The following is a 72,089-nucleotide window of genomic DNA, read 5'->3' as shown; positions in this document are numbered from 1 at the left end:
ACTCACCTAAATAATAAATAGGGAAAATATATAGAGATGTCAAAAAGTAAATTATAAAGAGCATAATGGTATTCTTTTCTGCATTTTGCAGTATTTGAGGCAATTTCCAGTTTTATTAGCTTTGTAATTTATGATGATTTCTCCTCATTCTAAATAAATATTAATTTGTCTATCCAATATTATTTATAATATGTATCCTTTATTTTATATTGTATAAGCTTCAAGGCTCACAAAACCTGAATCTACTGATGGCTACAGTAATGTAGAAATTCATTGTTTATATAGCTTTTTACATATAGTTTCTCCACTACTCCTCTTCCAAATGTGTATTTTGCTTCTGAGTAAGAAATTATGGTTCAAAGACTTAAAGACATCCATCTCCCAGGGTCATTCAAGTGAACTGAGGCTCTTCCCACTCCAGGCCCAGGACTTCCCCATGTAGAAAAATTTTCCCTATTCACACTGAAGCAGCTAAGTTTGCTAAATTTTGCAGAGCTGTGCTATTTATTTTTTCAAATACATTCTGACATAATGATGAAAATGTTTTTCTACATTATTACCTTGACTCTCCAACACATTTCTGACAGAGTGTATAAAGCATACTCATTACAGTGTGTTTGATGACTTGCCTAAGGCCAGGGATATGCTTAATTTCAACTAGACTCTTGGTGTATTTTTTAAAAATCATGTACAGAATTCTTTCATGAAATAATCATATGCTCCTTGAGAAGCAAAAGAACAATGTATACCCAAAGACTTTTCAAGGGTCTGCCAGTAAGCAATTAGAATTTACTCACAATACTGCAGTGATTTATTTTTATAATAATTTATGACACTGTATCTTTGTATTTCTAATGTAAGATTTTAATGTTTTTACCACCGAAGGAGGGGGTAAGGATTAAGTCAGTGAACTGGAAAATCATAAAGCTCATTGTACATTCAATATTTCCTAGACAAGCTTTTTATGAGCAACTTGTTCTAGTAAAATCTAAAGTAAGATGACAGCATACAAGTGAAAAATATTAAACATTCAATAGTTCAAAAAGATTGAAAGATAGTGGTAGTTTTTAGCAGAATAGTGAATGATAAAATAAATTTTAAATTACATATATTAAATAAAGAGACTATACATCTTTAAATCATGAATATTGTAGCAAAAATGCCTTGTTAATCACAAAACACCAAAGAAATGTTATTTCATGCAAAATGCAAATAACAGAGGAAAAATAACACAAGTGAATATTCAATAATTAATTGAGAAACAAAGTACAAATTACCCAAGTCTGTTTTAGTACAAGAATTTACTGATAATTACTAGCATATACTAAACTTTATCCCTCTGAATACACTACTCTAAAATTAAATAGAAATTATATTCTCTGCTTTCTGGTGTTATATGTAACTTCTATATAGTATTAGCAAAAATGAATATAACTCAGAATTTCAATTAAATTAATTTTCCAGGTTTTGGGGGATGCTCCAGGATAGATGAAACAATTACAGTCTGTGCTTAGTTTCTATCACACCATGTAAACAGGGAAAACAGGATGGATTATTAATCCATGGAAAATACAAGCCATTATTTAGAGTGTGTAGGTGTTCCTTTGATAGAAAACAAAAGTTTGTCATAACTACTAATTATCAGCACCCTCCTACATCTTTAATTCTAGATTTTTTCTTCACCCTCAGCCTGTACTTATACTGGACTGGGATTCTTGCCTGCTACAGTTCCAGAGATTTTTATCTCTATAAGGTATGAGCCCTTTGTGGGCTTACGTTTATTGGGTTAGGATTACTACAATACTCTATTCACAATTATCACCAGGCACAAAACATCAAAAGACATTCTAGAGAATCTCTTGAGTTCATGACTTACTTCCAGCTTTCCAAGGATATCAGAATCAATAAGTCTTCTATTTACCTCTGACCCACTGGCAAGAAGAGCCCACACTGGCTAGTGGTGTACCTCTTTTAGGAACCAGGGACTGAGGCTGGGCAGGGCCTACCTGAGTAAGAACAAGGAACACACACTCCATGAGTGGGTAATCTGTGAAAAGGTGCAAGAGGAGCTAATACTATGTTCACTCCATGGTCTGGTTCTAAGTCCTCAAGATTTTGGAGGTGTGGTGTAGAATCACATATTCTTGGGTATAAGAATCTAACTGAAAGGGCATCATGAATGTTTGCCAAGTCCAATTAGCAAAATGTCATCAATATAGCAAAGACTACCAAGTTCAGATAACTTAGTTTGCTGTAGTCCATATGCCTACTGAAACATGGAGAGTAAATGTGAACTGCATTTGATCCTTCTTATGGAGGGAACTGAAAAGACAATTGCCAGAGCAGCAGTCCATAACATGTTTTCCATTATTACCAACAAAAATACCACATTTGCCCTAGCAACTATGAGTAGGCTTATGATTTCTTGGTATAAGATGTACTTACCTAGTGTGATTCACCACAATCCATGTGTTGCTGATTTCTTTCAGGGACACACAGGAGAGATGAATGGGGAAATGTCAGGCACTGACACCTCTGAACCTTTAAGTTTTTCATGGATGTCCTTTCTAATTTCTGAATTTTCCCTGGGATATGGCTTATAACTTCTGATTTACTTCTTGGGTGGTTTGGGGATCAGGTTTAGGGATTACCTATTAGCCCTTCCTAACATGATGGGTCTTAACTCCAGTCAGGAAACAAATATGGGAGTTCCATCAGATATCATGCATATCTATCCTAATTATGTACTCTAGAACTAAAGAAATAACAATAGTGCGGGTCCACAAATCCACAGGCCTCAGGCAAGGTAAACTTCTTTTAGGACTTCATAGGATGGATGGATGGATGGACAGACGGACAGATAGATACACAGAGAGATATGTAGATAGGTAGATAGATAGACAAATTTTCACCTTGTCAAATAAGCCCTCTCGCCTTATGGAAGGACCATGATGTCATTTGGATCCCCTGACATTTCAGATCCTATATTTAAAAGCCTTCACGTGGCTTTATAATTTCTCTTCCTTCAATGCACAATTGCCTGCTAAATGCCTATGGGTTACTTAGAAAAAGACTGGAGAAATATTTATTTCATATTATTGAGGTGATACTATAGAGATGTTTTTCAAGAGGACAGAGCATCCTCTTCAGTCTGTGAACTGGCTTAGACCTAGAAACTGGTGAGAGATGAGAATTTTCCGTCGTGGCATCTGACATCTTGTACTTTTGCTTGCCACCTCTTGATATTTTCAGGAAAATAAACACATTTACAGTAAAATACAACTAAAAGTACAAAATTAAACTGTATTTGTCCAATCATATGTTCTAATTATCTATTTTTGTTTAACAAATTAGTCCAAAACTTACTGGCTTAAAACAAATGTTTAATTTTGCTCACAATATTGTGGGTCAGAAATTCAAGAAAAGCTCAGCTGGCTGATTGTGTCTGATCCATGTGCCATCTGGGCTTGAAAAGTTGGCAGCCAAGATGGTTTTTATTCACATTTCTAGTCAATATGGCTCACTGTCATTTCTGTCTCTGTCTCTTCTCTCTCTCTCTCCCCACATGGCATTTCATTTCCTGCCTTTTCTACATGGTCTGAACTTCTCATATCAGGTTTCTTATATGACAGCTAAGGCACCACCACCACCACCTCCCCTCAAACACGTACTTCTACAGCAAATTTTTCAGAAGTAGGACAGTAGAAGCTGCCAGTCTCTTAAGACCTAGACCAGGAAACTTGCGCAGTGACACATCTACCATATTCTGTTGGTCATAGAGAGAGAGAGGCCACCCAGATACAAGGGAGGAGGTTTAGATGCTACCTCTCATTAGGAGGAGTGTCAATCTGGGTCCGTATTGAATCTATCACACTATTTTGCCCGTGGGAAACCCAAAGATTAAGGTAACTTTTTTTCCACTCCAGATCTCCTGTTCATTATATCAATAGTAATTAGAATCCTGAAGTGTCATAATATGGCTTCTGGCATTTTAAAAGAATATAATTTCCATGAATTGCAGGAAATCTAGCTAGATGGAAGCACCTTTTAAAACCTATCCAAGCCTATATATTACATCAAACACTGACTCAATCAGAAATTCCAAGGCCCCATCACTGGTATATCTCTTAAAGCTTTAATGAAGGGTGCGTCACACCAAAGTAGGAAGCATTCTTCACCCTTATGCAATAAATCCATTCTTACAATCCCATCATTTCTGTAGCCTTCTGAGTCCTTTTTCAGTACTCTACTGTGATAATCACAGCACATCATCACATTTACAGTTGGCCATCATTATGTTTACAATTTAAGAATCATCCTAGCAGAGTGTTATGACTAGTTCCATGCATCCTGGGTAAGAAAGTCAAACATAATTCATGAAGATGTATTCTCATGCCAGTAACTTCCTCCCTGCCAAGTCTTTCATTCTGCCCACAAGTCCAATGTCAACAAGACCTACTCCCTCATGTGTTCCTCTGTTTTCCTTCTGGTTTGTATTAACTAGGAACTCCAATTATTCTACAAGTAAGGCCTTTCCTTACAGCAGAAATTCTATTGCCCTGTTGGTATGTGCTGAGAAGTGACTCCAGTTATTGGTCCAAGAGGCAATAAGCAAAAGCAGACGTGGAGCTTGACAAAGACAAGCCTTATCTTGCATCGCTCTCTTCCAACAAGTGAGAGGGGTTAAGTCCTCTACCCGGTCCAGGGGATTATTGAGAATCTGGAGGTTCAAGATTCTCACAGCCATCTATTTAAATTACCTAATCACAGACCTCTGACTTGAACTATTTTCCTTAGAGGGCCTGAGGACTTGGCATAAAGTGTCTTTAAAAACTATGAATTCAATATTTTTTGAGCTCTGCCACTCTTATAATTAAATCCAAGACTTGGTTTTCTCCACAGTATCCTAATTGTTCCAAGAAACATGAATCTCTTTAACTCAGCCATGAGTTAAAGCTTGCCCAGCATGACTTAAGGAACTTAGTTACCAAGTTATCCAACACTTCAACTTCAACTTCTACATGTGCCTTATCACAGTCCTCCACTCATGACAGCCTAGAAAAGTTTGATCATTTTGTATGCCTGGTCTAATGGTCACTTCACCACAATGTGGCCCTTTTGTCATCAGGTAGGTAAAGTGGTCTGAGTCACCATCACTCACCTCACTTATTAGTGAATTGGCCTCCTGTGTGGCATTTCTGTTTCTATCCATTCTTGAGATTTAATCCAAAGGAATTTAGAGTGAATTATATTTCAGAATGTGTTATTCTCTGCTCAGAATCCTTAAGTGGCTCCCTTTGTGGGTCTACATGGAAATAGCACTTCTAAAATTTGAGATTGAGATGTATCTTACAACTGCCTTTGCCTGGCAAGATTAAAGTTGGCATCTTCAAGATATGATTTGAGTTTGTTTCTGCAAATCATCAAGTGGCACTACCAATATGAGAACACTTAAATTATATTCTCTTTATGCGGTTTTGGGGAGCACCATATTTGCACTGTGAATTTAAATCTCAAATCTGCATGAGTACTAGCCTATGTACCATATATTCAAGGGAGTTTTCTTTCCCCTCTCTTGTCCCATTGTTTGCCATGACAGAGATACATAAGTCTCCTTACTATCATTTTCTATTTTTCATCTTTACAGTGAGGTGTAAAATTACACTCATTTTTAGTCTCTCCTTTGGCTCTCCTTCTGATATTTTAATTTTTAATATTAAATAAATAATGGTGCATGATGGATTTGGGGAACTGAACACAACATACACACACATATTCTAATCTCTGCTCTTTGGAAATGCAGTCATTGCTCAGCAAACTTTACAAAACATTTTGTACACTGCTATTTATTTGATCTGCCAAATACCAAGGTGCATATAACATTCTGTCTTGGATTAACATCCTGTTTATAGTGGAACATCATTTCATAAGAAGTGAAGTGAAAAGGTTTAGTTTTATGACCATATTTCATTACATTTTTGGAAAGTTTGGCAATTTTTCAGTTTTATTTTTAACCAAAAAATAGTTCAGATAATTATAAAAAATATTTTTAAAAAATTAGAACCTGTAGTTTTCAAGTGCACTGTTCACAAGTTTCAAATCAGCCAGCTAATTACAAACAATATTCTCCCATGCTCTTGGGCTGGTGAACATATCCAGGCAAGAAGTTTCCTGAACTGGCAGGAAACCTACATTACAAAGCACTGATCCTCGTTACAGTATTATGTAGAACAACATTCAGTTGTGCCAAAGCACTGGATTCTTGGTACCAAAGAGAAAAATCACCTATATGGTGATGGCATTTGTTGTTTTTCATCTAGTTAATAATAAAAATAATATGATAGTATGTTTTATGCTGTGTACTTTCTTTAGATATGCATTTCATTTTAGTAAATATTTCCAGAGATGCATAATATATTAATAGAACAAGTCCTTTATAAACATTCCACTGAGTACTGAAAAGGAGGCAGCAAGTGACTCATTAACAGGTGCATTTAGGGAACCAGGTCTCAATAATCTTAACTATGGCAGGGAGTTGTCAAGGACTGATAGGTCTGGAGGCATAAAATTTAAGTTTTATCGGTTCAAAATCTAACTTGCAGTGGCTGACACTCCATTAACTCTTGGAAGCAAAAGAGGCTTCAAAAAGCCAGCTGCATTCCAGTGGTTGGAAAGCAGGATCTTTACATCTCCGGTGACTGGAGAATGAATCATTGTGTTTCAGATTGGTCCTCCCTTTGTAGAAGTATCCTGGTTTCCAGTAGTAATTTCTGGCATTTGTTTTTTAATAGAAGCTTTAAGAATTCCTAAGAAAAGCAATGAAAAAGCATGCAAACATCCATTTTTGCACAAGGTTTCAAAGGATTTAAAAAAATCTCTGAAGTCTTCTCATGGCCTCATTGTGGTTCATAGGCCTATTACAAAGATCTCTTTCTGAAAAGGATATTGAAAGATACCATGCTAATGAACATCCTGCAGTGCTGGATCAGGGGCTCTTTTCCAGTGGGAATCTTTCTAGAATATTGCCTATATACACTAAGACCACCAGAACAGAGAATACAGATAGCATTTTTTCTTAATTCATTCATGGATATTAAAATTTAGTCTGTAAGACCTAATTAAAATCAGAATATAAAGTATCAAATTACAAAAAGAATGGAACATTTTCTAAGGTATAAATATGTATCACTTAATGTTGTATATTATATAGTAAGAGAACTTTTGAATAATAAATATATATGTGTATTTCTGGGTATATACACACATAATTTGTTAAGTGTACATTATCACATACTACATTGAAATTCTGAATTTTCATTTTTATACCTCATCTTTCCTGGATATATCTTTTTTTCTTATCATATCACCCTCTACTGCTTTACCTATCTCATAGGACTTATTGATGTTCTTTTTAATAGGGTAATGGATGATCACTTGTAAAAGCAGGTAGAAAGCAGATAAGACTTTCATTAGGAGGTTTTCAGAGTTAAGGAAAATGGTATAGTTATGGAAGAGACTTCAGGCTTACCAAAGAGGACAGAGTTAGAGAAAGAATGACCCACTGGTAACTAAAAAGTCAAGCTTTACAATGTAAATATTAATCCATGACCAACAATCCAGGATAATACAATCTGTAAGAGTATCACTTATAACAACTCTCTATTTTTTATTTATCTTATTCAAAACAATTTAAATTTCCACTTAAAGTATTTTATGATACTGTGCCAACATACCACATTAGACCCATCTCCCTATATTTTCCTTTGCACACTTGGTTTTCTGCCAGATTGGCAGAATAAACTAATACTTTTTACTTGTGTAACCTTGGGGAAGCTACTTAACTTCTCTCTGCCTCAATATCATCATCTCTCAAAAGACAACATTCAGAGTGTGTGTGTGTATAAATGCACAATCTTAGCATATATATATAAACTATATAATATATATTATATTCATATATTATATATAATATATATACTTTATGTGTATATATTCTCTATATACTTTATACCCTATATGTATTTTACATACTTATACTATATAAATTAATATAGTATAATTATTATACTATTATATATAGTATATATATACTACTATATATACTAAAATTGTACAGAAGATTTTATACATATGTGTGTGTGTGTATATATATAAATACTAAGATTGTAGAGAAGACTAAGTGAGCTAAAACATGTAAAATTGCTTACATCTGTTCCTGACACATAGAAAACATTTAATAAATATTAGTTGACATTTTTCTCTTATACCTGAACTATTTTTTGCTATTTTCTTGTAATAAGTAAATGTCTCCTTGTATTATATATAGGTCTTATTTAATTCTTTAGTCTGTTCAGAATGAGAAATGTAATCTATGGGACATAATTTAGCACTTTGCACATGGTATATAAATGAAGTGATTGACTACTTGGTTTAGAATATACATTACTGGTAGTATGCGTACAGTGTGACTGATCCTGTAATACTGATGGTTTTAATAATGATTGCAAAAGCTACATTAATAAATTTAAATTTATTCTAAAATGCAGCTTTCCAAACTTCTCACATGGTATACAAAACCTTTCATGTTGAAACAATGTATAGTCAAAGAAAATTTATTTCTAACTCTAATGAACATAACCCTACACTGGAGAAAAATGATATTGAAATTTGCTTCCTACAGTTATCCTATATACAAATTGTAAGATAAATGGAAAAATCAGTTTAGAGAGGAAAATAATATTGTTAAAAGGCATTAGAATACATTAATGACTACTGATATGTAACAGTGATATAAATCAAATTAAAAATTTGAGTCAGGTCAAGGTGGATATATGACAAACTACAAAAATTAGACTCATGTAAAAACTATGTTTATTTCTGTGCCCCTGTATGTCTCTTTCTTATTCTCACTGTACACACACAAACGTATGTTTACACATATAGAAGAGAACTGGACTAAAAATAATGCGAAGACATATTAAGATAGCAATGCCAACTACCAAAAAGACAACAAGTTACAAGTGTTGGCCGGGTGTGGATAAAAGGGAATCCTTGTGCACTGTTGGTGGGAATGTAAATTGGTGTGGTCACTATGGAAAACAGTACAGAAGATCATTAAAAAATTAAAAATAGAACTACCATAAAATCCAGCAATTCTACTCATGGGTATTTACCCAAAGAAAACAAAAACACTAATTTGAAAAGATATATACAACCCTATGTTCACTGCCGTATTATTCACAATAGCCACAACATGTAAATATCCTGAGAGCCTATCAACAGATGAATGAATAAAGAAAATTTGGTATATATGTGCAATGGAATATTATTCAGCCATAAAAAGAATGAAAGCTTACCATTAGGAACAACATGAATGAACCTAGAGTGTATTAAGCTAGTTGAAGTAAGTCAGAGAAAGACAAATACTGTATGATTTCACTTATATGTGGAATCCAGAAAAGAACACAAATGAACAAACATAACAAAACAGAAACAGTCATAGACACAGAGAACAAAGAGGTGGTTTTCAGAAGAAAGGGTGGTGAGGGATGAGTAAAAACTGACTTACAATTTATATTAGTTTCAGGTGTGTAACAAAGTTTAAACTGTTTAGTTTTCAGTTTCTGCATGTTATTTTAATTATATCTGAATAAAATTGTTATAAAAACTTATTAGTATAAGTATAAAAATGAGGTTATAAAGTTAGTCTCAATGAAATTTAGTGCTTATAAGTTCAGACATACACATGCACACATATACATACATACATACATAAACTTAGTACTTAAAACCCAAGGTTAAAATATTATGCCCATTGATACACACACATACACATTTATATATGTAAATATTTATACATTCATGGTATATTCAAGAACGGCATAGAAGTATTTTTTCTAAAAGAATAGTAATAGAATACTTCCATGCCTAAAGAGAAAAATCACAAAGCATTATAAATATACATTGCAAAATAGTCCAAATAAAAATGATAAATCTTTTACAGTTTCCTCTTTTCATTTTAAAAACTTTCTTTATAATCATGGACATCCTTGATAACATATTTCATCAAAACAATCGTATTTTCAAAGGCATTAATATTTACATAATTTATCAATTGAAAATTAACATTTTCTTTGACAAATGATTGTTATATTATAATTTTGGAAAAATTGAGAGTAGGTTTGAATTTATAATATAAAATGTCATTTCCATTTTAAACATAAAAGCAGAATAGTGAAAATTAACAATGGGCCAGAAATTAAAAGATTGTGGTATGAGTCTTGGGACTGCTGCTACCTGCCTTTGCAACTTCTGTTTAGGTCCAAGGTTTCTTCTATCAACAGAATTCTCTGTTGTGTATTAGGTTTTGAAACTTTATTTATATGATGAATCTATTAATATACCATACTGTTACCTATTTCCTTAGTTAGAAGCAAAATTTTTTTAAGCAAATGATTTTAAGTGAGTTCACTCTTTACTGTGTCATGTAGTAACTAATTATATTAGAGAAGATAATGTAACAAAATAATGCATTCTCCATTTATGCACAACACAGTAAGGAAATATTTTTTTAAAGTTTGGTTTTTGGAATGATTTTCAGAAATGAAAATAATTCCATATTTTCAGAATTTGACTAAATTGTATAATAGTGTGGTACTTAATTTAGATAAAGCCAAAATATATTTTAAGAATTTTTTCCTGTTGATTTTGCCTAGTGCTATCATTTGCATTGACATACTGCCAACAGATTTTATGGTCTTTCAAAATAGAAAACAGAAAACATATAGTGAAATTATTGCTGAAAAAATCAAGAATCTATTGATAATTGCCAAAGTGATAACTATTTTTTGAGTTTTTAAAATTTCTCTGTAATGACTAGATTCTTTTTTTCTCCCATTTTGTAGACATTGCTACCACTTTATACAGATATGCAGAGTATAGGTAGAGTGTCTGCATAAATATTTTACTAAAAATAACCATGTTTGCTGCTTCCTGGGGTAGGTCATGCTTGCTAGCTAAGATGGGAATTAGATTTTGAACTTTTTCCCACAGGTCTATCCCTTTAGGAGAAATGGATGCATACTCGGGAAGAATATGGAAAAAGGATCCTTCCCTTATTTTTTTAGAAGACAGGTACACATACAGACACATGTTAAAAAAAAATTTCTTTCCAACATGGCTCCGATAACGGTACTGTATTACGTAACTGCAGCTTCATTTACTTTGGTCATTTTTCCTGTCAAAATATAAATGATTAGTAAGGATAAAGCTTGGATGCAATGGGTATTGGCCACTATAACTTATTCTTTAATCTCATCTTTCTAGTTACATTAGCTAAAAGCAATATATGAGCAGAATGTGAACAGCAAGGTAAATAGTACTGGATTCTGTTATACACATTGAGAGGGCCAAAGGCTTTCAAGAGGAGTTGGGAGGTAAAGCTGAAATCACGATCACATCAAAAACAAATGTCTCTGATCTGATTATGTTACTTTGGGTCAATCCTCATTATCCATTACTGGAAAACCATAAAGCCTAAGACATTTATCATTTCCCTATCTTATCTTCTATTTGAAACAAACTGATTATTTAATTGGGTCTAAATGCTACCAATATTCTTAGAATCACTGAGTGATTACACCCTAAAATAGAGAAGAGATAAGCTTATCACAAAAGCATAATGTATCAACCTATGTTGGGAGAATAAAAGGAGGGAATCTTATTCACTTGGAAAATGACATATCTTCAACATGGAAAATGCTTTGAGAGAAAGTTAGATGAAACTCTAAACAGACAGAAGAATGCAGTACAGAAGAGAGAAAATGTCAAGCATTTTAAACATCAAAATAAATACATAATGAAAAACTAATTTAGGAAATTGAACAGGTAATGCTTGGAATGGGAATAGGAATGGAAATTATCTGGTAACCTGAATGTGGTTTCTGGTATTTTTAGCATATAAATGAATAGGAATTGTAGGAAAATAAAAAATGAGTTTCTCTTCAACACACAGTAGACAGAAGACAATAAGCATTATTACAAAGCTATAAAAATATATTTTTGTATTGTATTTTAATCCTCTCAGGTTTATAATCAAGGAATTCAACAGTTAGCCATTAAACATATGCTGGTAAATTTACATAGGGCAGTAAGGGAGAAAGAGGCTGTCCTGTTAATATCATTTTACATCTTGCTGAAGCAGAGCATCTGTGTATGTGTGATTACCTCACTCTCACATTTCTTAGATCTAGACAGGGAGGGAATCTGCTAGAGGCAAGAGATGATGTATAAAAAATCATGTTGACAACTGTCAAAGTCAGCAGTCATACAAGCACAGAGGTTAGATAAGGTATTTATTTGTTGGAGCCTGGAGAGTATTATGAAGTGTATATGTTTAAAAGTCTCCTATTGCCGGGGCTTCCCTGGTGGCGCAGCAGTTGAGAGTCTGCCTGCCGATGTAGGGGACATGGGTTCGTGCCCCGGTCCGGGAAGATACCACATGCCGTGGAGTGGCTGGGCCGGTGAGCCATGGCCACTGAGCCTGCATGTTGGGAGCCTGTGCTCCACAATAGGAGAGGCCACAACAGTGAGAGGCCTGTGTACCGCAAAAAAAAAAAAAAAAAAAAGTCTCCTATTCCCGAAATGCAGAAAATTACTCTCTAGAGAAAATGGACAATAAGTTCACTATTACTTCACTCTAATTTTTTTAAAGGTAAAGAAAATATATATTACACTGGAGAGTCCTGAAATAATAATAGTTCATCACTGAAAAAGTAAGCTAGATTTTCAAATTATAAATTTGACTTTAATTTCCAATGTCGTGATTTGAAAGCATCAAGAGGGGCTTCCCTGGTGGCGCAGTGGTTGGGGGTCCGCCTGCCGATGCAGGGGACGCAGGTTCGTGTCCCGGTCCGGGAGGATCCCATGTGCCGTGGAGCAGCTGGGCCCGTGGGCCATGGCCGCTGGGCCTGCACGTCCGGAGCCTGTGCTCTGCAGTGGGAGAGGCCACAGCAGTGAGAGGCCCGCATACCGCAAAAAATTTAAAAAAAATAATAAAAGCATCAAGAAATTAGAAAATATATATATATATAATTAAATATATATATATATATACATTTACACAATGTATATAAATTTAGTGTGTAATAAGTGTAGAGGAGTAAAGGAGACACTAGAAATAAGAAATACCATATGGAATAATTATTAAAGAAATAAAATTACAACTTTGATTTTAACACAGAACTGAAGGAGACAGCTATCCTGTACTGGTGCAAGTGTGTAGTCACTTATTAAACTCATAATTGCTCTGGTTACACTCATTTAAAATATTATGCACTAGTAAGTCTTAGTTTGTGAACTTCTCTACGCAGGAAACACAAGCACCTCAATACATAAGGCAAATGCTAACAGCCATAAAAAGGGAAATCGACAGTTAACACAATAATACTAGGGGACTTTAACACCCCCACTTTCACCAATGGACAGATCATCCAAAATGAAAATAAATAAGGAAACACAAGCTTTAAATGATACAGTAAACAAGATGGACTTAATCGATATTTATAAGACATTCCATGCAAAAACAAAAGAATACACTTTCTTCTCAAGTGATCATGGAACATTCTCCTGGATAGATCATATCTTGGGTCACAAATCAAGCCTTGGTAAATTTAAGAAAACTGAAATCGTTATCAAGCATCTTATCCAACCACAATGCTAAGAGACTAGATACCAATTACAGGAAAAAAATCTGTACAAAATAAAAATACATGGAGGAGAAACAATAAATTACTAAATAACCAAGAGATCACTGAAGAAATCAAAAAGGAACTCAAAAATTACCTAGAAACAAATGACAATGAAAATACAACTACCAAAATCCTATGCAATGCAGCAAAAGCAGCTCTAAGAGGGAAGTTTATAGCAATACAATCCTACCTCAAGAAACAAGAAACATCTCAAATAAAAAACCTAACCCTACACGTAGAGCAATTAGAGAAAGAAGAACAAAAAAATCCACAAAGTTAGCAGAAGGAAAGATCATAAAGATCAGATCAAAAGGAAATGAAGGAAAAAATAGCAAAGATCAATAAAAACTAAAAGTGGGTTCTCTGAGAAGATAAAATTAATAAACCATTAGCCAGACTCATCAAGAAAAAATGGAGAAGACTCAAATCAATAGAATTAGAAATGAAAAAGGAGAAGTAACAACTGACACTGCAGAAATACAAAGGATCATAAGAGATTACTACAAGCAATTCTATGCAAATAAAATGGACAACCTGGAAGAAATAGACAAATTCTTAGAAAAGCACAACCTTCCGAGACTGAACCAGGAAGAAACATAATATAAACAGTCCAATCACAAGCACTGAAATTGAGACTGTAATTAAAAATCTTCCAACAAACAAAAGCCCAGGACCAGATGGCTTCACAGGTGAATTCTATCAAACATTTACATCAGAGCTAACATCTGTCCTTCTCAAACTCTTCCAAAATATAGGAGAGGGAGGAACAGTCCCAAACTCATTCTACGAGGCCACCATCACCCTGACACCAAAGCCAGACAAAGAGGCTTCCCTTGTGGCGCAGTGTTTGGGAGTCTGCCTGCCGATGCAGGGGAGACGGAAATTTTAGCCTGAGGGAGTAGGATGGTAAATAAGGGGGTTGAGGTTCAAGCTGCTGTACAACTAGTGACATATAAAAGGATATCTGATGGTACCCTAGGTATCCAGGTATGATAGTGATGCTGTACAATGTCTGTGGAATGCTCCATCAGAAGTGGAAGACTCCCAAGTTTCTGCATCAAAGCCAGACATTACAAACGTGTGTTTTCTAAGGAATAGAGAGTCACGCTTTATATGTGACTATGTGTGGCATATGTGATTATATGCGGCAATTCTTGCATTGCCTTTCACTAGCATCAGACTTATTAAGACTTCTGCAGCCAATCCTTGCAGCCACTTCTGAAGGCACAGCAGTTGGCCTCTGGTGTCGCCGGTGTGATGTCGGGAGGCGCGCTGGCCCTCGGACAGCCTGTCCTCATCCCCTTCAGCATGGCCAGACGGCTAGGAGGGCAGCAAGGACCGGTCCTCACACTGCCCACTGTGAATCTCACCGACATCCAAGGGCTGGTAGCAGCAGCTGCGGCTGGAGGCATTATGACTCTGCCACCGCAAACTCTACGAGATAACCCACTGTGTTCCTGTGTCAGGTAGGGCTCTATCAACTGGCCCAAGTTCTTTGAAGTGGACAAGTGCCCTGAGTGTTGAAGGGGGTTCAGAGTTGCCTCCACCATAAAGGCTATGGAAGGCTTATGTAAGAAAAATTAAAAATCAAAAGAAATACAATGACAATGTCCCCACAAAACCTTGTATTCTTTCTTTTTTTTGCCTTATTTTTTTTTCATAGCACTTCTATTCATCTGACACTATTTTTACTTATTCATTTAACTTATTAACTGTCTTTTACCACTAGACTGCATGTTAAATATGGCAGGAATTCCTGTCTCTCTCTTTTTAAAATTTTTTCAACTTCACCTCAATAATCTTGAATATAGTTCACTGCATAGGTGCTCCTAAATTAATACTGTTTGAAATAACTTATAAATTAATAAGTTGAATCAGGTTTTCACTCACTTAAGTAAAACTATTCCAGCTCTGGCATCATCACCAAGGCAGAAATTCAATGAAGACTTTTACATCTTTCTTCACTGCATCAAAGTCAAAACTCATCATCAGAGAACCACGTTTTTGTTACCAAAACACTGTTTCATCATTTCCATGACACCATATTCTTCTGGAATTCTTCCTTTTATTTACTAAAAATCTTCAAGTATCATGTCCATAAGGCTCCAATCTAGGCCCTCATCCTCATCTCTTTCTACAAGTGTTTATTTTAGCTAGTCGCATCGAGTCCATATGCTAACCACCAAACACACATCTGCAGTCTAGACCTGTTTTCTGTAGTCTAGACTCCACACCTCTGTATTCAAATGTTTACTAAACATTCCTTTGGTCCCACAAAGACATTTCAAAGGCTCCTATCCAATTTGGACAGGAGAGTCTAGATAGGACAGTGTCTTGCTGGTTAGATGAAGAAAGTGATTTTACATACTTAGTTCAAAATTTATAAAGCAATGAAGTCCTGTAATCAATGTGGGCATTTTATTCTTATACTATGTTAAGATAATGTTCATGGAAAATAAAAAGCTTGTGGTATCCTGGAGTCAAGTGGGTTTAACACCATTCTGATAAGGGAGTAAAAAAATCATCTCTTTCTCCAAACACACTTTCCTCTCTAACATGTAGAATTAGAGAACATTTTACCATTCTCACTCTTGGAATACTCACTGTTAATAGAGACTGAGAGAAAGGAAGGAAGGTTAGGTTCAATTAATCTATTCCCTGTGAGGCATATACTTTTATTGAAACTTCCAGTTAAGGTGATTTTCCTTTTTGGCTCTCAGGTCTCCTACCTTGACCTTACCTTTCTGGGTTAAATGACTATCAGTTCTTTGGAAACAACCTGTCAGGTTATGAAGTGAACTACTAACTCAAGGCAGCTTGCTAGTGGAAGTCTCCTACTACTAGACTCATTTAGAGAAGAAATTAACAGCATTCCTTAATGTAAAGGAAGAAGTGTTACAGAAAAAGAAAAAATATACTGAAATACAATAAAACAACTTATAAATTAGAAAATATGTTAGATATTATAGCCTATCTCCCACTTCTCAGTTTTGGATGAGATGACTGAAATGTAATTGGTAAATGACTTTCTTTAGGTCACATTGCTAGATAAGTAGAATTTCAACTAAATTTTCTTGATTTTTTTTTTTTTTAATGAAGTGATTTTTCAGAAAACTAATATTTTGGTACTGTGAGGAAAGATCTCACCTCTACCCAAACATGTGGAGGCTGGGGTTATACTAACAGTAATATTAATTAAGTACTCTGTGCCGGACTTTGTGCTACACACTGTCTTTGATCTCATTTAGTTCTTGTAAAACAAAATATATTCATATTATTCTATCAGAGATGAGAAAAAAGAGACACTAAGAAATGAAATAACTTTTTAACAACTGTACAACAGTTAATGACTGAGACATGTCCTGGAAGGAGGGAGACAGTCCGAAAATGGGCAGGTCACACGAGCAGTATGTTCAGTGGGGCTGTCCTGTTGGTTACTGGGATTCCAAGGGGAGATGCAGACACTTTAATACCTTCACCCTATAAAGTGAATCATAAACATCTACAACCCAGACATTTCCTTTAGGGATAATTAAGGGTTGTACCAACCCATACTGTCTGCCGGAGACTATAAGAAATACTTCCAGAGGGGAAATGACAGGTTTAGAAGAAATATGTGTATGTGCATGTGTGTGTGTCTTGGACCTAGCAGGAAGTACCCAGCTTTTTCCTACCCATCTCTGGTGAGTTTTTCTTTTTCCATATTAAGAGATGTCTGGAAGTACTGCCGTGTTTCCTCTTTACCCTCCTTGACCCAACATGTCAGGCCACGTAGAGCCTATAAAACAGAACCAATCTCCTTCTACTCCAAGGTGAGTCAGGAGAAGCAGTCATTAAAATAACACCTCTCTCTCCTCATTTTAAATCCCCTTAACTGAAGCCTGGCCACTGAAAAGTAAAAATCTGAGATTGAAATTTTGAACCAGATCCTAGATGATACCAACTGAGATACTTACTGTAACCAAGTGTAATCAGAAGATTGTAAAATCTGTTCAAGGTGATAGTCAAACACTGTTTATCATATTGTGATTCACAAGATGTTACTGAGTGGTAAAGATATGGTGCTGGAGTCAGAATGTAAATAAACATTGTTTTATTTTTAATATGTTGGTCAAAGTAAGATATTAAAATGATAAAAATTAGTACAAGATATTAATAATAAGATAAAGAGTTATGCCCATACTTCTGCATACATACAACTCTCCAGAGGCCATTGAGTACACTGGTTTATTCTCTGCAACGCTGGTGGTTACTTTAATGATTTTACACATAATGTATGTGTGTTTGCATGTATAATATATGTGTATATTTATACATATATGCATGCATCTGTGTGTTTGTGTAATGTGTCAGCACCTTTAATGAAAAGATATATACATTTTAACGGGAGACACGTTGTAGGAGGCAAGCAACTTAAAAATATTAAAATACTGTTTATGTATGTCTTCATTTATTTTCATTTTGTATCCTTTTTTTGCAGTATGCAGGCCTCTCACGGCTGTGGCCTCTCCAGTTGCAGAGCACAGGCCCCGGACGCACAGGCTCAGCGGCCATGGCTCACGGGCCCAGCCGCTCCACGGCACGTGGGATCTTCCCGGACTGGGGCACGAAGCCATGTCCCCTGCATCATCAGGCAGACTCTCAACCACTGTGCCACCAGGGAAGCCCTATTTTCATTCTGAAACTCCTGGATTGAGTCTCTGTCTCTTACTTTTTACACATATTTTAAGTTATTATTTTTAAATATCTTAAAATATTTTAACAAATCTGTTTTCCAACATATCTATCATTTATATTTTAATCTGGGAAATCATGTTTTAATATTTCCAAAGCTATCTCTTCTTACATTATTCCACCTTCATATAATTATTTTCACTATGAATATAAGATTATTATGAATTCTTTATAATATTTGAAGTTTTCTAATTAAAAAAACTATTTGTCTTGTTACTCATCACATATCTACTTTTTATTTTAATTAAATATTTTTGCTTTTATAATACTGGTATTTTGCCTTTAATTTCTAGATTTTTCAAATAGCTGATAAATGTTTTGTCTTTCCATGGCTCTTACTTGAGATAAGTACTGGCACCTACTAAGTAGTAAACAAAGAGTCCCTTAACATTCATTTTTTCTTGTAATAACAAGAAAAGCTTGGTTACAGGAAGACTTTCCTTTACAGTGAGCATGAGAGGAACTAACGCATGTATTAGGGGTTTTACACAAATGTCAGAATAAGGAATCCTATTCTTAAATCAGCTTCACCCACCCTAACTGCTCATTCTTCCCCTGGAGAGATTATATAACACCATCAGAAAAGAACCCTACTGGTTTTTTTCCTTGTGGTAGGCAAATTCCTAGCTGCCCTGCAATCTCTAAATAAAGGCAGGGGTGGGAAGTGTGAATGCATAATACACCGTTATGTAAATGACATTAAAGTCTTCAGTTAGAACTTCTGATTGCTGCTTGCACCTCTCACTCCTTCCCTCTGATATACCTGCTGCCTCCAAGTCCAGGGTCCCTTTGGTTCCAAAAGCAGCTCAGCTTTGTTCTTCTCTGCATCCTCCTCCATATGTATATAAGCTGTGACTCTCTCTGGTTTGCTTCATGAATAAATAGGCTACCATCCATTTTTCAAATTCTAGAAGTTGATTAAAATTTCTCATGCATTGAGATGCTCCTTTAACTACAAAATCATGCTTATTAATTACTGTTCTATTGATTTAATATGATTGGGAAATAAGAATGATATGAAAGCATGAGCTTAAACTTTCATTTTACTCTGAAAGTCACTCTAAGGATATTTATGCCTCTAAATTTCTATCTTTAAATTTCTATCTATTGCAGTTTCCAATCCCAGACTGTAGAGTCCCGGAAAGAGCATCTCTCTAAATCTCACAAAAAAAGAATAGTAGTAGTAGTAGCAGTAGTAGTAGTAGTTAGATAGGCTAACTTCAAAATTACAACATTTTTGAACCCACTGAGGTAAAAAGGTCACAGAACGACCAACTAGTACGAGATCTTTGAGAGGCCATGTATGCATTGAAAGGAGAAAGGTAGGGACTCAGTCATTTGGGGAAGATGCAAAGCTAAGAGTTTAGTTAGAATAGTTGTAAATTGATGAAAGCTGAGCATGCTCATAGAAAAGACTGGAAAAAATCCCAAGAGCCATTCATGTGATGGATCCAGACCTGGGCCAGGAGAAAGCGGCTGTGCAGGAAAGGCAAGAAACTCCACTCAGATCCTCTTTCCTATTCACTACTGAACAAAACCTTTACTCTCAGGGAATGAAAGGTAACTAAGAACTGCAGTCCCTAGGGCATTGGTGAAGTCATTACAACTGATGGAATATATCAGGATTAAAAAACAAACAAAAATTATTTCTTAGAAAGTAGCTGGATTATGCATTGGGCCCACAACTACAGTCAGACAAGGGGTAGCAGGACTAAAGCAGCTATAATCTCAGACCCAGGGACATGATTCCAGGTTAATACTGAGACTTAATTAGAACATCAGAGAATGTACCTCTAAGACCACACCCACACCATTAAGTACAGAAGCTTCAAGTAACAAGCAGAATACTGTCAGGAGAGGAAAGAGAGAAGAAAAAGAGCATGCAGAGATTCTGAGGCACGCCACAAGGGGAAGACCTAAAACTCAGCAATGGAGAGACACTGCTCTAGAAAATCAACCTCACTCCTCGCCCCAAATACAAAGTACTTCTATAGGAATTTGAAGCCTGTAAGTACAATGATGATAACTAAAGCAACAACACTACAAAAGCAGCACAACTCAACTATACTGACTCACACCTTTGCATTAAAGGCCTAGTGGAGAGGTGTGCCCACTTCCAAGCATACATGTTACTTACTTCAGTCTCTTCTTTCCTACATATGATGTCAGCATTAAAATGCAATATAATATATATGTAAAGGCAAGAATAAATGCACTAAGAATAGACAAAGCAATAATCTGAGCCAGACTCAGACATGACACAGATGTCAGAATTGTCTGACAAGGAATTTTAAATCACTATAATAAATTATGTTAATAAGTATGCCATGTGGGAGGGGAGAACTGGCAGGGAGAGATGTTATGGCAAAGCCAGGAGTGAGACATTCTTGACCCTTCTCTTCCCTGGTATGTCATGATTCATGGAATGAAAAGAAATATGACCCTGGATTAGCTCCCTCCTTGGATTTTCCTTCCACCAAGTTCTCCCAACCTAGCACCAGCTGCCCACTCTGAGCCCAGGGCAGCCTCTTCAATCATTATTAGCCTAACCTGGCTTGTCAGGAAACCAACCCCATCCCTTCAGATCAGGTCTGGCTACTCTATTTTGTACCAAGTATTGAAGTATACTGTCAAGTTCTTGGTAGCCTTAATAGCTCCTACTCTAAGTTCCCATCCTTTCCCTGCAGAGGCCAAACCACCTCTTTGTAGCTACAGTGCACAACTTACAGTGGCACAGTAAGATGCACTTGAGAGCCTTTGAACCTAGCTGTCTCAGAAAAGCAGTAGGGGTGGACAGAGCTGTCTTATGTGCTACCTCCATCTGTCCCTATTCCTTCCATACCTCACCCTACTCCCATCAGAAAGTAAAAAATCATCAGAATGTTCTTTATTGTTCATTGCTTTGTGTTTTAATAAGCAATTTGCAGTTAAGAAAAAGACTCAAATTAAAAAGATGAACATGTGAGATCAAATGGGTGATTTCAGCAGCGGGATGGAAACTGTAAGAAAGAATAAAAGAGAAATGGTAGAAATAAAACCACAGCAACTGAGATGAAGAATGTCTGTGATAAGCTAATCAAAAATTTGATGCAGCCAAGGAAAGAATCAGTGAATTAAAGAGGGGTAAATAGAAATTATACAAATTGAAACACAAAGAGAAATAAAACAGCTATAATCAAGAAAATTCAAGAGCTGTAGAATGGTATTATATGTTCTAACTTAAGTGTAACTGGGATCCTAGAAAGAGAAAAAAGACTAAATGAGAAGAAATATTTATTTTTTAAACCACAGAGAATTTTCCAAGATTAATGACAGACAATATAGCACACATCCAAGAAGCTCGGAGAAACAAAGTAGGAACAGACCAACAAATATCTTAAGCATATCCTTTTCAAATGTTGAAATACAAAGACAATGAGAAAAACTTAAAGGTAGGAAGAGAAAAACAAATACTAACAGAGTAAGAAAGAGAAAAATGTCAAAAATTATGCAAGCCAGAGATAATAAAGGGACATTTCTAACTGCTTAAATAAAACAATTCAATGTTCCTACCTAGAAATATCTACTCAGAGAAAGTATCTTTTCAAGATGAAACGGCAATAAGCCTTCCTCAGAGAAAAAAAAACTCAGAGAATTCACTGTTAACAGACTTTCTCCACAAAACTGTTAAAAATGTTCTTCAAGCAAAAATAATGTGATGTCAGACTGATATGTGAATCTACAAAAAATGAAGACCTCTGGAATGGAATAAATGATGGACAGAAAATTACCTGTCTTCCTTTTAAATATTATTAAATATAACTGTTTGTATGTTTACAGGATAGGTAAAAGTAAGGGCCATGAGAAAAACATCAAAGGGATGGGAAAAAGGATTAGTAAGATACTACAGTAGATTTTTTTTCACTAAATATGAAACAGTAAAATATTAATTAAGGGTAGATTCTGATTATATGAAGATGCATATTATAAATGCTCATTCCTTTCTGTGACTGGCTTATTTCACTTAGCATACTGTTCTCAAGGTCCATCCATGTTGTCACATATTGCAGAATCTCTTTCTTCATTAAAGCTGAGTGGTATTGCATTGTGTATATATGTCACATTTTCCTTATCCTTTTATCTACTGATGGGCATTTAAGTTGCTTGCAAATCTTGGTTTTTCTGAATAATGCTGCAATGAACATGGGAGTACAAATATTTCTTTGAGACCCTTATTCCAACTACATGAGTTATCTAAAAAAGTCCAATTCATAGAATCAAACAGTGGAACGGTAGGTGCCAGGGGCTGAGGAGAGGAGGAAATGATGAGTAACAAGTCACCAGGCCTAAAGTTTCAGTTAATCAAGAGAAATAAGCTCTAGAGATCTGCTGTGCAACACTGTACCCAGAGTCAACAATAATGTCCTGTGCACTTAAAATGGTGTTAAGAGGTTTGACCTTATGTTAACTGTTCTTAACACAATAAAACAAAGTGTAAAAAAGTAAATGAGTCCAACACTTCATATAAAACACTGAGATGACCAGATGTGATTAAAGAAAACCCATCTAAAAAAAACTTACTTTAAATTTGAAATTAAAGATAAAAGATGGAAAAGATATACCATGCAAACACAAATTAATAAAACTGTAATAGCGATATTCATATCAAAAATTGGAATTCATCACAAGCGATATTATCAGGGATAAAGAGGAATATTACATAATGATAAAGGAAATTACATCTTTAAGAGAACATGTAAATCCTAAATATGTATGCATCTGAAAACTGAGTATCAAAATTCATGAAGTAAAAAGCTGTTAGAAATGAGAGGAGAAACAGTCAAATCCACAATCACATGTGGAAATGTTAACATCATCCTTTCAGTAATCAACAGAATAGGCAGAAAATCAGAAACAATAGAGAAAAACTGAATACCATCACCCAGTAAGTAGTCCCAATAGGCTGTTACAAAATATTTCTTCCCCAAGCAGCATAATATACTTTCTTTTAGAGTGAACATAAAATACAGAACATTCACTAAGAAACATCAGATTCTAGGCCATTAAAAAAAAAAACTGAAATTTAAAGTAAATCAAGCAAAGTGTGTTTTGACACATAACAGAATTAAGCAAGAAATTAATAATACATACATATCTGGAAATGTATCTAACTATCCAAAAATTACCAACATACTTCCAAACTACCCTTAGTACAAAGAGCAATTTCAAGGGACATTTCAAGACATATTTAAACTGAAGAAAAATGAAAATACAACATATTAAAATTTGTGGGATGCTGCTAAGTATTTGTTTTGTGTGTGTGTATGGTGCGTGCATGTGCAGGGTTTAATAATACAAATACAAATACTTGTCTTACCTCTCACTACTTTAAGAATTATTTGATCCTTTAATAGTTTGGCATTAATAGATGGTTGATACTCAAGATAAAACACAAATGCACATGTGTGTGTGCTCTGAGGACTAAATTATGACTGATAAAGGCTTTTCAATTTTTTCCATGCATTTGTAAGATAAAACCTTGATAGCATTAATTCGGCACTTCTCTGGACCACATATATAATCTCTTACTCTTCAATTACTAGAGTAAATCACATATATGATATATAATTGTACATAAATTATTTATATGTGATTACAAATAAAATTTTGCATTCGTATATATATTCAAGATGAACATGAAAATTTGCCTTGATACATATTAAGTACAGAGAAATAGGATTCTTGAAGCATTTAGTATTTAATCCATTCATCCAACAAATATTTCTTAACCACACAATTTCCAAGCAATTCTCTAAGCCCCGAAGATACAGCAGTAAACAGAGCAGTAATTTTATTTTTAATTTCGTAAAGCTCTACATTTTAAAGGGGGAGAGTAAAAATAAAAATTAAAAAGGATTTGATATAGTAAATTTAAAAGTGATAAATACTTAGAAAAGTATGAAAAGGGTATAAGGATTACAGTAGTGCGCTAGAGATTGTTTTTGTAATTTTATTTAGAGTGGTTAGAAAAAGCCTCACTGAGAAAGGGACTTTTGAACAAAGACAAGGAAAGTCAGGGACCAAGCTGTGTGGACATCTGAAGGCAAGCACTGCCTACAGCCAGAGGAACTGCCCGTCTCAAGGCCCTGAGCCAGGAGTGTGTGGGGGCATTTCCTAGGAAGATCTGGGATGTTCCAGGAGAGTGGAAAGTAGTGAAGTGCTGAGTGAGGACACATGATACTGCAGAGTTAAGGGTTTCAGGGGAGGCAGCTAATAGCATAAGGCCTTTAGGCTTTGTAGGTTCTCAAAAAATCTGGAACATTCTCTTCAGCCCTAAAAAAGTAAGATCAAGAAGAAATATACAGATGCCAAAAATGCTCTTTCAAAGGGAATGTTATATAATCAGCCTTCATTTACATATTAAAGCTAAGGAGTAGTTGCTGAGTGGTTACTGATAAATTATACTCAAAGGGGTAGAACAAAAGCAGGTAGATTTGAATTAAGTTTGACAGCAAAAGCATAAATATGTTTGTTGACAGTGAGGGCTATTACAATTAAAATGGGGGAAAAAAAGGAGATTTTTAAATTTCCCTCTTTAGAAGTATTATGGCAATCTTTAAATAAGACAAAAGGACACATTTATAAAGTTGTTTTTATGAAACTCGAGGATTCTATAATTAATTTTATTAAAAATATTTGTTTTCAGGCTTGAAATTCTCATGATGAATTAATAATGGATAGAATATTTTTTCTCCAGTATGGAATAAACTGTGATTAGTTTATCAGGCATCGACTTTGATATGGAAACTCTGGAACAAGTATGAACTAGGAATTAATGAGGTTAGAAAAAATTGGTTTAATTATCCCTCAAATATCATGCAAAGATATTTAATTTTGATGGCAGAATTACAATATATCTTATAAAATAAATAGCAGGTGAAATGATTACTAGTCCAATAAAAGGTCAGGGAAAAAAGAAGCATTTAGTAGTGAGAGGTGTGAGGATTTTCCCTCTGGTTTGAAACCAGAGTGAGACTTCTAAAATGCAAATCAACCTTGTCTTTGCTTTAAACATTTTCAAAACTTCCCTCTGCCCTTAAAATAAAATTGCTTAATATGGTTGTATAAAAGTTCTAGAGCCTGTTTATCTTGCTTGTCTTATTTTTTCTCCAGTCCTCTCACCTCCTCCCATATTCTAAGCTACAGATATATTGAAAACCTCTCAGCAGCAAGCATAAAATGTCTTCTCTACCCCGTGGATTCTCAAACAAGCATTCTTCCTCTGTTTCAAACAATCTTGGCCTTTCTACTTCAGTTATCAGGTTAAATATAATCTTTCCTGACCATCTCTTGACTGGTGTCGCTAGAGAATATTTTTAGATATAATCTGGGAAGCTTCTTTTCTTCCTGTCTAACCACATTTTCTTTTTTCTCTGTCTCCATAATTCTTGGAATAGCAGGTCTCATGCCTTTCTGCCTCAGAGGAATTGTCTGCCAGGGGAAAAATAAGTAGTACAAGTCAGCAGGACTTCCAAGCTTTTGTCTTCAAAATCTTAAAATCATTGAGGAAGGATGGGTTTTCAGTAAAAAGGTCTATATGAGTAAGTATAGAAGGAGGAGAGTAAGCCCTGCCAATAATTATGTAAAAAATGACACTAGGAAGGGAGAAGCACGAAAGTAGTGTTGGATCCCTAGCCCTCAGCACTGAGATGCTGTTCTCTGCCACTGCCCAAGTGAGATCAACACTGGAGGTGGCTTATGCCCTGCAATATCTTTGGGCTTCAGAACATTCAAGAACTGTAATAGTGCTCATTACAGATACTCAAGACATGTTCTTTGGGGGAATGACTCTACCAGAGTATAAATCCAGAGCAGAATACCCGTAGAATTAATGAGACAACATTTCCTAAGGGCCTGGAAGCATTGAGGGCTTGTAGGAAAACTTTAATTATAGAAAATAGTGACATTCTTACACACATGCATTTGGAGACAGAGCAATACTGCTATAGTAGTATATTGTCTCATAACAACCTATTACTATTATGATAGAATTCACCACATTTTATGTCTATTGCTTAATTGTGTTTGTTTTCTACTAGAAAGGGGACTGTTCCCAAGTCTATGTCACTTTACATTTTATTCCCAAATGTCTAACATTAAATGGCAATTAAAGATATTATGCTCAAAGAACTGGATACGAGACTATGAATTATAAGTTTTGCCTCCTGGAATGATTTTCATTCAAATAACATTATTGTTACTAGAGATTTTAAAAACCATCTGATTCAGAGTTTTTTATCTTCCATCTAATAATCTCTTCGCTCTCTGTAGCCCATTCCCCTCCTTTTTAAAACTGCAGCCACATACTCTGATGGCAATGGCCTTGTAAAACACTTCAAGTAGTACATACATATTATTTACTCTCATCTATAGTAAAGGAAAATATTCTCTCTGATCAGATTTTAAACCTATTAGGAAATAAACAGGCATATGAAGATCAATTTACAAAGATGACACAAATCTGTGGGTAAGTGGGCTTAATAAAACACTAACTCTACTGTGGCATTCCCACTTCTACCCTATAAACTTTCAAATGAGAAGTGGAGAGATATCTGTGCTGCCTGCAATCAGATAACTCAGAGAAAGAGAAAGTTACTGAGCCAGGAACTTCTAGTTCATTATTCCCCAATTTACCAGTCAAATATATTGGAGAACAGGTTCATCTTATAGGCAGCAGGTGGAATTTGTCCTCACTGTGTGTACATAATAAGAATGACACTTTTAAGATAGGTGTTAGCAACTCTGGAGAAAATCCCAGAGACAACAGTGGTGTGCTATCTTAAATATGGCAACCCAATTCTCTTGATGTTCCAGAATATGAAATTTTATGGAGAAAGATGAATACCGATGGCTCTGAGTGAAAAGAAAATTTGGACATACCTTAGTCCATTTATTTCATTTATATTTTACTTCCTTACGTATACAAAAGAATGGTACATAATAAACATCTGGGTCTAAAGAAACTTGAATGCATTCTTCTCATAGCATAAAACAAAATGCAATATGGTCAGATATTTTTTCCATAACTGCATCTGTAATGCTTTCTATTAATTAGGGCCTCATAAAATAATGGAATACCTTTCAGCTAATGGCATCTTGTGTTAGAGGAAATAGGACAGTTCATTAAAATATACTTGTAATTAACTAGTCAATATCAAGTGGGAATAGTACTTATTTAGTATTTCAGAGATAACCAAACTCCAGACTCTTTTGAACAATTGGCTATGGACAGTAATTTAATTCAGATCATTGAAGTTAACAAGACAATAAAGAAAATTCTATTTCAACCAAGATTCATAAGAAACATGTTGGACATTTGGCTGTTAACAATGTAATAGCTATTAATTTCCTTCTACATAAATTCTGGCTTCCAAAACTTAGTTCTGTCTTCCAGAAAGAGAAAGTGTCAGGATCCATTTTATTTTCATTGCCTTTTTGCTGTGAAAAAATAAGCTTTTATTAGACTAGGCAGGCTTGTAGCAGTAATCTTGGCTATTGCATCCAAATTCTCTTATAGATCCCTTTCTTACCATAAAAGATTTACATGTTCTCTTCTCTGACTAATCTGATTTCAGACCCTGGCTTCATTTTCCTTAATTACTATTATTTTTATTTTTGCAATACGTGGGCCTCTCACTGTTGTAGCCTCTCCCGTTGCGGAGCACAGGCTCCGAATGCGCAGGCTCAGCGGCCATGGCTCACGGGCCCACGCGCTCCGCGGCATGTGGGTCTTCCTGGACCTGGGCACGAACCCGTGTCCCCTTCATCGGCAGGTGGACTCTCATCCACTGCGCCACCAGGGAAGCCCCATTTTCCTTAATTCTTGATCTTTGATGTACACATCTTAACCTTAAGCTGTCTTCTGTGGCTCCCAGCTCTCTTTCTCTCACATTTCAATTTTACTTTTATGTGCATGTAATAGATTCTGTATTTTCTATCCTCCTTTTTATTACGACTCAGCCCTACACTTGGGTAAAAATCTTTCACTGAGATCCTGGAGCCCACAGCTCTAGGAGAGAGTCTTCTGTCTTCCTGGCAGACAGTGCAGTTAACAGGGCATGACCCACCAGTGTTTTTGCTTTAATAAATCTCCTCCAATCTCCTAGTAGTATGAAACACTACCTCAACAAACTTGCCTAGTTTCCAGCCAGCTTCATTTTTACAAGTAGAATAAAGCTTTTAAAATCTGTTAGAGGACATTCCTAGTTGTGCTCACTGTATCTTCTGAAGCTCTAGAATAACAGTATCAATTCAGGTCAGCTCTTCAGTATCTAGTTTAATATATGTTTGTCTTAAAAAAAAACCAAACAAACCTGAATCTCCTTTTGTATAAGTATTTGACTTACTGGAACAGAAATAACTGCTTCACTTTATGGATATAGAGTCTCAGCTACATCTGCTATCTCTATCACTTCTTCCTCTGCAATTTCTCATATTAACTCAGACACCAATAATGCCCAGATTAGCAACACACAGTCATGCAGTTTCTACTGTACCTCTTAATTTGTGTCAAGTTAATTTTCAGTATCACAGAGCCTACTTTCAATTTTCTTTACTCCCCACTGCCAATCTGTAGGAATTTCTTTAAAGATAAGTTATTATAAAACATTTTTTGTTTTCATAAACCCATATCTCCAGAAAGTTTATGCTAGATTGCCTTATATACTAAAATCCTCCTTTGTGAATCTCCTAAACAGAGCATATGATAACAGCAGATATTGAAATATAATTTTAAGGAGTTTCCTCATATAAAACTAAGTATATTTTATAAAAAGGGAAATGCTTGCTTACGAAAGAACAAATCATTTTTAGGGAGATCAAACATCCATCTTTCTCTCTGATCATAGTTACAGCAGCATTGTTATTATTTTCTTACTATGTATTTAAGTCATATCAGTCAACCACATAAAAACGAATGCATGCTGTCCCTCTGCTTTACCTCTGATTTCAAAATTGCACACAGTTCCTTTCTAAACCAACCGATAACCTACAGGGAAAGGAATTATACAAAAAGAATATATATTCCACAGCTTTAACCTGGAATGGTAGCACCAAAATGGCATCAGCCCTTTTCCAGAAGCATTTATCTAGTAGTTTAAAACTTACCCACTGCTCTTCAGTGTGACCACTTATGTGTTATAACAAATTCCTATAGATGTATATATGGTTTCTGGGCTTTCTTTCACTCCCTTATAATACTGTGTCTTCTCTTGTATAATATCACAGTCTTAATTATCCTATCTTTATAATAAGGCTTGAAATATAGAATGACTTGCTCATCCATAATGTTTAAGGACATTTTCTGGTTTTCCCCATAAAAATGCAAAACCATCTTGTTAAATCTCGTTTAAAAAAAAAAAACCTGTTTGTATTTTGAAGATAACTGCATTTTATTTGTACATTAATTTGGGTACAAATTTCTCTGTCAAACAGCTGTCCTGTATCTCCCTTTGCCTCCTTAAATCTTAATTTAGAAATACTTCATCTACTAGCAGTCCAAGACTCTTGCCCTGTCTGAGGGACTGAGCACCAATATAATGACTAGCCTACATGAAGCCCTGACTGGAGAATGTCAGCTTTCTGGACAGACAGGGCCATGTGTAACATCCCAGGGAGCTAGAAGGCTTACATATTTGCAGCCAATCTTCTCAGCTGGGAAAACTATATCCCAGGTTCTGACTTTAAGAAGTGAACATAGATCTGATCACATCTTCCTGTAGGATACTTTAAACTCTCTTACTCTGCATAAGCCAAATTCAGGTAACTTTTTACTGCTTTCTAAACTGGAACAAGATCAGTCATGCTAAACCACTTCAGTCTTGGTTATGCTTCTAACATTTTTAAAAATTCATTTTCTCTCATTTATTTCTTATTTTGTATTTAATATTTACTGTTATAGTCATGTAATAGAGGGGAGGGCTCACAGTGAGAACTTAATGGGAATTAGCTTCTTCTCAGTCTTCTAAAGCTGAACTTTAAAAATTTTGTTTTGGGCTTCCCTGGTGGCGCAGTGGTTGAGAGTCCGCCTGCCGATACAGGGGACACGGGTTCGTGCCCCGGTCCGGGAGGATCCCACATGCCGCAGAGCGGCTGGACCCGTGAGCCATGGCCGCTGAGCCTGCGCGTCTGGAGCCTGTGCTCCGCAACGGGAGAGGCCACAACAGTGAGAGGCCCGCGTATCACAAAAAAAAAAAAAAAAAAAAAAAAAAAAAAAAAAAAAAAAAAAAAAATTTTGTTTTAAAATTTTTATTATTTTTAATTGTAGTAAAAATCATAAAATTTACCATCTTAACCATTTTTCAGTGTATGGTTCAATAGTGTTAAGTTTATTTTCATTGTGAAGCAAAGATCTCCAGAAGAAAATGAAACTCTAAACCCATTAAGCAACAACTCCTCTTTTTCCCCTCCTACCAGCTCATGGTGACCACCATTCTACTTTCTATTTCTTTGCTTTGACTTTTTCAGATACCTCATTAAAGAGGAATCACACAGTATTTATCTTCTGTGACTAGCTCACTTCACTAAGCAAAATGTCCTCAAGGTTCATCCATGTTTTAGCAGGTCACAGAATTTCCTTAAGATTGCATAATATTTCATCATTCTCATAAACACACACACACACACCACATTTTGTTCATCCATTCATCTGTCAATGGACCATTAGCCAAGCCCATACATAGGTATATAATCACACATCTGGCCATTTCTACATACAAGTGAACAACCAACTGCACTGCTCAACATCCTGACCACTGGGAAGATATCCTTTCACCACTGTCCTTCAGGGGTGTCTCAGAAAGGGGTTGTAATGCTACACCATTACACTTTTGGATGGTGCCTGCATACTGTGCATAATCATCTGTAAACCAGGTCTGAGACTTCTCTTCCTCAGTTACCTGACCATAGGAAACTCCCCATAGGTTATAGGTTCAGGCTTAGAGAGAGAAGGCAGTGTAGCAAGAATGGTGACCATGGACATTTGGGACCATTCTACATGTACTTTACTTGTGACTGTAGGGTCTGCTCAAACCCAATCTCATATATATCTCATATACTGGATGAGGGAGTGCTGCTGTACACAACCAAATGTATGGCTTGGTGGGTCGGATAACACCCAGAACATAATGGGCAACTCAGGTTCCATGGCAACTTGGTAGTCCATGGTTAAACATTCAATCTATACTAAGGCCCAGTAGCAGGCTAAGCAATATTCCTCAAAAGGGAAATAGTTAAAACAATCAATTAAAAAATGGGCAGAGGATCTGAATAGACATTTCCAAAAAAGACATAGGATGGCCAACAGGTACATAAAAAGATGCTTAACATCATTAATCATCAGGGAAATACAAGTTAAAACCACAGTGAAATGTCACCTCATACTTGTCAGAATGGCTGTTATCGAAAGGAAATGAAATAATGTGTCAGTGAGAATGTGGAAAAAAGGGTACCCTTGTGCACTGTTGGTAGGAATGTAAACTGGTGCAGCCGCTACTGCAAACAGTATGAAAGTTCCTCAAAAAATTAAAATTATAACTACCACATGATCCAGCAATTCTACTTTTATTTATCTGAAGAAAACAAAAACAGTAATTCAAAAAGATACATGCACCCTGTATGTATTGCAGCATTATTTACAATAGTCAAGATATGGAAACAACCTAAGTGTCCATCAATGGATGAAAGGATAAAGAAGATGTGATATATACCTAATGGAACACTACTCAGCCGTAAAAAAAGAATGAAATCTTGTCATTTGCAACCACATGGATGAGACTTGAGAGCATTATGCTAAGTGAAATAAGTCAGACAGAGAAAGACAAATACCATATGATATCACTTATATGTGGACTCTAAACAAACAAATAACAATAACAAAAAATAAGTTCATAGATAGAGCAGATTGTTGGTTGCCAGAGGAATGGACTGGAGGGTGGACAAAATGTGTTAAGGAAGTCAAAAGGTACAAACTTCCAGTTAAAAAGTAAATAAGTCATGGGGATGTACAGCATGGTGACTACAGTTAATAATGCTATAGTTGCTAACACAGTAAATCTTAAAAGACCTCATCACAAGAAAAAAAACTGAAACTATGTATGGTGATGGATGTTGATTAGACTTGTGACCATTTCACAATGTATACAAATACTGAATCATTATACACTTGACACTAATATAATGTTAAATGTCAATTAAACCTCAATTTTAAAATGGGCTGCAGTAGCATTCCCAAATGAGGAATACATTTCCTCCAAAATCCATATAGATATACTAAATGTTGTGTCTCTTTCTTCATTGTAGGTGGGGCCACATGCAACCACATATCCTAAACCTTAGATATATCGATAATCTCCACATCACTGAATCCCTAGAAATTTCACTGAGATAAAAGGCTGTTGAATTTCTTTCAGATTTATTTTCCTTTGACACACAAATACCTTACCAATAAGTCTAGAGTATTTGTCACTTTTCCCTATATTTTTGTTTAAGTCCTTCATTTCCTTGCTAATCTTCTATCTGGTTCTTATATCCATTATTGAAAATGGAGTATCAAAGTCTCCTAATATTATTTATTGCTGTCGATTTTTCCCTTCAATTCTGTCAAGTTTATTTTATGTATTTAGAGCTTTGATGTTTGGTGCATAAATATTTATAACTGATACATCTTCTTGTTGAATTGATCCTTTTACCTTTACATAATGTCCTTCTTTATCTCTTGTAACAACAGCTTTTATACTTAAAAGTATGATATTAGTATAGCCACCCCTGCTCTCTTTAGGTTACCATTTGTATGGAATATTTTTTTTCCATCCTTTCACTTCAGCCTCTATCATTAGTTCTAAGGTGAGTTTCTTGAAGATAACATACACTTCCTGGTTTCTTTGATCCATTCACCTGAACAATGTCTTTTGACTGGAAAGTTTAATCAATCTACATTTAAACTAATTACTGATATTAAAGAACTTACTATTTCCATTTTATTCATTGTTTTTTTGTACATCTTGCACCTTACCTTTTTGTCCTTCCTTTCCTCTCAACACCTTCCTGTTTTTTTAGTGTTTTTCCAGTAGTGACGTGGTTTGATTGCCTTCTCATTCCCTTTTGTGTAAGCTCTACAGATATTTTCTTTTTGGTTACCCCTGTAGTTATTTAAAAATAGGAGGCTTCCCTGGTGGCGCAGTGGTTGAGAATCCGCCCGCCGATGCAGGGGACACGGGTTCGTGTTCCGTTCCGGGAGGATCCCACGTGCCGCAGAGCGGCTGGGCCCGTGAGCCATGGCCACTCTGAGCCTGTGCGTCCGGAGCCTGTGCTCCGCAATGGGAGAGGCCACAACAGTGAGAGGCCCGCGTACCACAAAAAAATAAAAAATAAAAAAATAAATTAAAAAAAATAAAGCTTCCTATATAGCTCTACCTATCACTTTATGGTATTAATGTCACAAATTCCATCTTTACATACTATATACCAATTAACGTAGGATATTTTTATGTTTTACTCATTTAAATTCTACACAAGAATTAAAAATGAATTTATGCAACAAATTTACATTAATGTAGGTTACTATATTTGTCCATGAATTTATTTTTATGAGAGAACTTTGTATTTTCATGTGGTTTCACATTGCTCTCTATCATCTTTGTTTTTGCCTTGAAGGACTCCTTTATGTTTCTTACAGAACAGTTCTAGTATTAATGAACACCCTCAGCTTTTGTTTATCTTGGAAAGTCTTAATTTTTCCCTTATTTTCAAAGGACATTTTCACCAGATACCATATTCTTGGTTGATAGTTTGTTTTTCTTCCCAGTACTTTGAATACATCATATAATTCCTTTCACCCTGCAAGATTTTTGCTGAGAAATCTGCTGGGAATCAGATGGAAGCTTCCTTTTATGTGACACAGCACCTTTCTCTTGCTGCTTTAAATACTGTCTCTTCGTCTTTGTCTTTTAAAGTCTGATTATGTCTCAATGTGAGTCTCTTTGGATGTATATAATTGGAGTTCCTTGAGCTTCTTGAATTTGTATGACCACTTCTTTCCTCAGATTTGAAATGTTTTCAGCCATTATTTCTTCAAATAAATTCTGCCCCCTTTTCTCTCTCTTCTCCTGCTGGGACTCCAGTAAAGCATATATTGGTCCACTTAACAATGTCCCATGAGTCTCAAGTTCTCTTCTCTCCGATTCATTTTTTTCTTTTTTACTTCTGTGACTTAATGATTTCAAAAGACCTATTTTTCAAATTAACTGATTCTTTCTTCAGGATGATCAAGTCTACTGTTAAACCCACTGAGTGAATTTTTCCGTTCATTGTATCTTTCAGCTCCAGAATTTCTGTTTGGTTTTTTTATAGCTCCTACCACTTTGTTGACATTCTCACTTTGTTCATGCATCATCTGCCTCATTTTGTTTGGTTGGCTATTTGTGTTCTCTTTCCGCTCATTGAGCATCTCTAAGATAGTTATTTTAAATTTTTGTAAGGCAGCTTTTACATTTGCATTTTTTTAGAGTTGGTTTCTGGAGTTTCATTTTGTTTTCCTTGATTGAGTTATGTTTCCCTGTTTATTTTTATTCTTTGTGATGCTTTGTGGAGACTTCAGCATTTGAAAAAACCACCATCTCTCCTGATATTTATGGGCTGTCTTAGAACAAAGGGCATGACCATCACTGATCAACCCTGATAGAGACCTAGGTACTCTCAAACCTTTTATGATAATGTATCATCTCTGAGTGTGTGCATGTGATTTTAATTATCTCAACTCACCTGAACAATTTATCAATGCTCATTTTCAGAAGTTCATATCTCTTGCTCCACCTAGCATCTGCCTGCAGAACTGAAGCTCTAATAGGCTACAGTGATAGAGTCTGTTTTCAGGGGCTCCCAAAAAGTGGCACCACTCCTGTCAGTGTTCTGAGTCCGGCAAGACAGATTCCAGTCCTTCAAGCAGCCTCCAGACTAGCCAGAACATTGACTCATGATCCTCTCTCTTGATTCTGTCCCAAAGGAGGATGGCCAATGTGTCAGGTTTCTTCCTAGTTTCACCACAGTAAGTCAGGTAGGAAGAAGGGCATGGAAGGGTGTGCAAAATGCCACAATTTTTTCTACTCCTACTGCTGGAACACTTTCTTGATTTTACATTGGTCTGACTGCTGTAGCTTCTCAACTGTTCTCTACACTTCTCACCAAGGCATTCTGATCATTATATTGTGCTAATTTGGTTCCTATGAGCAATAAGGAGGGCCTGAAGCGTCCTAGTAGGCTATCTTAGTGATATCACTATCTTAAGCTGAACTTTTACATGCCTTGAAGCTGAACTTTTTATATGCCTTGAAGTCTGTTGTCATGACTTAATATAATTCACATAACATGGACACAAGCCCTTTTTCACAGATCACTATCCTAATGGGAATACTTTAAGCGGTTCTGCCTCACAAACCACGAATATTACCCTTCTGTTTTAATTTAATCTTTGAGGTCTACTTGACATACTTATTAGAAAATAATACCAACAACTTACATTCACCTTAAATATAAATCAAAACCAGACAAAGAATATTTTGCAGCCTGGCCCTAGAAAATCATCCTGTGCTTTTATTTCAATAATATTATTAGAATGGTTAAAACACTGTGCTATCCCACCTTGACAAACATGAGAAAGGTACAAATTTAAATTAAAATCTTCATGTTAAATAGGCTAAACAATGATTTAATTAAAGTCAAACAGGTAGAATTGCTTTCCTTTCAAGAACATGAACATATTTGGACAAATGAAGGGGAAAATTCAAACACTAGAGATCCTCCAACATTACCTATGTTATAAATCTGGGTGAAAATTCATTTGAAACAATGAACTAAATTATTTTGTTCAGCTGTGAATTTTATCTGGAAAACAGAATTATTTTATAATTCATAAAATAAAGATGATTAAATTTTATATAGTACTATGTTCACAACAATGGTTTATCTATTATTTTTATGATGATAAAAAGCACATCATTAAATTCACCATTTTACACATTTTAAAGTGTACAATTCAGTAGCATCTAGTACATTCACAACCATCACTGTTACCTAGTTCCAGAATTTTCCTTTATCCCAAATGAAAATTCATACCAATGAAGTTGTTATAGCCATTCTCCCCTCCTCCCAAACCCTGGCTATAACTAATTTGTTTCTTGTTTCTATGTATTTGCCTATTGTGGATATTACATATAAATGAAATAATATGCAGCCTTTTGTCTGGCTTCTTTTACATAGCATAATGTTTTCAAGGATCATCCAACACTGTTGCATATATCACTACTTCGTTTTGTTATTTGTGGATGAATAATATCCCATTGTACAGATATACCGTATTTTGTCCATTCATCAGGCAACAGACGCGTGGGCTGTTTCTAAATTTTGACTACTGTAAATAGAATAATGCTGCTATGAAAATGTATGTGCAAGTTTTTGTCTGAATACCTGTCTTCAATTGTTATGGCTATTTATGTAGGAGTGGAATAGTGGAGTCATATGGTAATTTTATATTTACCTCATTAAGAAACTGTCAAATTGTGTTCCCTAGCAGCTGTACCATTTTACAGTCCCATCAGCAACATATGAGAGTACTAATTAATCCACGTTTTTCCCATACCTTACTTCAACCTTTCTGATTTTTGTTATACTTGGTGTGAAAGTAGTTTTTCATTGTGTTGATTTGCACTTCCAAGAATGTGAATGATGCTTAGCATTTTTTAATGTGCTTGTTGGCCGTTTGTATATTATCTTTAAAAATATCAATTTGAGTCCATTGCCTACTAAAAAAATTAAACAGCATACTGAAATACAATTAACATATTACCCAGCTCACCATTTAAGGTATAATACATATAATGTGTTTCCCAGATCATTAGTCATTAATGACGTTGAGCAACTTTTTACCTGCTTATTGGGCAACGGCATACCTTATTCAGAGAAGTGTCTATTCAGATGCATTGCCCATTTTAAAAACTGGGTAGGCTTTTAATAAAAGAGTTGTAATAAGTTTTTATATACTCCAGATACAAATTCTTTACCATATATTTGAGTTTGCAAACATTTAATCTCATCCTATGGGTTGTCTTTTCACTTCACTGATTGTGTTTTTTGAAACAAAGGTTTTCCCTTTTCTGGGTCCCCTGCATTTTCATATCAGCTTACCAATTTCTATAAATAAGTCAACTGGGAATCAGATAGAGATTGCATTAAATCTGTAGATTAGTTTTGGGAGGATTCTAATCCATGAACATGAGATGTTTTTCCATTAAAATTGTCTTTGGTTTCTTTTGACAATGTTTTATACTTTTCGAAGTATAAATTTGGAACTACTTTTGTTTGTCTTAAATATTTTTTCGGTGCTTTATTATTCTTTTTTGAATGGAATTTATTTCTGAGGTTTAGTATATTACCAGAATAAATTTTGATTTGATTCGCCTCTATTAAATTTTCCTAAAACACAGTGATACATATAAATCTGTAGACTCAACCCTTCCCTCTTTACACTTCTGAATGGTTTTCTCTCTAATTTGAGGATATCAGCTATCCATGTTTGATTTTATTGACTGTCCTTTTCTATAACCTTTATTATTTTATTGCATTTATTTTTCTTGTTCCTCTACATTCTATGCAGTCTTTTTTAAGCTCCACTCATTTCCAGTTTTCCTTTGAGTAAATTCCACACACTGTTAGGCATAATAAGCACTTATAATATTTATAACTGTAACATTATAATAATAGTTCTGCTTTTATTTCAGATCCACAGAAGACAGGGAAAAGCAGATCCCTCACATCACAGAACACTGTTACGTGATGACCTTGCAAAAAATTTCTCTTCATTTAATTTTAACCTTTTTCTTCAGAGCTCCTTATTTCACCCTACTGCACTCATTAACATATAAAATGTGTCCTTAAATATATAGTATTAGTTGATGTATCTGTTTTTAATTTTCATCAATGATATTATGCTATAAACTACCATCTATTTTGCACCATTTCACACAACACACTTCTCTCTTTTTTCCCCCCTTTAAAACATTTACCAATGGATCAATTTTCCTAGTAATGGACATTTAGACTACATCCAAATATCTTCTACCACAAACAACACTATTATATAAATCTTGTTCTTTGATCATTATCAAATTTGTGAAAACTTGCTTGGGATGTAAGTCAAGGAATGGAATTTCAGCCTTAGAGTATGTGCATATTAGTTTAATTAATACCAGATTATTTTCCATAATATATGTGCCAGTTTAAAATGCTTACCAGCAGTGGGTAACAGTAGCAGTCTTCCCAAATCACCAATAAGTGTATTCTACTACAAAGTTTAAAAATTGGTCTTTGAGGCACTATCTTGCTTTAATTTGCATTTATCAACTTAGTAGTAGTGACACAGAGAATCTTCATAAACAGCATTTAGTCATTTTCCCCCACCTATTCCTAATTATCATTTCTGCCCATTTCCATAGTGTATTTCATGTACCCTCTTGTGACATGCCATCTGAAACCTTTTGTCCAATTTCCTATATATTGGTTTGCCTTTTTCCTTATTAATTTATAGGATTTTAAAATGATGAATTTTTAAAACATTATATTATGTTATATACATACACATATAAAATAAATGACTTGCAATGGGTTTAATTATTTGATAAGAATTTGAATCACACTGTAGTCTCTTTTACAACATTTCTGCTTCTCTTTCATAGTTAATTTAACATGGGGGCTTATTTGGTGGTTCAGAAAAAGGATCCTTAGGCATCCTTAATTTTTTGTGGTTAACTAGTGACAAACAACATTATGATGACAATAACAATAACAAAGAATGAAACCATTTAAAGTCTAAGAAAATCTTCAAACTGTATTACCCACTCATGGATAATCATGAATTAACTATACATATTATGATGTTGATATAAAAAGTTCCCCACTGAACCATTACTTCACTCAGTAGTGCAAAGTTACTTTCAAAGTAGTATGAATTACATTCTACAGAGAGTTTCTAAAATAACAAGATTAACTTAGGAGTAACAAGGTTTTAAATCTCGGTTGGAACCATGAAATCCCTGTAGCACACTAAAAATGTAGTTTCATAGTCAATGATGTACAACTACATAAATCATGACAGTTTATGTAAGCAAAATAATATACATGGAATAGATAGATTTTTCTATGCCCAAGATAAGTTACTTCTTGTGTTTGGACTGTATCTTCTTATTAAAACTTGTAACCTAATATATTGGTGCATAAAAGCATTTTGAAATGATACACTTTCAGTCATACATTGAATTTATAAATGAAAACTTGTGACTAAAAAAGTTCTATTGTACACTCGTTGATATTCTTCCTGTCATCTTCCTCGCCTTGTTCAGGGAGATTAGGATAGCTAACCACCCTTGGTTGAGTGGGGGTATTCCGAGATGTGATCAATTTTTAAAGTTTAATATCTTACAAATCCTAAGGCGGCTAATTCTATATATAATATTTTACCAATATTCAGATATGTAGCACTTAAATTATTTTTTGTTTAGCAACCCATTCTTTGGACTCCAGAAATACTTACTGATTATTTATACATACGTCTGAAACTCAGGTGTGATTTAACCCACTTTCCTTGATGCCTGTCACTGAATTGACACTTTCATTCTTGCCTTCTTGCTACTCTCAAACAAGTCTGAAATCATTTGTAATATATTTGATACTCTGTATTTTTTGTAGTGCTTCACATATGCTATAAACATGTTGATACAGTTATAATTTAGCTTTGTTTGATGCTGAGATCATTCAGTAAATTTAATTAAAAATAACTTGCATCTATTGACCATCTATTACATGATAAGAACTGAGCTAATCTGCTGAAGTTACAAAGTTGAATAAGGAAGTCACTACTGATAAACATATAATCTTTTAACCAAATTAGATAACTAAACAGTAACTGTGGGGACGTCCCTGGTGGTGCAGTGGTTAAGAATCCGCCTGCCAATGCAGGGGACACGGGTTCTATCCCTGGTCCAGGAAAGTCTCAGATGCCGCAGAGCAACTAAGCCTGTGCACCACAACTACTGTGCTCTAGAGCCCATGAGCCATAACTACTGAGCCTGTGTGCTGCAACTACTGAAGCCCTACAAGCCCTAGAGCGTGTGCCCTACAAGAGAAGCCACTGCTTCGAGAAGCCCAAGTACCAAAACAAAGAGTGGCTCCTGCTCAGTGCAACCAGAGAAAGCCCTCATGTAGCAACAAAGACCCAATGCAGCCAAAAATAAATAACTAAATAAATTTATATTAAAAAAATAGTAACTGTGGATAATGTACATATTACAAGTGCCAAGCCTAGGCAAAAATATCACATTTAGTTGAGTATGGATGGCTTAGACATATGTGGTCACAACAAAAATATTTAAGGACGCCTTCTACTAATAGCCAGAAACATGGAAGAGACAATCCAAAATTAGACTGACCCCAATAAAAATTGATCAACAGGATTATTTGACTGTAATATATAATTTATCAATTGCCCACATGATGTCAAGTTGAAACACGGCAATAAATAAATAAGTAAGTAAGTAAGTAAGTTTCTATCTCAAGCCTTCTAGGAAATGTACTCCATTACATCCAACCTAAAACAACACATCTGTGTCACTGAAAAAAAGTTAATATATTCATATTTTAAGAGATTTTGGTAACATTATGATATGAACAGCAAACTGCTAATTGAATTTCCTAGAGAATATAAAATGATCCGAAGTGAAAGAAATCACATTGTGCTGTAAAATGCAGAGGTAAAATCTGTTTTTCAAAAACAGAATTGCATAAGTAACAGGGTATCATGACAATAAAAGCAGTACCTAAGGCATAGACAATGTAATATATCAGTATAAAACAGCATTGTAGGTAATGAAATCTAGACACAGGACTCATGGTATACCACATCATCAAAGATAGGATTAGTGATGGCAACTCCATAAAGATGAAATCTACACTATTGAATTTACATTCAATATGATTCCATTGTCAGTTTTTTGCTTATTTTGTTATAAATAACTAAGATGAAAACACATTCAGGGCTTCCCTGGTGGCGCAGTGGTTGAGAATCCGCCTGCCGATGCAGGAGACACGGGTTCGTGCCCTGGTCCGGGAAGATCCCACATGCCGCGGAGCAACTAAGCCCGTGAGCCATGGCCGCTAGGCCTGCGCGTCCGGAGCCTGTGCTCCGCAACGGGAGAGGCCACAACAGTGAGAGGCCCGCATACCGCAAAAAAAAAAAAAAAAAAAAAAAAAAAAAAAAAAAAAAAAACAAAAAAAAAAACACATTCAGCTGTAATCTGACATCTCAGACTCCAGCAGTACAGATGTATTAAGTGGTTCTTTGTTTTCTTTTCCTTTTAGCTGTAAAATATTTTACAAATTAAGGGAATCCTTGTTCAATTACATCATTTTAATTTTATGTAAATGAAAATCTATATAAATATACATATATGAAAATATTTGTAAGGAACAAACCCAGTTTAGTTGTTAATAATGTTATTACTTTCTTACAAAAATGTTGTATTGACCTATATCAAATCTGTGTGAACGCACCCATGTACTATAGCATATAACTTAATATTTCTTGGAGAATATACACCCCTTTCTCACACATACACATGAAATCTCGAAATTCATTTTTACATTAATTTAATAATTAGAAGACCGAAGTAAAGCAATGAGAACTAGAGAGAATTCGAGTCTGAACTGACAACGGGTACCTTTTTATATATGGACTAAAGCGGAGAATAACAATGAATGTAGTTTAAAAAGTGAAGATTGTCTACCTCCTAGCATATAATGGCAATTTTGAACTAAAATATATAGTAATTCCATTAGTTATAGCATCAAAGTTATACTGATTTGTGTTTGATGACAGAAAGAAGGAAAACCTTTCATTTTTTTTCATCTGCTCATTTAACAAATGATATGCTCCCTAGAGAATAATAATGGGCTAAAGGATGAGTTTACTTAGTGAAGTATGTTTGAGGAATTACAGTCCTCTCACAGCAGAAAGAATAACTGGAGCAAAGGAACAGAAGCAGAAAACCAAAAGGTATATTTGACTCTCATAACCAGATGTTTAGAAGCTGCGTTCCCAGATGTAGACTTATTAATATTCACATGGTAGCAAAACCTACGACCAGCTCAATCATAAAAATACACAACAACAATAACAGATTCCTGTCCTCAGCAAGCCATTTCAAGAGATTGTTATCTGGTTCAATTACATACCGTTGTAAACAACTTACAGATGATAAAGCAAGAGCTGTGATTAAGATCACACAGCAAAATACTGTGAAAGCAAAATGCTCCATAAAAATAGTCACATCATTCTTGTTAGTATGAGAGGAACAACATGCCTAGCTTATATACTAACTTTGCAATTTAATCCAGTTACCAAAATTTCCCACAGCCACTCTAATTCAAGAAAGTTGTAGTCCCTTCATGTTATAAGGAATCAAAATGCCCAGTGAGAGGTATGAGACACTGGGTATAGTTAAAGCACCCATTCTCCTGAGATGCTGTCTCAAGAAGTGATGTCTGGGAATAAATGCAGCAGCCAGATAATTCATGTGTGGCACACTGGTGAAGTTTTCAAAACCATGCAGTTTTCTTGTTGAAAAACATTCTTGGACTAATCATTCCTATAGAACTTACTAATTAGATCTTAGAATGTTGACGTTATGTTAAAACTTTACAGTATGTAATAAGAAAATTTATCATGAAATCAAGTCATAATATGGATTCACCAACATGATTGTTGTGATGAGATGTTTTATGAGTATGTTAATTAGCAGATGATTTTCCCTCCTTTTCCCTCTGGTCCTATCACTACATTAGCAACCAAATTAATAAATATATATTTTATTTAGTGACCCATGTAAACCAAAAGAAACGAGAGATGAAAACTATGCCAAGTTAAATCAAAGGAACAATCCGCAAGTCCTTCAATATACTTGAATTTGACACACAGTCTGCTCATACACCCACAACTTGCTACTCCAAATTTAATGATTTATTCAGATTTGTTGTATAAATCCATCTTCCTTGTAACAGAGAAGAACAAACCTAAGTCCATATCGAGTCTATTTCTTTAGCTCTAACCTTTGTGTTCTGTTTCCTGTGCTTAGTCATGCTGACTTTGCACCTTCGTAAAAGAACATTACCTATAGCCTCCAATATACATGACAGCCCTCTGTAGCTTGGTATCAGGGTTGCCAAGGAAAACACAAAGCAGTTAAGCACTGGATAGAACAATGCTTTAGTCACACAGAGAAGAGACAGCTTCAAAGGTAGGCGTAGTTCCCCCTATGACCAGGGGGTCTGTTTTGGTGATTCACCTATGAGTATCCCTTTCATGCCCCAGGGGAAGGAACCCTATCCTTCCCCATGGAAGACAGATTTAACAGTGGGGCTGGTCAGGTGCCATAAAACATACATGCTTTTAGCAAAGACAAAATAGTACTCATTGAGCAGGAAATAACAGATATTTCCATATGAAGCAATAAGGCTGGCATGGGCTCTGTGGGTGTTTTATCTGTTGGCAAGGAAGTGTTCCAGGCCCAAGCCCCATGCTTAAGAGGCCCAGTGGGAGTCAAGACAATGCACATGAGACAGGCATTTGGATACGAAGATTATAAGGGATAGTTTTTTTCCCCCTTCAAGGACGCTATGTTCTAGGTTAATTACAATAATGCAACTTTAAAAATAATGTACAACCTGGTGACAAACCTGAAAGTTATATAAATTGTTACAGTGATGTATAAAATGAAGGGGTCACAGCTGGTGGAACTGCAGAAGAGTCTCCTTGAAGATGACGGTTCAACTTGAGCAAGAAAGGAGGAAGGGAGCAAATGGAGATGTGAGGTTAAGACTGGAAACCCTATGAAGGACACTCTCATCATCAGCTTTTAGTAACGCTGTGAAAAGATACATTCCCTGAGAAAAAAAGTTTTCACTACTGTGTATGACAATTTCAGAGGCAGAATCAAGTCGTCATTTTTATTCTGTATTTTTCTTTTTTTTTTTTTTTGGCAGTACGCAGGCCTCTCACTGTTGTGGCCTCTCCCGTTGCAGAGCACAGGCTCTGGATGCGCAGGATCAGCGGCCATGGCTCATGGGCCCAGCCACTCATGGCATGTGGGATCTTCCCGGACCAGGAAAGTTATATTACAGTTATACTAACTGTAGTAACAAACATTTCCAGCTGAAAATGTTATGTCGTCTGTCAGACTTGCATTCATTTTCTCCTTAATGTCTGATTCCAGAATGGCACTATCAGGTGTCTCTTTTTAAATGCCAATAATATCACCATCTGAAGGTGAATATGAGGTCAAAAAATTTAAAATCACAACTAAAGTTAATTAAAGGTTAAAAACAAAGCATAGTGCAAAGCAATTATACCTTACTCATCTTTCACATCAACATAAAAATGAGACTGCTTTTCAAGTTCTTCTATTGTGCCTAGATATATATTTTAAGTTTACACGTGCAGAATGATTTCAATAGAGTCACTGCTTCAATCATTTGGGGATTTTGGCAAGCTACTACATCATATTGCATCAAGGAAATATTTTACTGGAGATTGTTTCCAATCTCATACCCTCCTTCTATGACTCTTCATTATTTTTTTCTAGTTTTATTGAGATATGCTTGACATAGCACTTTATAACTTTAAGTTGTACAGCATAATGACCTGACTTACATATGTCTTAAGATTACCACAGTAAGTTAACATCCATCATCTCACATAGATACAAAAAAAATAAATAAAAGATAATATTTTTCCTTGTCATGAGAACGTTTAGGATTTACTCTTTTTTTTTTTTAAAGGACTTTAAAAAAAATAAATTTATTTATTTATATTTGGCTGTGTTGGGTCTTCGTTGCTGTGCATGGGCTTTCTCTAGTTGTGGCAAGCGGGGTCTACTCTTTGTTGTAGTGCGCAGGCTTCTCATTGAGATGGCTTCTCTTGTTGCGGAGCATGGGCTCTAGGCACGTGGGCTTCAGTAGTTGTGGCTTGCGGGCTCTAGAGCACAGGCTCAGTAGTTGTAGTGCACGGGCTTGGCTGCTCCACGCCATGTAGGATCTTCCCGGACCAGGGCTTGAACCCATGTCCCCTGCATTGGCAGGTGAATTCTTAACCACTGTGCCACCAGGGAAGTAACTGGATTTACTGTTAACAACTCTCACATATATTATACAGCAGTGTAACTATACTCATTATGTTGTACTTTACATCACTGCTACTTATTTTATCTTATCATTGGCAGTTTCTACTTTTTGACCACCTCATCCAATTCCCTTTTTCTCTACCCCTCCTCCTCCTCCACTTTTGGTAATCATAAATCCGACCTCTTCTTTTCTATGAGTTAGTTTTAGATTCTACATATACATGAGATATAGTATTTGTCTTTCTCTATTTTACTTCACTTAGCATAATGCCCTCAAGGTGCATCCATATTGTCTTGAATGGCAGGATTTTCTCATTTTTCAACAGCCGAATAATACTGTGTGTGTATGTGTGTGTGTATATATATATATATATATATATATATATATATATATATATATACACCACAACTTCTTTATCCATTTATCTGTCAGTGGACACTTAGGTTGTTTCCATGTCTTCGCTATTGTAAATAATGCTGTTGTGAACATGGGGGTGCAAATATCTCTTCAACATAGAGTTTTCATTTCTTTAGGAGATATTCACAGAAGTGGGACTGTTGGATCATATGGTCATTCTAGTTTTAATTTTAGAGGGAACCTCCATACAGTTTTCCATAATTGTACCAATTTACCATCCTACCAACAGTGCACAAGGGTTCCCTTTTCTCCACATCCTCACCAGCATGCGTTATCTTCTGTCTTTTTGATGCTAGTCATTCTAACAGGCTTGAGGTAATATCTCATTGTGATTTTGATTTGCATTTCCCTAATGATAACTGATGTTAAGCATCTTGTCACATACATGTTGGCCATTCATGTATCTTCTTTGGAAACTGTCTATTCAGGTCCTTTGCCAATTTTTAAATTCAGTTGTTTTCTTGATATTGAGTTGTATGAGTTTTTAAAATATTTTGGATATTAACCCCTTATCAGATATATTGTTTGCAAATATTTTGTTCCCAAACCATAGTTTGGCTTTTCATTTGGCTGACTCTTTTGCTGTACAGAAGCTTTTTAGTTTGTATAGTCCCACTTGTTTATTTTTTATTTTCTTGCCTGTGCTTTAGGTATCATATCCAAAAACCACTGCCAAGACCCATGTCAAAGAGCTTTTTTCTATGTTCTCTTCTAGTAGTTTTATTTTTCCTGGTCTTACATTTAAGTCTTTATTTTGAGTTAATTTTTGTGAGTGATGTAAGATAGAGGTCTAGTTCCATTTTCTCACCTGTGAATACCCAATTCTCCCAGTAGCATTCATTGAAGAGACTGTCTTTTCTCCATTGATTGTTCTTTGCTCCACTGTCAAATATCAGTTGATCATATATGTATGGGTTTATTTCCTGGGATCTCGACTCTGTTCCATTGTTCTACTTCTATATTTATGCCAGTATGATATTGTTTTAATTACCACAGCTTTATAATACAGCTTGAAATTAGAAAGCCTGACGGTCTTCATTATTATTTTACATTGTTTCAACATACAAGTAAAATTACCATGATTTTTGTAAATGATCTCCCAACCTCTAGGTTATTCTTTATTCTCTTTTAAAGTTTAAAATACTCATTTAAAATAATTCTTGGAATTATTCAAGATGTGAGCAGGCATATCGTTTTGTACTCTGTGAAAAGTATACAACTAAAGAGAAATGATAAAAAAAATAAAAATACTGGAGAGAAGGGGAACTTCATAAAACTCATATTAAAATGACAATATTTTTCATCAAAGTTTCACAGGCCTTTTAATACGTTCTTCTTATGAAGAGTAAGACTTATGTAAGACTCTTATGAAGAGTCTTACTCTGTAAAATATACACGTATCACGCATATACATTTCTTCTACGTGTGAAAAGTCTGTATCTGACTATAGAGTTAATTCCATATCTAAATATACATTTCATGTTTCTTATCATCTCTCTCTATAAAACTGTAAGAGTTTAGAGACCCCCTTTCTTTTTCATACATGGACCATCACATGATTCAACAATAAGATGAAATCATCATTATTAGAAATCAGTAAGAGCTTGACTCTACAATATGAACTTAACACACATGTATTTAAGCAAAACTGTTCCAATCTCAAACTATTCCCCTGATATTTAGTCATATAATCTGGATTTGGAATCTAATACTCTGAAACCACCAAACATTAAAATGTCCTACTGAAAATACTCTTGGTTTCCCAAAAGTATCACACATTTAAGATATCATAGCACAGTAGTCTAAAAAGAACATCACCCGCTTCAACATCTAAAAACTGCCATCTAATCCTCATTTATACAAAGATGAAATGATCACAAATGAATATTTTCGGAAATATTTATCAGTTTCTGCTGATCCTCAGGTCATCAAGCAGGACTTGCCCCATATTCATAGTTAACTATGAAGTAGTTCCATCTGCTGTTGCTGTCTCACAGTAGTTCAGTCTCAGATGTTTCATGTTATTCATTAACTAATACTTGCCTGAGCTTTTTTATCCCCCAATATTTGCTTAGCTAAGCGACTTCCATACATATCCAGACCAGACCATTGCAAAGTGAAGCAAAACCTTCATCAGCAAAACCCATGATGAATGACTGAACAATGATTCTACTGTTTTTCTAAACTAATTTTATGAAATTCTGAAAGATCAAGATACTTTAGAGAAAAAGCCCAGGATCTAATGTGGTATAAACAATCCATGTAGCTCTTTAAATATAAAGAGTAGTATACTACAATCACTGTCAAATAGTCTCAATTAGGCCAGTGCTCTGGAAGTCTAACTTGCTTATACATATTAAGAAAACCACATCACTAAAAAAATATACAGGCTAAGGAAAGTCCATGTTAGGCCATGACCAGATACCAGTTTTCTGGATTTTATTTTCCCTATTTTTTTTTAAGGTTTTTTTTTTTTTGATGTGGACCGTTTTTGAAGTCTTTATTGAATTTGTTACAATATTGCTTGCTTTACGTTTTGGTTTTTGGCTGTGAGACATGTGGGATCTTAGCTCCCCAACCAGGGATGGAACCCTCACCCCCTGCACTGGAAGGCAAAGTCTTAACCACTGGACCACCAGGGAAGCCCCTATTTTCCCTATGTTTTGTTTTAGCAAAGGACTTCAGTAACAGACCTTGAAATAAACACTTTAAACTTCAACACAAGAGTGAACACTTTAAACTACAATACAAGAATAAACAAAATTCACTGACCTTCTTGGACTCAATATTTCCTCTTTCCAGAAGGCTCTTCCATTCACTTTCTACTCATGGCTTGCAGTGATCCAGTATTAAACTCCTGTCCCTTTCAATACCAACTGCTTTTCAGCTAAGACTCTAAGTCTCATTTCAGTCATTTTAAATTAAATTATTTAAAGGAAACTTGATTTAGGTATAACTGTATTAACCTAGGCAAGAAACAGTTACCACATCACTGCCGCTTTCTATTTTACCGCTTTCTATTTTAAAGACTATCCAATTACTATATCACAAATTGCTTGCAAAAGTGGTATTTTACTTTCCTTTTTCCTTTCTAAGAAACTTGAGAAAACTATTCTCTTTTTTATCAAAAACTTCCTTTCTTCCCACTCAGTTCATCCCTCTATCAGTTTCCACCTACTGTGCTGTACTGAAACATCTTTAACTGCTTTGTTCTGTTCTGTTCTTCCTCTTCAAGTTTGCTTCTGTTGTTGACATAATCAGTCACACCCTCCTGCTCCGCCTCCCACTGCCCCATCATCGCCTTGTTCTTTTCTCATCTCCTATTGAACTTGAGTACCCCTCAGACACACAGAAGAAAAATAAAATAGGCTTAAGCAACAGCTTTTCATTGTAGTTAAGGATGATAGAACATCTCACACTTTACTTTTATAAAAACCCGTGTGAACTCAAAATAACAAGCACAATAATACTTACAAAGAGATACAATTATTTCACTGAAATAACATAGGCATTGCTTTTCTGATCAATATTATTTGGATTAAACTAAGAAGCCTATACAGCTGGGAAAATTAAACATATTTTTTTCTTCCTTGACTTTACTATTAATTGGAAAAGTACCTCATATGCATTAATTGGGATTTAACTGCATAAGCCAAAATCCTGTAAAAATCAGGTCAGAGTTTTAAAAGCAGCTAATAATAAAATATTCATATACAAATATTAAATATATGGCAGGGGAAAACTACTCTCCATTTTCAGGCATAACCAGGAAAATTTTACTTTAGTGGTTAATACTGAACATTTATTGGTAGGCAGTCTCTCTAAAATTAAGAGTTTATTAATCAGAGACTATACATGTATAATATGTATAATATTATAACTAATATAAACATCAGTTATAATAAACACTACATTTCATTATAACTGAAACCAGATGACTCACAGTCATACATTGCAGTGGGACTCTATTTAGGTGTTAATTCTCAATATGTCTGGAACCATTTGGGTTATTAAATGTGTCCTTTAACTCATACATACTCAGTGTTAAGGGTTGAACTGTGTTTTACAATTTGATGTCCTAACCCCCAGTGCCTCAGAATGTGACATTATTTGAAAATAGGATTGTTGCAGATATCATTAGTCAAGATGAGGTAACACTGGAGTAGGGTGAACACCAAATCCAACTAAGTCCAGTGTCCTTGTTAAAAGGGGATATTTGGACACAGACACAGGGAAAGAACACCATGTGAAGATGAAGGCAGAGATCAGGATAATGCTGCAGAAGCCAGAAAACACCAAAGATTGCCAGCGAACCACCGAAGAGAAAGGCCTGGAATAGATTCTCCTCCACAGCCCTAAGAAGGAACCAATTCCGCTAACACCTTGATCTCACACTTCTAACCTCGAGAACTGTGAGATGAGAAACGTCTGTTGTTTAAGCTGAACGACAGGTCCTTAAGGCTCTCCTCAGCTTGACTAAATTTTAGACAGGTTTCTTCCTGACTACAGGCCCCTGAGCTTCCTTACCTTAGCACATTTATTTTAGAAAACTTGCAATGATGAATTCCTTTCCTACCCCTTTGAGATATAAATCTTCTCCCTTCTTCTTGCCACTTTCACAAGCCAGGAGTATCTTTCTCAAGGACCTGGGAGCCACCCTTTTGAAGTGTAAGCGCCAAGAATAAAGATAGGTTCTAACATCCCCAGCCTCTCTGGGGGAATAGGAGCCAGACTTTAGAAAGAGCCAACTGGCAAACACTGATGACCAAATCACATTCACCAACCTACCCTCTACTGTCTTCTAGTACTTTTCCACTAGTTACTCTGGTGTGGAAAACTCTCCTGCTTTTTGTTTCAACAGAGCTGAGTTCAATCCCTCATCCTTATTGTGAGAGTCTTGAATAAAGTCTTACTTGCCTATTTAACTTTGTCTATGAAAGTTTCATTGAAGCAACCACCCAGTTTGTGGTACAGCAGCTCTCGCAAACTAATACACTAAATACTGCTATTGAATGTCTGGTAAACTAATAAGCCATAGAATAGCAAATGCTAGATTTAGAGTGAACTTAGAATGAGCAGGAATCCTATCTCTAGGATTTTATAGCTAATCCCCTTTAACTATAGTTTACACATATTTAAGAAACAGCTTTGGCAGCTATGAATAGTGTAAAAAGATCATCAACTACAATGTTATATGGAGACATTAAAAAGTTATGTAAAGAATTTGGGGCAGAGTTCAGCATCTATTTCTAATCTCAAAAAATGTTATGTATATGCATGTTTATAAATTGTTATACACGTGTGTGTATACCTACATATGCATATGCATATATACATTTAAATCATTATTGTTAAATATACATGTTCCAAGCTTTTGTGTAGATTTGGCCATGATGAATATAGTGTAAATTATATGTAAAAGCACTGCTTAATGATAATATGATTTTTAATTTTCTCTACGGGTGGATATTAATATATCCTTGAAACTTCACCTGCATGTAACTCTTCAGAGAATCCCTATCACAGACAGAATGAAGTCAATGAATACAAATTCCTCCTCAGATACTTTTACAGCATCAAATCTCACTGCTCCTCAGCATTTTCTGATACTAAGTAATTATTTGTCATTTTATTTTCCACCATGTACTTTTCAGGTCACCCTTCTTTTACTTATGCTGCCCCCTGCCAGGGAAGCCCTTTCACCACTTTTCCTCACCTGCTACTCTTACTCATTTCTTCAGTCAACTCAGACACCATCTCTTCTACCAAGTCCTCCCTGAAAGTAGAGGTTGGAACAATTGTCTTAAATCACTGTGCCCTGGGGTACTCTTTTGTCTTCCTTTATTTTTTTTAATCACTTTCCACATCATATTCAAATGATCAGGTTACATACCTATAGCCCCTCAAAGAATTGTAAAATCCTTGATGGCACTGTCTAGCACTGATATTTAATAAATGCTCAATAAATGTCTGTGGAAACAAACAGAACAATCAACTCCTGTTTTTCCTAGGAAATGTATAGGTGAATGAATATTTTTATTCACTTACAACACTATCAATCACTGTTATTAAAGTTATATTCAAATCAATATTACCTACAAGATTTTAATACCCATCACTTGGAAACTTGTAATTTAATGATCAGTAACCAAACTATTGTTCTTTTAAGAAGTGACTATTTTCTTCCCCTACAACCTTATAATTTTGTGAGAATACTCAAAACATTTCAGTTTATTTTCCAAAGTTCTGCTTTTCCATTCCTCCCAGGATTGCTGAAACTTTCAAACTGGTTGCAGCTGCCACTATGTGTTTCAGGGTGAAAATAAACCATTCTGTTTGTGGAAAAAAACAGAATGAGGGAAAAAAAAAATATAAAATCCTGTATATTATGCCATTCAAATCTTAGATATGTGACATGATGTCATACAGCCACAGTCTGTTATACCAGTTGTCAAAGGCTATGCTGAACCCTGCTCACCCTTCCAACCTCTCACCCTGTGCAGCAGGACCACGGTGTAATGCATTAATTAGCATCATACACTAATTAAATTACTAAGGCTGAGATTTTCTTCTGGAGAAATGTTCCCAAGTAAATTGATGTTGCCAAATATATCCTCTGACTTTCTAACCAAGACACCACTCCCTCACATCAAGATAACTGGAACTGCTTCTTAATGCTCGTCTTTGCCTTCTCGTTTCCACTCCTATAATCCATTCTCCACACAGCAGTCAGTGTGAAATTTTACCACACAAATCAGATTGCTCTTTCCTCTCTTAAAAACCCTCCGGCTGCATTCCATTGCCTTGAAATAAATCCAAACTTCTTCCCACAGCTAGAAGAGAGTACAGAGAAGACCCCTGCCTCATTCTCCCACCTAACCTCCTACACCTCTTTCCCTCACACACCAAACTGCAGTCTACGAACCTCTCTCTGATACTCATATACACCTAGGTTACTTCCTTTCCGTGGCCTTTGCATTTGTTGTGGTTTCCTCCTTCTAGAAAAACCTGATACTAAATCTCCTCATGACTGTCTCCTCCTCATTATTCAAAATTCTAATCAAGGTGGGTGACTCCCAGTCTATAGCACATCTATGGTCACTTTTTATCCCTCTGACTGTGTTCCCAGTAAATGCAGGCAGTTGGACTTTAGAGATGGACCAAGAGTTCAACTGCAACACTACCCTGCTGTGAAAAAAAAGAAAACAGGAAAGTTTATGTTTTAGAGCTTCTACTTCATCCCTTTGTTGGGTACGGTGGGGATTCATAGTAAGGGTAAAATTAGACAATGAATTTCACCGGGTCAATAATAAAAGATATAAAATAAAAGGGGAATGTGAGTGTATGTTTTCCACTAAAGGTGAATGATATCTTAAGCTGGTAGTCTTCGGCTACACACAATTACATGTGTAAATATGAATTAGAAACACAGTACAAACAGGCAGCACTAATGACAGTTTTAAGGCCATTAGACACTAGGTAATAAAAACTCCTTCCTCTGTTGATTATCATTTACATATACTCTTACTACAGCTACATCCTTAAAACTAAATAAAAATAAACAGAGAATAAATATTAAGGGAGAAGGGTTGATTCACATAATATATAGTACATATTATATATATTATATAATACATACTGGTATGTATACACACATATATATACACATAGAGAGACATATATGCGTGCATATATACATTGCAATCCAACAAGCTGGAGAGGTACATGGTCATTACACTTTTCAATGTGTACAGCTTACTAAAGTGGCATATGGGTGACAATTCAGCAGGGAACAGACAATTGCCTTGCTTTCTAGATCTGTAACTCAGAATATACATTAACTATCTTTAGCTTAATGTCTATAATAAGGAAGATGGACATTCAACAGCAGCTCTGACCAGATGATAATCTAACTGACATAAAGAATGTAGAGGAGGAGGCATGCATCAAGGGAAAAATGCCCAACACTCTGAGATGTACCACGATAGACCAAGCGGCCCTGGGATGCACTGGACCAGGAAAAGCAGGTTGATCTCTGATGCAAATATGATAGAGACAACTGAAGCCCTAGTATTTAATGGGATTAAATACATTTACTTTAAAAGGTATTAAAGACATTTACTTTTCCAACTCTGAAATCCTGAGATCCAGAGTTGAAAACCAAAAGTGTTTCTAAAGGATGTATCTTCTTGTATAAAAATAAAAGAATCTCTGTAAGGCAAATACTACTCTTTACTAATTAAAACTCTCCAAGATTATCCTTAAGATGTGTGTTTCTCACATATATACATATATGTTTATGTATGTATCTGTTTATGTGTGCATGAGTATTTGGTATATTTAAAATTATTCTAAGTATTTTATCTTGATAGGACTATTTACTATTTTTAAACTATAATGATTTGCAGGTGGCAGGCTTATTTATCTTCTGTGTTATAATACTTATTGTAGGAAATATGAAAGCTTAGTTTAGTCTGAAAGAAAATATCAGGCCATAATTTAATTATCACTTCAATAGATTTTATTGAAGTGGAAACAAAGCATATACTTATATTTGTTTTGTTAAACTGGTAAATCGATATCCTGTGAAATTTAATCCATTTTAAAATTTACAGTTATTCGTATTCCTAAGTGGGTATCTATTTTTCCAGAGGAAATCATTTTTAATATAGCTTGTGGAAAATTTAAGACTTTGTTCATATCCGCTGTTTAATGTGTGTACTTCCATCTCTCCACAAAGAGAATAAAACTCTAATGGTTTCATTATCATATGAATTTAAAAATCCAGAAAACATTTGACATAAAGGTATAAGAGAGAGAAAAATATTGGAAATATGACAGCTGTGTAGCTGTAGTAAGTTCTCCTTTCTCAGAAAACAACCTGGGATTTATTATACAAGGTCATGTCTGGAAAAAAAGATTAAATATTACAGCACCATTAAAGTCTACAATAACTGCTCTCTTCTACTTTTATTTAAAGTCTCCATGATTGACACATTTTATTAGCTAGCTCCATGCCCTTAGCTTTGTCATAGCAATTGCTAAATTAATTTACAAACTTCAGTAGACTTTTGTTTTTATAGCTGTCTCCCTGAATATCCTTCATAGGCAATACTAGAATTCCCCCAGACAGAGCACTGCTGTTCAAACCTTAATTCTTCCCTTGTTAAATAGTTGTGTTCTTTTGATTGTACCAAAGGGCTAAAGGGTAAATAAGTTTCCTTTCATATGTGCTATTTTGTCAACAACTGCTTCAGGAAGTTGTCAAATTGCAACATGAATGGGATGGAACACTTACCTTCTATTGTGATACTAGCCATTCTAATTCAGGTACTCTCAATGGCAATGATTTACTCTAGGTAGGACAACAGTGCTTCAGAGCAAACTGAAGATAGTTTGGTGTTTTACAAAGAAATGTTTATAAAAGAAATGTGGTTTCTGAATAAATCTAATAATTTTAGAAGAATATTTATCAGGGGAAGTCTGAAAAATTGGGTAGGTACAATAAGATACTTTTACTTTCTTACTAATATCGTTTACTATGCCAAACCAATTTTCTCTTAAAATAATCAAGTTTCTTAAATCATTTATTCTGCTTCAGATGAAACCTGATTTCTTTGAGATCTATGACAGGAATATTTTTCTGAACAGAGGGAGGTGAATGAAGGAGAGTGGTTCAGATCTGATGAGATAACTTTAATGTCAAAACAGGTTCTGATGGGTAAGGAAAACTCTCCCCAATATGACCATGTGATTTTCCTTGTTGATTTTCCTTGTTGATTCCAAGGAGGCAAAAATGGACTTCAGTCCTTCATTTAGACACAAAACCACCAAAACAACTGAAACAAACCTGGTCTCATAAAACTATTTACACGATGCATTTTCCCCCGTTCTAAGCTAGATCACATATTTCTTAGGCTCATGTTTCTCGGGCTCTGCTGGAAGATTTTCTACATAGTCCTGAAAATCAGATTTGAGGTTTGGTATACTCATTTCTTGCTTTTAAGATTTCTTAAAACATAAGTTTAGTGCATACTGAAAAAACTATTTCACATATACTATTTTCTCAACAAACCTATGTGTAACTCAGTCCTCAAAAATCCTGCGTGTAAATAATACATAAATTGGGCGGCGGCTCAGGGGACCGGGGCCTTTTGTTTGGAGCGGCGGCGGGGCCCCCTCCCCGCTTCCCCTGCTCGCTCGGTCCGGGCTGCCCCTCGCGGGGGTAGGGGGGCCGCCCCCCCTGGGCCGGGCCTCGTCTCAGGTGCCCCCGCCCCGCCCGGCCCGAGGGGAGGACCCGAGGCTGCCTCTCGCCCCTCGGGTCGACGCCATTAAGATCAAGGATGCCAAGAACCCCTCTTCCCCATGGTTTGGCATGGACATCGGGGTAACTCTGGTAAAGCTCTCATATTTTGAACCTATCGATATCACAGCAGAGGAAGAACAAGAAGAAGTTGAGAGCTTAAAAAGTATCTGGAAATATCTGACTTCTGACGTAGCCTGTGGATCCACTGGTATTCGGGATGCACGCCTTGAACTAAAAGATTTAACACTTTTTGGCCGGAGAGGGAACCTGCACTTTATCAGATTTCCAACCCAGGACCTGCCTGCTTTTATCCAAAGAGGAAGAGCGAAAAACTTCTCAACACTACACACGGTGCTACGTGCTACAGGAGGCGGTGCTGACAAGTTTGAAAACGGTTTTCGCACAGCTGGAAACCTCCACCGGCACAAACTGGATGAACCTGCCTGCCTTGTAAAGGGCCCGCGGTACACAGATGCTGTCGGTTTCCATGGACTGGCAGAGCGCTATTATTTTGCTAATGCCTCAGAACCTGAGAGATGCCGAAAGATGCCTTTCAACCTGGCTGACCCCTATCCACTGCTGGTAGTAAACGTTGGTTCCGGGTCAGTATTTTAGCAGTCCATTCCAAAGACAACGATAAACGAGCAACTGGGACAAGCCCTGGAGGGGGTACCTTTCCGGGTTTATGTAGTTTATTGACTGGCTGGGAAAGTTTTGAAGAGGCTCTTGAAATGGCATCCAAAGGTGAGAGTACCCAAGCTGACAAGCTGGTCCGTGATGCTTATGGAGGAGATTTTGAAAGATTTGGAATGTCTGGTTGGGATGTAGCATCTAGTTTTGGGAATATGATTTATAAGAAGAAACGAGAATCTGTCGGTAAAAAAGATCTAGCAAGAGCTACGTTAGTTACTATCACCAACAACATCGGTTCTGTGGCACGAATGTGTGCTGTTAATGAAAAAATAAACAGAGCTGTCTTTGCTGGAAACTTTATGTGTCAGTTCTCTCTCGAAACTTTTGGCATATGTCCTGGATTATTGGTCAAGATGTCAACTGAAAGCACTGTTTCTAGACCATGAGGGGTGTTCTGGAGCAGTTGGTGCACTTCTTGGGCTGCCAAATTTCAGCTAAAGCATCGGGTTTCTCTCTGTTAAAAAATGTCATTCGAGAGCAACTGAAAACCAGAGGTGTAATTACTGCATTATTTGTCACTGGGAACCAAAGGATAAAAGAGTAGCACTAATCCTCTTGATTTTTAAGTGTCAGAATGGTAAGGTGCTATATGTTGCCATATTAAACAGAGAGCTCCAGTAATGTAAAGTATTTCTAAGTGAAATGCTTTCCCTTCTGTATATAGCCAGTGTTAAATCCTTAAATGCAATACAGCCTCTGATGATTGAACCTCCTCTGAAAAAGATCTTCTATTTATTTTATTTTATGTAGCCAACATTGCAGTACTGTATGTTCAAACATGAATCTTAAAGTCTCAGAAATGTTTAGCTCATGAAAATAATAGTTCTGAATATTTGTTACAAGTCTTCTATGTGTGTTTTGGTTACTAGTAAGTGGACAGTAACATACCCTGTATCGAAACTTACTGAAATGGCAATCAAAGATGATCATTTTTATGTGATTTTAGAAATGTTAAAGCAATATTAATTATTCATTACTGTTATTTTCCAAACATATCTTCTCCCAAAAAGCATGTTTATGTGATCTTTCCTCAGAAGTATAACCTTTTCCAATGTCATAATTTAATTGAAATGCTATGTTAAACATTAGCCTGAATTTTAAAACGAATCCTAGAAAATGCACATAATTGGTGATACTGCAATTTTTGTATTTTGAGTTTATGAGACAGTACATTTTAAAATGTTTTTTAATGGGAGGCTTACTTATTTGAAAATCCATTCAGTAAGGTCCCAGGACTATTTGAATGGAGTATGGTTTCTGTGTATTGGTAGGGTTCTGTGCTCTTCTTTCTACACCACATTTATCTTAGGCCCGAAGTTAGCCATTTCTGTTTAATTAGGTCTGAACCATCAAAGCTAAAGACTGTCTTCTACTGTGAACAGCAACAAAATCATTTATGCTAAACAGATGTTATGGAAATTTAAAAGACAAGTTGTTTGAAACTGTGGGAATCTGAGGCAGTATTGCAGAATTATAAAGGGATCAACGTTTTGTACATTCTGGTAATAAAAGCATTATAGTTCCAAATAATAATAATAATAAATAAATAAATAAATAAGTTGAAGCTCATAGATATTAAGCCACATAGCAAGGTAATATACTATATAAGTAGCAAAACCAGAATCAACACCGAACCTGGCTAATTCAAGACTTCACATTTTACTCAAAATACCATAAACTTTCTGTTAAGCTTCTGTATAAGATAAGAATCACCATACAGGAGCATGATACGATTTTCACCTTTATTAATTTAGGTCTTATTAGTTTTTGTATGACTTCTTATGCTATCAGCTAGGCCAGCTAACTATGATTCAAGCGATGAACTTTAGGCAATGAATTAGAAAAAAAAACTCCTAGTTTAATGCTTATACTGTAAATTAATTATATAGAAAATCCAACACAATAGAACATTGTATTCACCAAGATATGCAGCCCCATTCTCAGAGTGCCTACTTTAGTACTTTTAAATAGTCAAGTACCTTGGGAAAAAAAGAAAACTATGTAAGAACTGCATATATATCCTCTATGTTCTATAGTAAGAGATATATAAAACAACTATACAAAGATTCTGTAATTTGAAATCTAGGTGTATATATAAAAATAGGAATAACTACATTATGAATTGCAATAAAAACCACAAATGATGCCTAAATCCTACAGAAATTTAGAAGGTAGAGGATTCCCTTCTATCTGAATTTATCTCAGAAGGTACTGAAAATGTATCTTAGAAACAATGCATTATTTTGAGCAAAAATAAGCAGGATTGTGGAGATAGGAAGGCCTTATACTCATCCGATAAAAATCCAAATTTCTGGATAATAGATGAGTTGGCTTAGAATATCAATCCAAGGATGCTGGACTTTAGGTTTATTTTTAGTGTTTGCTAAAAATAGCTTTACTTTGGGAATATTATTCTTAGAGATATATGTAGTATGACTTGGGGAAAAAAACCAAAACTGATGATTGGAGGATATAACACTAAGAATAAAATGAGCTTAATCCATATTGGTAATGGTGGGAACAGGTATAAAGAAAGCACTGTTATTAGTTGGTGTCTCTCTCCTACTTACACAGAATAATATTGGAAAAGAAACCTTAAAAACAGTAGGGAAATTGGTCTCCTAGTATTATTGAGGTTCCCATCAAGAAATAAATCACACTCAAAATTAGAGAATTTGAGAACTGATTTACAAAGAAACTTGAGATAGGCATAAAAATGCAACACCCCCCCCCAAGATCTCCATGTCCTAATCCTTAGAACCAGTGAATACGTTATCTTAAATGGCCAGAAGTACTTTTTAGATGTGATTAAATCAAGGATTATGAAACGGGGAAATTATTTTGGAGTGCCCAGATGGAGTAAATGTAATCACACAAGTCTTTACAAGTGAAAGAGGGAGAGAGGAGAGTCAGAGATGAGATGTGATGAGAGTAGCACATGTCAAAGTAATAGGGAGCCAAGGGCCAAGGAGTGCAGGTGGCCTCTAGAAGCTGGAAAAGACAAGAAAACAGACTTTCCCCTAAAACATCTGGTAGGAAAGCAGTCTTCGGACTCCCGGATTTTAGGACTTCTGACCTCAACCTCTAGAACTTTAAAATAAAAACTTGTATTGTTTACATCACTAAGTTTGTGGTATTTTAAAACAGCAATAGGAAATGGTTAAAGGATTCTATATAAGGTGTGTGTAGGGGAACTCCAAAGGCTAAGGAGGCAACAACCCAGAGTCGGAAGGACAAGAGAAGACTGAAATTACCAGAACCCAAAGGTACTGAGTTGCACAGTGTCAGCCACCTTGTAAAAGAGTAGTGAACCTCTCTTGAAGGGTCAAACTACCTAAAGGTGAATTTGCAAGTTGGGAGCTAGGGGTATAAATATACTACCAATGTCACTCTCCTTTTGTATTTGATCTCCTATGAGGGCTCCCTGTGGGATGACTCAAACTGGAACCAAGAGGGCAGGGAACCTGCTGAATGGCATGAACTGCTGGGACTGAACACATGGTAGAGAAGAACGAAAAGATGCCTGGCACATCTCCCTCTGGCACTTCTGCACAACCCCCCATGTGTAGTTACTAGTGATAGGTCCACAAGTAAAGAATTCATCACTTCTAACTGCCCAAGCATGTAACGTCCAAAAACACATTTTCTGACCTTGCTCTTGAATCCTTTTCATTATTATCAGAAAAGGAAAGACGCTATTAAGAACCTAAGAAAATATATTCTTAGAAATTTTCTAAATAGAGTGAAGGGACTGAAATAATAGCAATAAGACAGTATTACAAATAAAATAAATAAGTAACATTTGGGGACTTCCCTGGTGGTCCAGTGGGTAAGACTACTCCCAATGCAGGGAGCCTGGGTTCAATCCCGTCAGGGAACTAGACCCCACATGCATGCCTCAACTAAGAGTTCACATGCTGCAACTAAGATGCCCATGCACTGCAACTAAACATGCTGCAACAAAGATCCTGAGTGCCAGAACTAAGACTCAGCACAGCCAAAATAAATAATAAATAAAATAAATAAATATAAAAAAGATAAGTAACATTTGTTGTGAGCTAAGATCTCCTAGGAATTGTGCTAGGCACTTTATACAACCTATATTTATGCCTCTAAATTAACCTGTGATTTAGATAATGTCCCATTTTACAGTGTTTTCAAAAGGGACTCAAATATTTATGTACCTTGTCCCAAATCACAGAGAGCACCTGGGAACAGGGGGAACACAAAGCCCATTTGCCTATTCCTCTCCTTGAAGTACGAGTTTATTTTCTACTTCATGAACTTGAGTTTTATATATACTCAATGGGTCTATTATACAAAGTTGCTTTAAATATTTGGTACTTAAGTTTCCATTTAATCATCTGATATGTTAGCAATGTGTCAAGTGAGCTTAACTACAGTACAGGATGTAGGATTTCAAGGACACTTATTTTGCCTGCCAATGAACATAACGCATCTATTTGAATGCTTATAGACACAGTTCGGAAGGATAAGGCATTTGATATGTTCCTCTGCCATAATTAACACTATTTTGCATCATTCTAGAATGTAACTGATTCTAATATGTTAATTAATTGTAATCAAGTAAAACAATTTTCACTGTTAGAAAATTTATTTTTAATATACAACTAATACTATATGTACCACTTAACTCTCTGCTTTAATTTTCCAAGTATTTTGTAAAAGTATCTAAGTTGGAATAAAAATTTGGACACTAACAAAAAAGTTAATAGGAGATGTGCAGAATAATGGCATTTATTTGAAATAAATGTTGTATGAAATGAATCATATGAATTGCTTTACTAATGAAACAGTGTGAAGAAATAAGTACTATTCATATAGCAAGTAAGATTATGATAATAGTCAAATGATGAGTGAACATCCTCTTCAAAGTACCTATAATCTTTTACTGATATTTGCTTGTTGAGGGTGTAAGAGTGGTAAATGCATGGACACGGATAAGTGTTTAAGACAAATTAATTTAAATATATTAAAACCAAAAAAGTTCATTTGAAAATGAATTTATCCCATTCAAGTGCAAAAGCATATCATGTTGATTACTATTTCCACACTCTGGAGCAAGAGGCAGTTTTAGTTATACATATACAGACTGAAATAAAAGAGAGGCATTTTTAGCTATTATTTTTCTTCCACGACTTACGAATAATCAATAGGAAACCAACAATCTGAGTCTGGTCAATATGAACTTTTATTTTGAAGTATACTGGAGTATTCCAGATACTAATGCTACTTATAGCAGTAACTAATTTTAATCAGACATTTAATGGAAGTGATGATAAAAAAAAGGAGTAGATAATTTTTAAAATCTCAGTGTGAAGTACCATTAAATAGAACACTGCATAAACAGTAAAGTCAGGAGCTTTTCTGAGTCTAAGGGCAAAAGCAGCAAAATAGAACACCATACACAGTGTAGTGTTTGTAACTGTAACCGATATGAAATACATACAAGGGCCATATACATGCAGTTATATTTTTAAATCTTCTGCAAAGACCCTTTTGCCTCAAGCCATTAAGTGGAGACCTGTATCAATATATTTTTGCAAGGTGGAAGTAATTCTACCATAAGCACAAAGGAACAAATATACTTAAATAAAGCCTCAATAATATAGGAGCAGAAGGCTGTGTAAAGTATTGCCCTGGTTCAGTTGCAAAAGGAAAACATTTATCATAATATGTCATCGTGAAGCCTAGGTAAAATTGTGGCATGGTGTGAACAGCTGCGTCAGCCAAACTACAACCATTTTTATAATTTATATCTACGATCTAGATACCAATGTCCAGTAGTGCTCAAAAGTTCTGATTATTGCCTTTCCTCCAATACACCTTGGTGAAAGGCTGCAGGTTCTCTGAGGAAGGCTAGGAGAAAGATTAACAGTACAAATTTATGGCAGAGTAGCAGGGCCCTTCCTTAAAAGGACCACTAGGTCAGTAAACTGGCTCAAATCTGAGAGTTGATTAAGGAATCTTGACTGTTCTTGTGATTCAGGGTGAGACTTTTGTTTATTTGACTCAGAAATTTTCCTTACACAGATCAAGTAAGAGTTTAATAGGCTTCTTATCTATTTCACCTCTAGGAACACCATGATCGACTAGGTAATAGGTCTATGTGAGTCAGACTATTCTGCTCTTTGTGTCTGCTGTCATTAGTTAACTACGCCCACCTTGTCTTTAGCAGTTGAGTGCTGCCACTTGGCTCCTGTCACCCTGAGATGCAATTACTCCCATTGCATTTCATCTTCCCAATTTGGTGACTCCAGTTCCCACTGTAAAGCCTGGACTACAGAGAAGGGAGAGAGAGCTGAGCTCTTGAAGGATGATGGGGCTCCCCTCACAAATTTATTTCTCATAGTACTGGAAGAAGTTTTATTTGTGTGTTTCTCCCAGTGTGGGCGAGTAAATCTTAAATGACAAATCCACTCTACCATTCCAATCTCCCTAAGCTTTGGAATCCCTCCCTCTACATTAAAGCAAGGCAGGTCTGGCATTTCCAACTCACTAACTCTGAGCCACCTTTTGGTCCTGTTTCAGCCAACCAACCAAAAAACTGAGCCCTTTTTACGTCCCTGAGCTCCATCAATGACACAGAATCTTTGCTTAGTGAGCCTATCAATAAATTTGGCCTGACCCAGTTTTATATTCCTTCTGTCATTATCCCACATCCTTAAAGCCATCTTCACACAAGCTCCCTGGATTTTTTTCTGTATAAATTAGGAAACTCAAGTAGTTCTTTTGGAGTGCAGAACACCTTCTGGATCACGCTTTGTATCTCACCAACTTGAGTCTAGTTATAGGCCTAGAAGGAAAAAAGGGTGGTAGGGTGGGTGCTGAGGATGTCTGCATTGTCTTACACGGCAACTGCCTCAAAGCTAGGGGCCATTATAGTTTCCTTAGTTAATGTAGGGTTAACCCCCTTAGAAGGGGTGCAGAGGCCACTTCCAGTAGAAGTCAAAGCTGCTTCCAGTGTCAAAAAAGACTTAGCAAAATTAGGGGGGCTCAATGTCACCAGCCTGATCAAGGTCTTCCCACCTGTACACATTCCACCTTTCAAGAACCCATTCCTTATAACAAACACCCTGAGAAGCTGCGAGTTCAACATGCATTGTATATCAGCCAGTTGTAGGATGAGTGTGATTTTCAGTCACCTCAGTCCTACAGCTACAAGAAATTAAGGGTCTCCTTTACGGAATACACGGAAGCCTTCAGGACATTTTTTTTTTTTTTTTTTTTTTTTGGTATGCCGGCCTCTCACTGTTGTGGCCTCTCCCGTTGCGGAGCACAGGCTCCGGACGCACAGGCTCAGCGGCCATGGCTCACGGGTCCAGCCGCTCTGCGGCATGTGCGATCTTCCCGGACCGGGGCACGAACCCGCGTCCCCTGCATCGGCAGGTGGACTCGCAACCATTGTGCCACCAGGGAAGCCCAGGACTTTTAATATAGCACTTAAATTGAGAATTTGAATCCCTGAGCTCATCCTTTTCTTGTTCAGTGACATTAGGAGCAACCTGACAATCTCATTACTTGTGTGTTTACCAAAATATTCCAAAGTATCATACAATCACCCATTGCGTCTTATAAATGTTTGATTAAGAGTATCCAATAGTCATAGTTGGCCTATCTCTATTGCCGCACCATAGGCTATCATCAGTTCTCTCTTTTCTACTGGAAACAGAGGCACTAGCATCTTTAAATCTATTCAGATTACAGAGCTAATTGCAGAAACCTTCTTACTCAGGGGAAGGTCAGCCTTTTTACTGTATTCATGTCTTTAATTGATTGGAGTAAACGTTTATCTCATCCCAAAACACTTTCAGAGAATTACTCAGAATAATGTTTTATCAAATATCTGGGCATTCCATGGAGCAGTCAAGTTGACATATAAAATTAACTCTCACAGATAATATGTATTTACAATTTCTACTAAATAATATGAGAAAACTATTCATATATATCTATATATATGTTAGATTTCTACTGCTATGTAACAAACAAATCCAACGGCTTAGATCAACCCACATTAATTGTCTCATAATTTCCTTGATCAGGAATCTATGCATCTCTAAGCTGGATGCCCTGCTCAGGGTATTTCAAGGTTGCAATCAAGGTGCTGATTGAGCTGGAATTTGGAATTTTTTTTTTTTTTTTTTTTTTTGCGGTACGCGGGCCTCTCACCGTTGTGGCCTCTCCCGTTGCGGAGCACAGGCTCTGGACTGCGCAGGCTTAGCGGCCATGGCTCACGGGCCCAGCCGCTCCGTGGCACGTGGGATCGTCCCGGACCGGGGCATGAACCCGTGTCCCCTGCATCGGCAGGCGGACTCTCAACCACTGCGCCACCAGGGAAGCCCCTGGGTTGGATTTTTGAGAGGCTCTGGGTAAGGTCAACTTCAAAACTCATTCCAGTTGTTGGCAATCTACAGATTTAACACAATCCCTATCAAAATATCCATGACATTTTTCACAGAACTAAAATAATCCCCATTTATTTGGAACCACAAAAGACCCAGAATTGCAAAGGCAATACTGAGAAAAAAGAACACAGTTGGAGTATGTATAACCTTCCAGACTTCAGACTATAGTACAAAGCCACAGTAACCAAAACAAGGTGGTATTGACACAAAGACAGACACATAGATCAATGGAACAGGATACTGAGCCCAGAAATAAACCCACACACCTATGGTCAATTAATCTACAGCAAAGGAGACAAGAATACACAATAGAGAAAAGACAGTCTCTTTAACAAGTGGTACTGGGAAAGCTGGACAGCCACATGTAAAACAATGAAAGACATAAATGTAAGACATGAAACCATAAAACTCCTAGAAGAGAACACAGGTGAAACACTCCTGACCATAAATTGTAGCAGTATTTTCTTGGATCAGTCTCCCAAGGCAAAATAAATAAAATCAAAAATAAACAAATGGGACCCAATCAAACTTAAAAGCTTTTGCACAGCAAAGAAAACCATCAACAAAATGAAAAGACAACTTACAGAATGGGAGAAAAAATTTGCAAATAATTCAATGGACAGGGGTAATATCCAAAATATAAAAACAGCTCATATAACTCAATATCCAAAATAAATAAATACATAAATAAATGGGCAGAAAATTTAAATAGACATTTTTCTAAAGAAGATATATAGATAGCTAACAGACACATGAAAAGATGCTCAACATCACTAATTATTAGAGAGCAGCATCCATCCACTTCTACAAATATATATTTCATGTTTACCATTCTTTGTTTTCATATTTTCTCCTATTTAACATAATGTTGAATTTTATTCACTTGCTTGACTTACTATTATCTGGCTCCTCCAGCAGAACAATTGTACTGGCTGTGTGGGTCTGGATAGCAAGGTTCAGGCAAGGAGGCAACCCATTTTGCCCAAGATCTTAAAAGGCAACATTTATTAGTAGATATTTTTATTTTTCTTTCAAACCCCTGTGACAGACACTGCAATCATGTGAATCAGGTTTGTGGATGTAGGGAAGTCAGACACAGAAAGTAACAGATGGAAAGCAACAATGATTCTACCCTTTATAAAACTTAATAAAAGGTATGTGTGGTGAGCATTTTTTAATATTTCTTTAAAAATATACCATGTAGATATAGAAACAGGTAAACATTCAGGAAAACTTTTAGGATTAGGATATATTAAGGAAAATATTTCATTTTAATTCAAAAAATGGAGGGAGTTTGCTTAATTTGGGGGTACATCACAATCCCACCTCCCAAATATGCAAGTAAATTACCTAAATTTTCACTCCCTATTGCTAACAATGAACATAATGCATGGAAGGTAATCTTGAAAATTTTAAGATACATTTTCCTTTTCCCATGAAATAAAATATTATTTGATATAGTTCACTGATCTGTGTTTCAGAAACGAGTGCTATTTTAATTAAGTAATTATACGTAATTTGAATTATACGTAATTTCAATTATACTGTACATTATGTAATTATACATAATTTTAATTATACATTTGTCATAAAATCTAAGAAGTTGGAGATAAAATATCTACTAGGTCAAATTCAATGTAATGAGTCTCATTTACAGATGGGTAAGGTTTATGAACTGAAGCTACCTAAGAGATTCCTTTCCCTAAGCTTATTGGTATCTCTTGTGTTGACAATCGGGATGGAAACCTATAGAATGTTGCTGCGGAATTGTGACTTCCAACACCCTTGACTTATACTAGAGCTGACCCTGACTAGGGTGGAAGCTTGCTTGTCTTCAGTCCTGAACCGACGATACAGCTATTAGAATACTATGGTGCAGATAAAGAGGTCAAAATTGATGCTACCCTCAGAACCATTAAAATGGTATATACTCCACATGGTGGGTTTTGACATCTAGATCATTTGCGCAGGCACTTTTAACTTGAAAATAAACTGAATATAAAGTTAAAGCTTTCCACAAGGAGTATTAACTTACGCAATCAGCACTTTCTTAGAAATTCACCTCAGCACTGACTGACCTTAGCAATATATGTTTGCAGTATTTGCACATGACTGAATCGTTCTTTTGCACTACTGCTAAATTAGGAATAACTGCAAATTTCCTTTCAGTGGTAGGCAAGGTAAGCAAGCTTCTGCCTCTGCCTCTCTCTCCCTTCATCATGATGAGCATATATATATATGTGTGTGCATACCTGCACATGCACTGGCTTATATATATTTTATGTATAAAGTATATGTGTGCATACACATGCATTATGGAGGAGAAGCCATTTTTCTTTTCTATGGATCTTTTTAAGATATCTACTAATCCATCCATCCAAAATTACAATCACCATCCATTGGTGATTGAAGTAGACTGCAGACACATAATCTTACAACTAGAAAGAACAGAGAGGTGTCCTGTTCTTGTCCTATAGCGTGTGCAGTGATAATTATTAAGACAACTCCTTCTTAATTAGGAAAGTCAAATTACATATCTTCTGTTATCAACAGACTAACTCCTAATGGAAATATGCTGCCAGTAGAATGTGTTCTATTTGGGAGTGTGGCAAGGTGCAGCAGAAAAAGAATGGGCTTTGGATCCATAAAGACATCTCTAACACTGAATAAGTTATATAATCAATTTGATGCATCTTTTCTTCATCCATTCATTAGGGCTGCTTATACTTTCCCCCTTGTAAAGCTTAGGTGAGAGTTTTAAGTCTCCTACTAGAATGTTAAGCACAAGGCAATTGCTCTGTGTTGATTTTCTTCCAGGTTTCTAGTCACCATATTCTGTTCAAACTGGGCCTACATGTTCTGTCACTGAATGAGCCATGCTTCTGGTTACCTTGCTGCACTCTGAATACCTGGATCCTGTTCAGGACATCTACATGTATATGTATCCTCAGCAGCCATCAGCATCTGGTTGCATCTACTGTGTGTCAGGCAACTATGTGCTAAAGATTCACATAGGAAAAGTCATGCCTTGGATATGCTTCTATTTTAATGGAAAATTTAGTTCTAAGCCTAAACTGAGAGATCACTGCAACCATGATTATGTCTCATGCAGGGAAATAAAGTAATACAAACGCAAGTCCCACATCACTGAAGATGTTACTTCCTTTTCCATGATGATGGCTCCTGTTCCATAGGATCTCTGTGAAGCTGGAATGAAGCCCACAGAGTAATGCCTCACACAGAGTACACTCTAAATGGTTTGAACAAGGAAAGCATTTTTATTTTAAATCCCAGATTAAGGCTCTGTCAAAAAACTTAAGTAAAATTAATAAAATAGCATCTTTGAAACAGGCACTAAACCAAATAATCTGATCTAACTTGCCTCTTTTCTGAGCCTCTAAAGTCCTTTTGACTTTTGCCCACCAGCACTGTTATGTGCATAACTTATAAAATAGGAGATTATGAGATCTCTGAGTTGCCTCTTCTTGTGTAATTTTATATACTGGCTAGCATGCTTTCAATGTTACAAGGCAATAATGTTATGTCACAGAGTGTACACAGTGCCTGTTCTATATTAACTGCCTAATAAATATCAACTGTGGATCATGTTCAAATAGTAGGATGAGATACTGGAAATTATGGTTGTAGTGTACTGTTCTACACTGACTGCAATCTGAATCCAAGAAGAAGCTTTATCCTCTTCCTTTTATCTGAGTTTCTTAAAATTCAGTCCACCATCTCTGCTTTCTCTATACACTTGGATGACTGTCTTAATCACATTCTTGGCTTCAGAGATGCAAATTCAAAGCCTGTCTCATTCACACTGTATTGCTAGTGGTCTCTATAAGAATCACTAATGTGTTAATTAATCCATATATTTTAGACCCATTTCCTAGGTTCCACTCCCAAAATTCCACTGCCTGCTAGGATATTTTCCCTTGGATATCCCATAGGCATCCTGAATTCATCTTGTCCAAAATAATCATCAGTTTCTTCACCTGAACCTAATATGTTTCCCATCTTATTTAATAACACTGTCACTCATCCTGTTGCTCAAGGCAATTTCTTGGGACTCATTCTATATATTTCTCTCTCCTTCTCTAACGTTAAGTGTCCTGTCTCTGATTCTCTCCAATACAGCTGAGACTGTCTTGTGACCATACCATCTCTAGTACAAATTATGATAATGACATGCTGCTGGTCTTCAGCCCTCCAGTCTGTTCACCATCCTGTCAATGCCCTACAATTGTGTCAAGGCCTTTTTATGAAACACAAATCTGATTCTGTCACTGCCCTACTTATCTGCTTCTTTCCCCATTCCCTACAGGTTAAAAATTAATTTCCAGAAAAGTCCGTAAGTGCTCCATGATTCAGTGCTAGTCTACATGTTTTCTCTTATACCAGTAACAACAGCAAAAGAAAAGTGCTTCAGGCAGTTTTTCTAAACTGGGTAAGTTATACCGAATGAGACATATCACATCACACCTTCTACTCTTTACTCACGTTTTTCTTTCAGCCTGTAATGATCTCTTCTTTTTTGGGGGGTGCCTGTTCCTCTTTTAAAAATCTGACTCAGGGCCTCTTACTCTGTGAATCTTTCCTAAATGGCTGAGGCAGTGCTTGTAGTTCTGTTATATGGTCTCTCATAAACATAGAACATAATTCTAAAGTGAAAAATAACATATATTGTAACTGCATATGCGGCTTTCATCGCATCTGTTCTGTGAATACTTGGAAAGTAGAGATGTAGTCTTTGCTTGACATAGTATTTGATGCTTGGCATACAGCAGAGATTTGATAAATGTTGTCCCCATGTATTAATGTTTATCTAACGTGAAAATTTAGACTACAGAATAGCTTTTCAAAGTCAAACTGGGCATTAGTTAACAAGGCCACCCATGGATGATGTAATTCATTAGAAATTCACCATATTTGGCTTTCCGAATTTACTATTTGATTAGTGCCCTGACACAGTGAAGTTTTGTGCTAACCTGAAAATTTCTGCTCTATAGAAAAGATAACTGTGATAGTTATATGTCTTGTAGGACATTAACCAGTTTTGTTTTGAATGCAGAAACTTTGAGAAGTGAACCTCAGGCAGTAACAGAATGATTCAGGTCACAGACCGGATGCACACTTTGGGACAAAGTAACAATTCTGGTGCTATTAGGAATTCTCATGGTCAAGTAGGCAAATCATATTTATTTCCTGTTATTTTCAATATAATTGTTGGTTATCTGAACTATAAAATACATCAATATCAAAGTATAAAACAGCCCCCCAGGGAATAAATGCCTCAGTTCTGGAAGGTAATAAGTCCATTCAATTCTACCCTTGGATAATGTCACAAATTAGTGAGATTTCTGCCAGTATGATGATAAATAAGAATATTTTCATTATAAAATTATAGTATTTCTATCTATACTCCTGTCTCCCTTCCTAGAATGTTTTATTCCCTACATAACATGAAACCCAATGCTTCTTATAATTAGAATGGAGTTCTTCAACATTTGTTTGCTGCAAATGGCCCTATCAACATAAATAATAAAGTTTTGGAGAAAATCTATTCACGAGAAAATTTATAACATTAAAACTTATTTCATAATTTGTTGTACAATATCCAGATTTGAATACTGTTTTAAATCTAGGTAGCAAAAACAGAATTCATCTGATGACAAAGTTTGGGCTGTAAGGAGTAATTATCAAATAACGATGCATAACAATCAGACTTAATAATAAATGTTCTTGCTTAGAGTCTCCACAGTGTATTTCTACCTATCTCTATCAATCTGACTATTCATATTATCATGCTTATTCTGGCTAATATTTAATAAATGTTTTCAAGCAACACATCCTAAGAATAATACTGATGCTGCTATTCCTGTTTTGCAAAGATACAATTGAGACATGGAATCATCATTTAAAAATTTAATGCTATGTATAAACAAGCAATAAACTGTATTTCAAGCAAAATGTTAATTTTTTTAAAACTTTTAATAACCTCTATTAACTTTATGTTTGCAAAATACACAAATAAGCAACAGAAATTGTTTACCTAAATTTTTTTAATTGATAGATTTCTTATGTAGTTTACAATATTCTCAAAATTATCACTGAGATTTCACACCCAAAACTTTTTCAGAAAATCTCTAGACTTCTTGTTAGAAGTTATGAAAAGGAAGCCAATTCATAGCTGTTATAGAACAACCAGGCATAGACGGTAAATGGATCAATGAGGTGTCACAGCCACCCAGATCACATCCTGTCAAAAGGTCCCCACAAACTAGTCATGAAAGACAACCTATGTCAGCGGTAGTCAAGGAGTTGTTATACACTTTTAATAGAGCAATTCTGAGATCATGATGTGCACAGAATCCTACTTGAAATGGCTCAAATGAGTTCACCTAAGACAAGGCTGCAACTGAATTATGAAAAGTTTTCCACATATGATGAGTTTTAGGCTCCAGGTATCTTTAAATGTTGCTGTTCCAATTTTGTTTTTAATTC

The 72,089-nt window shown here is 35.8% G+C and overlaps 1 protein-coding gene across 1 annotated transcript; it reads left to right on the top strand.

The window, feature by feature from the left end:
• Positions 1-15,005: 15,005 nt before the first annotated feature.
• On the top strand, positions 15,006-69,961 carry LOC131743239 (pantothenate kinase 3-like). The gene is given in 6 exon segments (XM_059041762.2): positions 15,006-15,214; positions 51,095-51,173; positions 56,295-56,468; positions 56,470-57,061; positions 57,064-57,204; positions 69,910-69,961. Coding segments are annotated over 6 exon segments (1,200 nt in total). The 3' UTR covers positions 69,915-69,961.
• Positions 69,962-72,089: the final 2,128 nt, after the last annotated feature.

This window comes from Kogia breviceps, chromosome 16, assembly GCF_026419965.1.
Source record: "Kogia breviceps isolate mKogBre1 chromosome 16, mKogBre1 haplotype 1, whole genome shotgun sequence".
Lineage (NCBI taxonomy): Eukaryota > Metazoa > Chordata > Mammalia > Artiodactyla > Physeteridae > Kogia > Kogia breviceps.
This window is presented reverse-complemented; position numbering and strand designations above follow the sequence as displayed.